This window comes from Rhinolophus ferrumequinum, chromosome 16 (genome assembly GCF_004115265.2).
Source record: "Rhinolophus ferrumequinum isolate MPI-CBG mRhiFer1 chromosome 16, mRhiFer1_v1.p, whole genome shotgun sequence".
Taxonomy (NCBI): Eukaryota; Metazoa; Chordata; class Mammalia; order Chiroptera; family Rhinolophidae; genus Rhinolophus; species Rhinolophus ferrumequinum.
In genome coordinates this window covers 67,396,413-67,468,501 of record NC_046299.1, presented here as the reverse complement: position 1 = coordinate 67,468,501, position 72,089 = coordinate 67,396,413, and the positions used below count along the sequence as shown (strand labels likewise).

At 39.7% G+C, this 72,089-nt stretch overlaps 1 protein-coding gene across 7 annotated transcripts; it reads left to right on the top strand.

Moving 5' to 3' along the window:
• The first annotated feature begins 21,071 nt into the window (after positions 1 to 21,071).
• Positions 21,072 to 51,302, top strand: ZNF248 (zinc finger protein 248). Of its 7 annotated transcripts, none has more exons than XR_004425338.1 (7): positions 21,072 to 21,157; positions 22,705 to 22,806; positions 22,906 to 22,947; positions 45,185 to 45,332; positions 45,628 to 45,723; positions 48,687 to 50,589; positions 50,967 to 51,302. XR_004425338.1 is itself a non-coding variant. In XM_033130957.1 (7 exons), the coding sequence occupies exons 5-7, from the start codon at positions 45,299 to 45,301 to the stop codon at positions 50,171 to 50,173; spliced, it is 1,617 nt and encodes a 538-aa protein (XP_032986848.1). In that variant the 5' UTR covers positions 21,072 to 21,157; positions 22,705 to 22,806; positions 22,906 to 22,947; positions 26,930 to 27,014; positions 45,185 to 45,298; the 3' UTR covers positions 50,174 to 51,302. The 7 variants fall into 7 exon arrangements, 6 of the variants coding, with proteins under 6 accessions (XP_032986848.1, XP_032986847.1, XP_032986844.1 ...); XM_033130957.1 differs by adding an exon at positions 26,930 to 27,014 and having other exon boundaries at positions 48,687 to 51,302; XM_033130956.1 differs by having other exon boundaries at positions 48,690 to 51,302.
• The last annotated feature ends 20,787 nt before the right edge of the window (positions 51,303 to 72,089 follow it).

The window sequence follows — 72,089 nt, the reverse complement described above, 5'->3', positions numbered from 1 at the left end:
GGCAGTGAGTTGCTGTGTGCTGCTGTGGGCTACCATGTGCTGCCATGGTTGGCCGGTAGCCAGCATGAGTGGCTGGCAGCCAGCAATAGCTTCCGTGAGCTGCTCTGAGCGACCAACCAACAACTGGCGACCGACTGCCTCAGCGGGGAGTTGGGGGGCAGTGCAAGGCTCATAATTCATAACACCAGCATGGGCCAGGGAGCTGTGTCCTACACAACTAGACTGAGAAACAATGGCTTGAACCGGAGTGGGAGGGCGATGTGGAAGAAGGGGGAAAAAAAGACATTACTGCCGCCCTTCGCATCCTAGGATATGATTGTTTTAAAACATGTGGCAGATGACAAAAATGAGTCTATATCGAGTGACGTCATAGGAATGGCGGCAGCAGGGCACACTTTCTGAGTTCTCCTCCGGATCTTGTTGCAAACGGGACCTATAACCCATCAAAGAAATTTTCGCTCACCACACAGAATAGTGGGGAGATTCGTGGATTACTTGAAGCTAAGAAATTCTTGAAGGTACGCTAATTGGACAAGCAAGGAAAGGAGGAAGAGGAGCGGCGTGAGAGCGCCCGGCCGGCAGCGGCGGGAGAGCCCAGTCCCCAGCGGAGCCTCAGCTGGCGGGGGCGAAAACCGAAAACCGCTGAGCCGGGCACGCACGGGATCCCAGGCGGAGCGGAGAGCGCGGGGACCAGGAGGTGGGCTCTTTCCCTGCGTCCCACGGCTGATTTCTCCCACCGGGAAACCGGCCAGGGCGCCCTACTGTGAACAAGGAGCACAGACTCCATACCTGGGCCCCCCCCCCCGCCCTGCTATTCCAATCCTACCCCGCCCTTCCAGAGACTGGGACTGGAAACCGCGGTGGAGCCCCGCTGTGCCAGGCACGCACGGGAGCGGAGAGCGCAGAGACCGGGGGTGGGCTCTTTCCCTGCGTCCCACAGCTGATTTCTCCAGCCGGGAAGGCGGCGCGCCCTGCGGCGGACGGGGGGCGCAGTCTCCATACCTAGGCCCCTCCCCCACCCCGCTCTTCCAATCTTACTCCGCCCTTCCAGAGACTTAAACAGGCCCCTGAACCGAGGAGTGGTATCTGAGGCTCAGGCTTTGGGATGCCTGACGGGCAGCCCTGACCCAGGCAGACTGGGTAGTGTGCGTGATTTTGGCTGCGCTAGGAGAGAAGAGACACCTCCACCCCCAGCCACCACCTTTTCTGGCCTGCAGGAAGAGGGCGACGCACGGCTGGGCTGGGAGAGTGAAGACCCCTCCATCCCCAGCCCCCACCCTTCCTGGCTTGCCTAGGGTGGGGTGGGTGCAGCTGCCGAGACACACCCGGAGATCAGCAGTGAGGCAGGCGCAGCTCTGGGCTTTCAGCAGATCAGAAATCTCCCGCCCGCACTCACACACACACACTGAAGAGGTGCCTTAAGACTCAAGAGTTTTGGTCACGTATCTGGTGGTGCCACTCTCAGTGTGCATTTGTGCAGGCAAGGGCAGAAACTGCACTGACATTGTAAAAACTATCATCCAGACCCCTCAGGCCCACGCATTTAAGTCTGCAGTCCCAAAGTCTCTCTGGGCACCAGGTGACCGGCTCTGCCTGCGCAATAAGCAGGGGGCTCCTTGGTACAGCAGAGAACAACCTGGACATTGCTTGGCGGGCTTAGGCCAAGACTGTCGCTGCTTTTTGTATTGCTTTGTTTTGTCTTGTTTTGCTTTGTCTTTATATCTTGGATATCTTTGCCTCTGTCTAGTGGGGGTTATCAGGTGGTTTTGCATGTGAACGTATTTGATATTTTTCTTTGTTGTTGTTGTTGCTGTTGTGCTTGGTGATTTGCTTTGTTCTGAAACTGCCCTGCCGGGGCCCAGCTTGTGAGGCACGGTCAGCAGATCAGAAATCTCCCGCCCGCACCCATACACACACACTGAAGGAGTGCCCTAGGACTCTGGAGCTCTGGACAAAGGACTGGTGGTGCTACTCTCAGTGTGCATACGTGCGGACAAGGGCAGAAGCTGCACTGACTTTGTGGAGACTATCATCCAGACCCCTCAGGCCCACGCTTTTAAGTCTGCAGTCCCAAAGTCTCTCTGAGCACCAGGTGACCGGCTCTGCCTGCGCAATAAGCAGGGGGCTCTTTGGTACAGCAGAGGACAACCTGGTCATTGCTTGGTGGGCTCAGGCCGAGACGGTCGCTGCTTTTTGTTTTGCTTTGTTTTGCTTTGCTTGGTTTTGTTTTGCTTTGTCTTGTATCTTTGATATCTTTGCCTGTGTCGAGCGGGGGTTATCGGCTGTTTTTTTTTTTTTTTCTTTGCTGTTGTCGTTGCTGCTGTGCTTGGTGATTTGCCTTGTTCTGGGACTTCCCTGCCGGGGCCCAGCTTGGGTGGCACGGGACTCGTCATATCCGGGGGCCAACTCCAGACCAAATCGGAGTGCAGCCGGGTTTGACCTGCAGGTCACACACCTAGAGGGGGTTCTCGGCAGGCTCTGGAGCCCATAGAGGCCAAATCACATTGGGGTGGTCAACCTTCACGCAGCAGAGTGCCCTGTGGGAGGCAGAGCCAAGTCTCACGGCAGGTCAGCCCAGGAGTTGACCCCACCTGCTCACTAGCGGGAAGCAATTAAAGATCTTCTTGAACGGGACAGTGTACACAACACAAGACTCACCTTTGGAGCACACACAGAGGAGGACGACGTGGTGCGAGTCAAATATAAAGGACACATACTACATAAGATAACCTAGCAAGAACTAAGAACTCTAGGGGATCTACCTAATATATCAAAATAAGCACAGTCAGCCAGAATGGGGAAACAAAGATACACGTCCCAAATAAAAGAACAGAAGAAGCTTCCACAACTGGAACCAAATGAAGCAGACGTAACCAACCTCTCAGAGACAGAGTTCAGAACACTGGTGATAAGAATGTTTAAGGAGCTTAGAGAAGACATAAAGAAGGATGTAGAAATCATAACAAACGAGCTTAGAGAAAACATAAAGAAGGATGTAGAAATCATAACGAAAAACCAGTTGGAACTAAAGAACACAATTACCGAAATTAAGAACTCACTTGAAGGAATTACCAGCAGGCTAGATGAAGCAGAGGATCGAATCAGCGACTTAGAAGACAAGGTAGCAGAGATCACCCAAACGGAACAACAGAAAGAAAAAAGAATAAAAAACAATGAGGATGGCCTAAGAGACCTCGGGGATAACATCAAGCGCAACAACATGCACATCATAGGAATACCAGAAGGTGAAGAGAGGGAGCAAGGGATTGAGAACATATTTGAAGTAATAATGTCTGAAAACTTCCCCAACCTGATGAAGGAAACCAACATACAAGTCCAGGAAGTGCAGAGAGTTCCAACCAGGATTAACCCAAACAGGTCCACACCAAGACACATTATAGTTAAAATGGCAAAGCTTAAAGACAAAGAGAGAATCCTAAAAGCAGCAAGAGAAAGACGGAGGGTTACATACAAGGGAACTCCCATAAGACTATCAAATGATTTTTCTACAGAAACATTGAAGGCCAGGAGGGAGTGGCAGGAGATACTTAAAGTGATGGAAAACAAAGGCCTACAACCTAGATTGCTTTATCCAGCAAGGCTATCATTTAAAGTTGATGGAGAGATAAAGAGCTTTCCAGAAAAAAATAAGCTAAAGGAATTTATTACCACCAAGCCAGCATTGCAAGAAATACTAAAAGGACTTCTGTAAATAGAAGAAAGATCAAAACAACCTAACTACAAATTTAAAAATGGCAATATCTATGTACCTATCAATAATCACTTTAAATGTAAATGGATTAAATGCTCCAATCAAAAGACATAAGGTGGCTGACTGGATAAGACAGCAAGACCCTTGTATGTGCTCTATACAAGAGACTCACCTCAGAACAAAAGACACACACAGGCTGAAAGTGAAGGGTTGGAGTAAGATATTTCATGCAAATGGAAACGAGAAAAAAGCTGGAGTTGCAATACTTATTTCTGACAAAATAGACTTTAAAATGAAGAACATACTAAAAGATAAAGATGGGCACTATATAATAATAAAGGGATCAATCCAACAAGAGGACATAACCCTAGTAAACATCTGTGCACCCAACATAGGAGCACCTAAATATATAAAACAGGTACTGACTGACATAAAGGCAGAGATCAACAGTAACACTATTATAGTCGGGGACTTCAACACACCTCTGACCACAAGGGACAGGTCATCCAGACAGAAAATCAATATGGAAACAACAGCCTTAAATGATACATTGGACCACTTGGATTTAATCGATATTTTCAGAACATTTCACCCCAATGCTGCAAAATACACCTTTTTCTCAAGCGCACATGGAACATTTTCCAAGATAGATCATTTGTTAGGCCACAAAACAAGTCTTGATAAATTTAAGAAAATTGAAATCATACCAATTGTCTTCTCTGATCACAATGCTATGAAATTAGAAATGAACTACAGGAAAAAAACTGGAAGACACACCAATTCATGGAGGCTGAATAACTTATTACTAAATAATGAATGGGTCAAGCAGGAGATCAAGGAAGAAATCAAAAGATATCTCGAGATAAATGAAAATGAAAACACGACGACCCAAAATCTATGGGATGCCGCGAAAGCAGTCCTAAGAGGGAAATTCATAGCTTTGCAGGCCTACCTAAAGAAACAAGAAACATCACTAATCAACAGTTTATCTTCACACTTAAGGGATCTGGAAAAAGAACAGCAAAATAAGCCCAAAGGGAACACAAGGAAGGAGATAATAAAGATCAGAGCAGAAATAAATGAAATAGAAACCAGAAAAACAATACAAAAGATCAATGAATCCAAGAGTTGGTTCTTAGAGAAGATAAACAAAATCGACAAACCTTTAGCCAGACTCATTAAAAAAGAGAGAGAGAGGACCTAAATTAATAAAATCAGAAATGAAAGAGGAGAAGTGACAACGGACACTGCAGAAATACAAAGAGTTTTAAGAAGTTACTATGAGCAACTATATGCCAACAAATTTGACAATTTGGAAGAAATGGACAATTTTCTAGAGGCGTACAACCTTCCAAGGCTAACTCAAGAAGAAACAGAAAACCTGAATAGACTGATTACCACCACGGAAATTGAATCAGTAATCAACAGTCTCCCAACAAACAAAAGCCCTGGACCAGATGGCTTTACAGGTGAATTTTACAAAGCGTTCAAAAAAGAATTATCACCAATTCTCCTCAAGCTCTTCCAAAAAATCCAGAAGGAGGGAAGACTCCCAAACACTTTTTACGAAGCCACTATCACCCTGATCCCAAAATCAGACAAAGACACCACAAAAAAAGAAAACTACAGGCCGATATCTTTAATGAACATAGATGCAAAAATCCTCAACAAAATATTAGCAAACAGAATTCAGCAATACATTAAAAAGATCATTCACCACGATCAAGTGGGATTCATTCCTGGTATGCAGGGGTGGTTCAACATCCGCAAATCAATTAATGTGATACACCACATAAACAAAATGAAAAATAAAAATCACATGATCATATCAATATATGCAGAAAAAGCATTTGATAAAATCCAACAGCCATTTATGATAAAAACGCTTAAGAAAGTGGGAATAGAGGGATCTTATCTCAACATAATAAAGGCCATATATGACAAACCCACAGCTAACATCATACTCAATGGGGAAAAGCTAAAACCATTCCCCCTAAGATCAGGAACAAGGCAAGGATGCCCACTATCTCCGCTTCTATTCAACATAGTTCTGGAAGTTCTAGCCACAGCAATCAGACAAGAAAAAGAAATAAAAGGCATCCAGATTGGTAAGGAGGAAGTAAAGTTATCATTGTATGCAGATGATATGATACTATATATAGAGAACCCTAAAGACTCCACCAAGAAGCTATTAGAGCTGATAGATGAATTTAGTAAAGTGGCAGGATACAAAATTAATATTCAGAAATCAGTTGCATTTGTATATACCAATAATAAAACATCAGAAGGAGAAATTAAAAAAACAATCCCATTTACAATCGCTCCAAAGACTATAAAATACCTGGGAATAAATTTAACCAAGAAGTAAAAGATCTATACTCAGAAAATTATAAGACACTGAAGAAAGGAATGAAGGAAGATATAAATAGATGGAAACACATAGCATGTTCATGGATAGGAAGAATTAATATAGTTAAAATGTCCATACTGCCTAAGGCAATATACATATTCAATGCAATTCCTATCAAACTGCCAACGTCGTTATTCACAGAAATAGAACATATAATCCTAAAATTTATATGGGACCATAAAAGACCCCGAATAGCAAAGGCAATCTTGAGAAATAAGAACAAAGTGGGAGGTATAACAATACCTGACTTCAAATTATACTACAAGGCTACAGTAATCAAAACAGCATGGTACTGGCATAAAAACAGACACATAGATCAATGGAACAGAATAGAGAGTCCAGAAATAAATCCACGCCTATATGGCCATTTAATCTACGACAATGGAAGCAAGAATGTACGATGGAGTAATGACAGTCTATTCAATAAATGGTGCTGGGAAACCTGGACAGACACATGCAAAAAAATGAAGTTGGACCACCTCCTTACACCATATACAAAAATAAATTCAAAATGGCTTAAAGACTTAAATGTAAGGTCTGAAACCATAAAATACCTAGAAGAAAATATAGGAAGAAACTTCTCAGACATTACCCGGAGTAAGATTTTTACTGATATACACCCTCGCTCGAGGGAACTAAGAGAAAAATAAACATGTGGGATTATATCAAACTAAAAAGTTTTTTCACAGCAAAGGAAACCATCAATAAAACAAGAAGGGATCCTACTGAATGGGAAAAGATATTTGCCAATGATATATCTGATAAGGGATTAATATCACAAATCTATGGAAAACTTACTCAACCCAACTCCAAAAAAACAAACGATCCAATTAAAAAATGGGCAGAGGACTTGAAGAGACATTTTTCTGAAAAGGACATACAGATGGCAAACAGACATATGAAGAAATGCTCAACCGCACTAACCATCAGAGAAATGCAAATAAAAACCACAATGAGATACCACCTCACCCCAGTCAAAATGGCTATCATCAATAAATCAACAAACAACAAGTGCTGGCGCGGATGTGGAGAAAAGGGAACGCTTGTGCACTGTTGGTGGGATTGCAGACTGGTGCAGCCGCTATGGAAAACAGTATGGAGGTATCTCAAAATTCTGAAAATGGAACTACCTTATGATCCAGTAATTCCACTCCTAGGTATCTATCTGGAGAAATCCAGAACTTCAATTCAAAAATCTTTATGCACTCCTATGTTTATTGCAGCACTATACACAATAGCTAAGACATGGAAACAACCAAAATGCCCATCGGTAGATGACTGGATTAAGAAACTGTGGTACATTTATACAATGGAGTATTATGCAGCCATAAAGAAGAAAGAAATCTTACCATTTGCAACAACATGGATGGACCTAGAGAACATTATGTTAAGTGAAATAAGTCAGACAGAGAAAGACAAATACCATATGATCTCACTTATTTGCGGATTCTAAAGAAAAGAATAAGTGAATGAACTAATCAGAAACAGTTTGGGAGACAATGAGGAAAAACTGAGGGTTGCTAGATGGGCGGGAGGGGTGGGGGGGTAGGGGGGAGGGTGAGGGGATTGGAGGGCAGTCGGTGACCACAGGATGGCCACGGGGTTTGAAAATTAATCTGGGGAACGTAATTTGGTGGTTACCAGAGCGTAAGGGGGTTGGGGGGGGGATGAGGGTGAGGGGGATCAAATGTATGGTGATGGAAGGGGAGCTGACTCTGGGTGGTGAACACACAGTGTGACTTATGGATGATGTGATACAGAATTGCACACCTGAAATCTATGTAATTATACTAACAATTGTCACCCCAATAAATTAAAAATAAATAAAAAAAATAAAATAAAATAAATAAAAAAATAAAATAAAACATGTGGCATATAGCTGGTGCCGGGAGCATGGTCTGCCATAGGAGCTATGAAAGCAAGGCTACAGTGGTCTGTCCAGCCAGGGGGTAAAGTAATATAGGCCTTAGGACTGCAGAAGAAAAAAAGACCTTCTTCAGGTATTAAATTAAGATTAAACCCACAGGTATAAAGGGTCTTGGGTCTGGCCGACCAAGAGGCATGTGTCCCAGTTAATTTTTGCCAGATTATATCCCAACCTGCCTTGGCTCTTTCGGAGAGTGTGGGGAGTAAATTGCTGGAAGGGTAGATTTTTAGGGAGAACTGGTGTGTGGAGAGGAGCAGTCCTGAGGTTAGATTGAGCTGAGAGGTATTGCAGAATATATGTGACAATCCTGCTGAACAGGATTGGTTTGAGGTTGTATAAAAGGATGCCCTCCCTCAGGGGGGTAGGGTGTTCTAAGGAACGTGTGCTATCTAGTGTGACCTTTGTAGGTTCTTAGAATGTGGTGTCTTGAGGAAGTCCAATGTTCTTCTCTAGAAGTTGGAATGACCTTAAATGTGAACTTACATTGGGAGGGAGGAAGTTGTCCAAGGAGTAATTCCGGATATGTTGTCTGGGAGATATTTTCAAAGCAAAGTGGTAAGGTGGCAGAGGTGTTAAGGCTTAGCCCATCTAGCCAGGCAACAGCTTGGGTTTCATTGGAACAGGGAGTCTGTTGTTTTTTACTTTCCATGTCTTCTTTCCAGGCGGCTAGGAACAGTTTCCCAACATACTTTTTGGGGAAAGGGGTGAGTGTAAGAAATTGAGGGTGTCACAATGTAATTAGCTTGTAACCAGGTGAGTGTAGAAGCAGGGGTAACAGTCCCTAGAGACTCCTTCCCATAGATCCAGCAGTCAGTTAGGTTACAGGCAGTTGGCATAAGCTGGATCCATTCTAAAATTCCCTGTTTGTAGAGTATATGTGTTGCCTAGGAGAAGAGCTAAGAAAATGAGTTGTGCAGCCATCTTAAATCTCGGGAAATATGTAGGACTAACAGGGTGAGTCCCAGGAACACAGTACAGAATAACCCCAAGCTCAAGCCTGCCCACAAGGGACACTGAAGGCAGAAGAGGGGTGTGGGATCTAGAGCCCAACAAAAGAGAGAGACACCTAGAAAAAGAAGGAAGGTCAGTAATAGAAAAATGTAACCTCCGATTATTGCCTTCTTGGATCAAGTCTCACCATCTGAACACTTATCTGAGCGATGTAGGATCAGCTTTAGATCTCCCTGGGGATGGCTGGAGTATCAGGGCTCCTATCTGGGGGTGTCCAAGGCTTGACTCGGGAGTGGTGGATCCAGGAGTCGAATTCTGGTACTTTAATTGCAGGGGGAGTGGAGAGGATTACCGTGTAGGGGCCTTTCCACATTGGATCTAGAGTTGGAGACAAAGAAGGAAGAGATTTAATAAGAACTTCATCTCCTGGGTTACATAAGGGTTTTTTTTCTGCTCTGGGTTGAGCTTCTGACAATTGTTGGATGGCCTGTTGAAATTGTGCTAGCAAGGTTATATGTTGGGTTAATTCCATAGCCTCTTGATCAACTAGGAGTTCATTGGTTAAGAAAGATCTACCATACAACATTTCAAAAGGGCTCAGGCCACACGTAATTGGAGTATTTCGAATGCGAAGGAGAGCTATGGGAAGTAAAGTTATCCAATTTTGACTGGTTTCTTGTGAGAGCTTTCAAAGATGTCTCTTGATGATGTCATTGGTCTTTTCTACCTCGCCTGAGGATTGTGGCCTCCAAGCACAATGGAGGTGATAGTTTATTCCCAGGGCTTTGGATACATCGTCGGTGACTGAAGACTTGAAAGAAGGCCCATTGTCACTTTGAAGAGACCTGAGGAGGCCAAACCTAGGTATAATTTCCATGATTAGGACTTTAACTACTTCCATTGCCTTTTCTGTCTTACAAGGAAAGGCTTCAACCCAGTGTGTGTGAAGGTGTCTGCCCACACTAGGAGATATTTATATCCCTTGGCCTTGGGCGTATGGGTGAAGTCTAATTGACAATCTTCTCCTGTGCATTTGCCTTGTCTTTGTACCTGTATGTATGTTTAAGGATGTGTTAGAGGGTTATTCTTATGGCAGAATTCACAGGATGTGAGAATATGTTGTATACTCTTTTGAAGATTTTTTCCTGTGAATAATCTTTGGGCCATTTGTAAGGTTTTATCCCTTCGTAGGTGGAAGGTTTGGTGGAGGGTTTTAAGAATTTTCCATTGATTGGCAGCTGGTAGGTGTAAATGACCATCCTCCCCCTGTAAGCAACCTGTGGGTTGGGCAGTGTGGCCCATTGTTTTGGCCCAATCTTGGTCTTTTTTAGTATATTGGGGCTTAATTTGAGTTACAGACTCATCCCAAACTGGAGGAGTTAGTATAGGGTTAAGACCCATTTTGGCAGTGTTTTAAGCTACTTTGTCTGATAATCTATTGCCTTCAGAAATTTCATCACTTCCTTTTTGGTGTCCTTTGCAGTGTATGACTGCTATTTCTTTAGGAGAATGTGCTGCCTGTAACACTCGGTTGATCTCCTGGTGATATTTGATAGGTGACCCATTGGCAGTTAGGAAGTATCTTTCTTTCCAAATGTTTCCATGGGCATGTCATACTAAAAAAGCATATTTGGAATCAGTATATATGTTGGCTCTTTTTCCTTTACTCAGCTCTAGTGCTCAGGTGAGAGCTATTAACTCAGCCAGTTGTGTGCTGGCCCTTGCAGGAAGGCTTGCAATTTCTAAGGTATTATGTAAAGTAACTATGATGTAGGATATTTTCTTTGTTTCGTGACAAAGATCATGTCTCGTGACACCAAAGAATGGAAACACGGACCAAAGAGAGGCGAAGAGTTTTAAAAAGAGGATAGTTTATTAAAAGAGTAAAGAGTCGCAGCTCTGGGAACAAGAGGGGGTCCCGACCAGGTTGCCCAGTGATTGAGGCAAAAGTTCTTACGTTCATACCTTCCCTTGCCTGCTTGGGAAAGGGGGCTGGAGCCTTCTAATGGAATTGGTCTATCAGTTTTGTCCTATTTGCCCACCCTAAAGGGATCAACAATCCATCCTTATCTGTTAGATCCTAAAGGGATTAACGAACCCATTCCGATCTATCAGATCTGCTCCTTTGTCAGCCAAAAGGGATTTATGAGATAATTTATTAACTACAAGGTATGTTCTCATATCTTTGTCCTGGAGTGAAGGAGACATTCCAGAACCTGGAGTTTCAGGATATGGCTGCCTTTTGTTTATTCCACCTTGTGTACCTAACAACATGCTAACTAACCTGTCTCAACTACAGCATATCCAGCCTTTCGTACGCCATTTTCTATAAAACAGTTCCCATCAGTGAAGAGCATCCATTCTGGGTTATCTAGGGGTGTTTCTTATAAATCTGCTCTGGCAGCATAGGTTTGCACTAAAACTTGGTGGCAGTCATGAGTTAATTTTTCTTCTGTCTCTGGGAGGAAGGTGGCAGGATTAAGGGTGGAGCAGGTCCGTATTTGGATTACAGGACCTTCTAACTAGAGGGCCTGATGCCGCAGGAGGAGGTGTTAGTGAGCCAGTGACTATTATCAGCATTTAAAAGCCCTTGAATGTGGTGTGGGGCAAAAACAGTTAAGTCTTGCCCCATTGTGAGCTTGGTGGCTTCGGGAACTAGGAGAGCAGCCGCAACTGTGGCCAGAGGCAAGCTGGCCAGCCGCGTGCTACAGGATCCAGTTCCTTACTTAGATAGCCCACTGGGCGCTGTGAGAGTCCCCTGGGCTCTGTTAGGACTCCTAAAGCCATTTCTTTTTTCTCTGTTACATATAAACGAAAGGATTTTCCTGTGGGAAGGCTTAAAGTTGGGGCACTTAAAAAGTGTTTGCTTCAAAAAGCCGAAAGCCTGTTTTCCCTCTGGACCCCAAAGTAACAGGTGGGTATTTGCAGCCTGAGTGTCTTTGATTAGTTGGTAGTGAGGGTGGGCTACTTCTCCATATCTCGGGATTCACAGGTGGCAGTAGTCAGTGATGCCTACGAAGCCCCTTAGATGTTTAGAGTCTTAGGTAGGGGATATGTGGAGATGGGACAGATTCTGTCCTCTCCTAGGGCCCTAGTTCCTTCAGGGATAATTAGCCCAAGGTATTTGACAGAAGTTTGACACATTAGGGCCTTAGCCTTGGAAATCTTATAGCCCTTAGAGGCTAAAAAATTTAGAAGAGCAGTGGTGCCTTGGCTGATGAGGTCTTCAGACGGAGCACACAATAGGAGGTCATCGACACATTGTAAGAGTGTACAATGGTCATAAGAACATTCTGATAAGTCCCTAGAGAGGACCTGTCCAAATAGGTGGGGACTGTCTCTAAACCCCTGAGGAAGGACCGTCCAGGTGAGCTGTGAAATCTGGCCTTCAGGGTCCTCAAAGGCCAAAAGATATTGTGAGTCAGGGTGTACAGGAAAGCAAAAAAAGGCCTCTTTTAAGTCTAAAACTGGGAACCATCTGGCAGTTTCAGATATTTGGGCTAAGGGCGTGTAAAGATTTGAAACTATAGAGTGTGTAGAGGAATAACTGCCTCGTTGATGGCCCAGAGGTCTTGAACTAACCTTCATTCCCCATTTGGTTTGGGAATTCCTAAGATGGGGGTATTGCAAAGACTACTGCATTCTCTAAGGAGGACTTGTCGTTTGAGATTGTTAATGATTGGTGTTAGTCCTTTCTGTGCCTCAGGCTTCAGAGGGTATTTTCTCCAGCAAGGAAATAGACTGGGGTCCTTAAGATGAATGTGGACCAGGGTGGCTGTTAAGGCACGATCAATTATCCCCTTTGTGGTCCAAACATCAGAGTTGATGACAGCTTATATTACCGGGAGGCAACTAGGAATACCTCCAGGGGCCAAGAAAATAATAGTTCCCATCTCTGTCATAACGTGTCTTCCTAATAGTGGGGTAGGACTTCCTGGCATGAATAGAAATGAATGGGAGAACATTAAGTTGCCCCATATACAGCCTAAGGGCTGGGAAAAATATTTAGTAATCGGCTACGGCTAGACTGTTACTCCGCGGATGGTAACATATTGATTGGAGAGGGTCCCTGGATTGGAGAGGAGAGAATGTGGCTCCTGTGTCTAGAAGGAAATCAATAGATTTCCGTTCCATTTCTAGGGTTACCCGGGGCTTGGGAGTCCCGATGGTTAGATGGGATAGGGGAGACACTGGTAGAAGCCCTGGGGCCCATCAGTCCAGTGTGGGAGTCTGACTGGATGAGACTGGCCTCAGGGGTGGAGGCCTCCGGGGACAGTCTGACTCCCCTTTACAGATGGGACAGGGCTGCGGACGTCTCTGGGTCAGCTCCAGTTGCCGTTGGCATTCCCTTTGCCAGTGACCAGACTGTCCACATCGGTGGCAGTCGGACTTTCCTTGGGCACCCTGTAAGGCAACCATCAGTACTTCTGCCTTCTTTCTTATTGTCCTCTCCTTATCCTGGGCTTCCTCCTGGTCCCAATTGTAAAAGACGGAGTTGGCCCCTTTGAATAACTGGTCCAAGGTGCTTTCAGGACCAATAGCCAGTTTTTGTAATTTCCTGCTGATATCTGGGGCAGCCTAGGTTATGAACTTGTCCTTCAAAGAATTTCCCCCGTAGGGGAGTTTGGCCCTATAGGAGTGTATTTGATTACGGCCTCCTGGAGCTGTTCTAAAAAGGCTGAGGGATTTTCTTCCGAATTTTGGCTAATAGTCGATAGCTTTGAATAATTGACAGGTTTAGCCCTAGTTCTCCTCAAGCCCTCCAAAATGCACGTCAGAAAGTGTTTTCTTTTCCAAATTCCCATGGCTGTATCAGGATCCCATTGTGGATGTGCAACACGTACTGCTTGTTGTCCCATAGGGAAAGTCTCCTGTCATGCAGGGTGACAGGCGGGGTCTCTTCTGCTGGGGTCTCCAGTCCTGCTCCCCGCATAAGAACGCAGAATGTGGCGAGGCCAGGAAGGAACACCCACGGAGCCATAGACAGGGGAGTCATACCACTATAGTCTCACTGGCAGCTGGGTTGGAGACACAGGAGGCAGGAGCCACACGATCCACAACCCACCGTCCACTTGTCTCTGCTGTTGTGCGGGGGGCCCTGCTCACTGTGCCATTTGTCATGTGAGGAGGCCTACGGGGTTTCTAGTCCCGCTCCCCACATAAGAACGCAGGACATGGTGGGGCTAAAAAGGAACACCCATGGAGCCACAGATAGGGGAGTCATACCACTATAGTCTCACTGGAGGCTGTATCCACACGACCTGCAACCTGCTGTCTGCTTCTCTGCCTGCCAACCAACCGACTGACCAACCAACGCAGCCACGGCAGTTACATCAGTGGCTAATTGGCTAACTGGTTACAGTTGATGGCCAACTAGCCACAGCTGACGGCCATTTACTACCTGAGCCAGCACCTTTCCATGTGAGGCCGAGAGCCTGGAAACTGCTCTCTGGGGCTCTGTCCCCACACTCCACCCCTACAGGGTCTCGCCTCACAATCTACGCAACAAGCGTCTTCCACGAGGGTCCCTGTGCGAGGACCCTGGAGGTGAATGCAATATCCTGGACACAGCGAGTCTTTCTGGGCACAGCCAGGGTTTCTCAGGGCACCACCAGTCTCTCTGGGCACAGCCAGACTTCCTGGGCTCAGCCAGGGCCTTGGACCTTTTCCTCATTCACCACCCAGCCACATGACTTCAGGTGGCGAAGAGAGGGAGCTGCTTTGCATGTTGCGCCAGTATTCAGTCTCCTAGCGGAAAGGATAAAAACAGCAAAGGAATAGGAGAAAGCAATAGGGAGGGGGAGAGAGCGTCCAACGCCACCCTTATGGGTCAGAGGAAGATTCAGGGAGCTTTCAGAAAACACTGTCGAGCAGCCACAGTCAGAATTCCTCAGTCACTGCCCGAGATTGTTCACCCCAACCTCGTTCCATCTTCTGGCTCCTTCCCAAGGGAAAGCAGTCAGATTGAAGCCAACATTCTCCCGTCTCAACGCCAGAGTGGATTGACTACAGCCCTTCTGCAAGGCCTTATCTCCAAGGCTTGAGTGCTGGCCGGTGCTATTCGCTTTTAAGTGGCCGAGGGAGCCCCACTATTTGTGTGACAGGAGAAAGAGACAAAAATTATGAAGGCCCATAGGGTGGGCAAGTAGAAAGGCACAGATAATATTTACTTCTCCTTCAATCCTGCAACAAGCCTCATAATGATGTAGGAGATATTTGAGAGAGTGCCAGGATCGTGTCTTATGAGATCAAAGAATGGAAGCACAGACCAAGGAGAGGTGAGGAGTTTTTAAAAAAGGATAGTTTATTGAAAACAAAGGGTCAGAGCTCCTGAGCATGAGGGGGTCCCGAATGGGTTGCCCAGCATGGAGCAAAGGCTCTTATTCTTATATCTTCTCTTGCCTGTTTGAAGAAGGGAACTGGTGCCTTCTAATGAAATTCATCTGCCAGGTTTGTTCTGCTTGCCCATCCTGAGGATATTAACAAAATAACCCTGTGGGGACGGAGTCCCAGAGAGCAGTTTCCAGGCTCTCCGCCTCACATAGAAAGGTGCTGGCTCGGGTAGTGGATGGCCGTCAGCTGTGGCTGGTTGGCCGTCAGCTGTAACCATTGAGCCGTTGGCCACTGATATAACTGCTGCAGCTACGGAGGGAAGCCGGGGAGAGTGGAGGAGAGTGGAGGACAGTCTAGGAGAGTCGGTCGGTTGACAGCAAAGCAGACAGCAGGTCGCACGTCGTGTGAACCCAGCCTCCAGTGAGACCATAGTGGTATGACTCCCCTACCTATGGCTCCATGGGTGTGCCTTTTTGGCCTAGCCATATCCTGCGTTATGTGGGGAGCGGGAGCAGAGACACCACAGACCGCCCCACACGACAAACCCACTCCTATCTATCAGATCTGCTCTGTTTGTCTGGCAAAAAGGAATTTTATGATTAACCTCAAGGCACTGTTATATTTTGTCCTGGAGTGAAGGAGTGATTTCAAAACCTGGAGTTTCAGGATATGGCTGCCTTTTATTTCACCATGGACCTCCCTGTCTATGTAACAACATGTTAACTTACCTGTTTCACTGTGGTGCCGCATTCATCAAAATCCATAAAGCTATAGACCACCAAGAGAGAAACTAACTCTATTCCAAAAAAAGGGAGTGGATGGTATGAGATAAGTCACTCTGTTTTTACTAATAAAAATTAAATTCAGGTTACATGTAACCTAAATGAAAAGTGAGGATGGAAAAGGGGCCACAGGTTACCTGACAAGCTCAGGAGACTGAAAATAACCACATAAGATGGTTATGAACAGGAGCGGCTGGATGGCTCAGTAGGTTAGAGTGTGAGCTCTGAACAACAGGGTTGCCAGTTGATTCCCCCAAGGGCCAGTGAGCTGCACCCTCCACAACTAGATTGAAGAACAACGACTGGGAGCTGTATGGACCCTGAAGAAACACACTGTTCCCCAATAAAAAAATTAAAAACAACAAAAAAGATGGTGTGAACAAAAAAAATATTAATAACTAAGGTGGGCCATGGTGGGAAGTCACATCTTTAGTCTAAAACTTCCTTCATAAAGTCAATCTTCACCTTAAGTGAGCCTGTCTATTGTCTTTTTGTACCTAAAATGACATCCTTGGAATGTCAATACCAGAGCAAGAAAGTACAGAATCCCTCATTATTATTCTTGTTCCCTGATTATCATCTCTATGTGCTCTAAAAAGAGAACTGTTAACTATCCTGCACCCACCTATGTAAAAGAAGCATCTGTCTCTCCAATTTACTTTTATCCAACCCCAGAGATTTCCCCGCTTTCTTTCTTCCATACCCTTAATCTACCACCAATGAATTTCATGTAACCCCCCCTCCTTTGATTTTATGTATAAAATAAGTTGCAACACCACCATTTTGCAGAGCATTTTCTCAATACATTGAGATTTTGCTTCCTGACAATTGTCATTAGTTTTGCTCAAATAAATTCTTATAAGCTTTCTCTTAGGCTGGATGTTTTTTCATTGACAAAAAGGTGGGAGAAAAGGAGCTGACCTAAATAACTTTGTAAAACAACATTTTGACTGGATATTATAAGACTGAAAACAAAGAGAAATGTACATAAACACTGTAGTCTAGTTGGTAAATTCTCACAGGTTTTAGCAATTCTGAAACTACTTTATATGTATAGTAGGGTTAAAAGAATAAGTATATATATAGAAGTTAACGGTATCCAGGTATCTCAGTGTGTAACTGAAGTTAAAAATTAAGCAAGGGGTGACTGGGAAGGCTAGAATGAACCCTGAGTTAGAGTAGGAGATAATCAGTGTGGACTTATATATAGATATAGATATAGATATAGATATATAGATATATAGATATAGATATATAGATACACATATGTATATATAGAGATATTCCAATATAGATTATTAACATGGATTAGTAAACATACATATGTTTCTTAGCTCTGTTTGCTGAGAGTCTAGAAAGTTACACCCAGTATCAATAAGCACACCTAGATCTCAGATCTTGATTTCTACAATAAATGGAGCCAGGGATCCTTGGAAAAATGGCTAATTTGAGGGTGGGGGCAGGGAAGATACAAGATGAACCTGGAGCGTCTTGTGGTGTCAAAAAGTAAGGAAGTGCTTTTCAAAAAATGATAAGGATATGTTAAAAGGATCCAAAAGCTAACCTCTGAGAGCTCTCAATGCCAAAACTGGAACAATTTGAGCAACATAATAACATAATAGTATTGGATGAAAAAGAAGAGTGGAGAAAAAGAAAATAACCTAAAAAAAGGAACAACATAAATAAATCTTAAATTTTGCTAAGTGAAAAAAGCCAGACCCAGAAGATACATGTTATATAATTCCATTGATATTCTGAAAAGGATAAATTATAGAACAGAGAACAGATCAGAGGGTGCCAAGGGTTGGGTGAGAAAGGTGGGGTTGAGTAATAGTGATTGAGAAAAAACAAATATCATGAGTCCATATTGATATAAATAAATGATGGAATTAATAAATGGGGGAAATGAAAAATTTCCCTTACAGAAAAATCCCAATTAATAAACATACAAGAAAGAAATGAAGGTCACTATTTAGAATACCACAATAATAACTGTTGCAGGCAAGATCCACCAATGAAAGCTAAAATTACTGGCCAAAATTTTAAGTAGAAACAGTATAATTGCATAGCCTCAAAGTGTCTCTCTCCAAATTTACTAAGAAATGGTGATTTTAAAGTATGAACACAAATTCAAGATGGGGCTTATTTCCTCTCCCCCTAAGTGTGCACTGCACTTAGTAACTGACTTTTAAGTGTAGAATGGAAAGGGGGACATCTTAACTATAGAGAAAGGGGTCAGACACCACCTCAACCAAGTAATCAAGATTAATGATAATCATGTTGATATCATGTGCTGCCCCCTGATATAGGTAGGGCACATCCTTTCTGTGGTATTTTCCCTGAAAATTTATAAACTCAATCCAATCAAGAGAAAACATCAGACAAATTCAAATTCAGGGCCGTTCTTCAAAATATCTGACCATTATTCTTCAAATACCTGAATGTCATGAAAGACAAGGAAAGACCAGAAAACTGTTGCAGATTGGAGGAGAATAAAGAGACATGGTGACTAAATGTATTGTGGATTGGACCCTGGATCAGTAAAAGGACATTAGTGGAAAAAAATGATGAAATCTGAATAAACTCTGTAGTTTAGTTACAGAATTGTACCTGTGTTATTTTCTTAGTTTTGATAAATGTACTAATGACAACGAAAAAACATCTGGCCTAAAAGAAAGCTTATAACAGTTTATTTGAGCCAAACTGATGACAATTGCTGGGAAGCAAAGTCTCAATGGATTGAGAAAATGCTCTGGAAAATAGCCAACTTATTTTATACATTATTTTATAAATTGCAACTTATTTTATACATTAGAATCAAAGAGGAAGGTTACATGAAATCCATTGGTTGTAGATTAAGGGGGTGGGAAATTTCTGGGATTGGATAAAAAGCAAAATGGAGAGACACACACTTCTTTTACATTGGTGGGTACAGGATAGTTAATAGCATTTTACAGCACAGAGATGGTATTTGGGGAACAAGATAACAATGAGAGATTTTGTAGTTTCCTGCTCTGGTGTGGTGGGTCGTGCCCCCTAGGGGTCCGGAAAAAGGGAGTACTCTGACATTCCAAAGGGTATGTTATCCTAGATGCAAAAAGACAACAGACAGGCTCACTTAAAGATTGACCTTTGTCAAGGAAGCTACAGGCCAAGGATGTGACTTCCCCGCCATGGCCCACCTTAGTTAGGAATTTTTGTGTTCACGCCATCCTATGTGATTATTTCCAGTTTCCTGAGCTTGTCAGGTTTAATATGTGGCCCCTCTTCCATCCACAGTACCAAGGCTATTTAAAATGTTAACATTAGGGGAAGCTGGGCAATTAGTATATGGGAACTTATCTTTGTAATTCTTCTGTAAATCTGAAGTTATTAAAAAAGACTAAAAATAGTTCATATAGTATTATTAAAAGCTCCTCATAAAATAATATGCCCATATGATCATACTCTGCTAAAAATGTCAGGAGGATGTGCACATTTCCAGGTAAAGTAGTTGGTTTTGGGAAATGATAGTATTTCCCTTTTTTAGGTTTGGTATATGAAGTTTCTTACATATGAGCAATTTTTATTATTGTTTAATACTGAATTGCTACCGTGTTTCCCCGAAAATAAGACCTAGACAGACAATCAGCTCTAAGGCATCTTTTGGAGCAAAAATTAATATAAGACCTGGTCTAACATGGTATTATGTTATATTAAAGACCCTGTCTTATAGTAAAATAAGACTGGGTCTTATATTAATTTTTGCTCCAAAAGACGCATTAGAGCTGATTGTCCGGCTACATCTTATTTTTGGGGAAACACGGTAGCTTGCTTTCCCCCCTCATTCCAGAGTATAACTATGTTTGTCACATATATTATCTTAGTTTACATAAATTTCTTTTCTAACTGCTAGAAAATGAATTTATCTAAACTAAAAATAACATCTGTTCATGTTCATACTTCAAGTTCAAGCACACCTTTTTCTCTTGGTCTCTGTCTAAAAAGCACACAGTTTTGATGAACATCTCTGAGGCAAAGACAGAGCTCTAAACAGCAGCAAGGTTTCAGATAGCAATCCCTCAACTCAATAAAGAAGGTAGACCACCACCAGCTGGTTTCTAGAGGAGTAGGCAGGATGTGTACTGGGAAATGGCGTCTTGAGGAATGTACCGTATTTTGCTGCGTATAATGCGCTCCGGCGTAAAATGCGCATCCATGGTTTTGGCCCAAACTTTCAGGGAAAAAATCTTTTAATTTTTTAATTCAATTTTTTATTTGTTTACATTTAGGTATTAGTTTTTTGTATTGTAAAGGAATTTTAGCATTTATTTTTTTAACATTGTCCAAGAAATTTTATGTAACAATTACAAAACACAAGAACAGACACAAGGTACAAGAAATTTTAAGTACCAAATAATGTAACAGATTTACGATATTCACACATCATAGGCCAAGAACTCTTCACCGTTGCAAGATCGTGGTAAGTTGAACAAAACAGACTACTGTATTCCAGGGTATTATTTTTGCATATAGATACCGTTATTGATTTCTAGAGTTACACTTTTAACTGATAAGCATAAATAAAATAATTAAAAACCAGTATATAGATACAGAATTAGTATGTAATACACATCCTTATTTTTCCCTCACAAACTTGGGCAAAAGTGCGCGTTATACACAGCAAAATATGGTACTTAACAATTTATGCTTATACGTTACGTGCTTATACGTTAACGCCTTTAAGCTTCATAAACACTGTATTATCTAGATACCACCATTGGCTCACTGTCACAGTCTAAGAGTGAGGCACCGCTTTGAAGGGCAGAGCCGCTTTTCCAGCCCAAGCTACCAAGAGACAAGGTCCGGCTCTCCCGCCTCCCGGCGCTGCGCCCTCCGTCTGCGCATGTGCACCACCGCCGCCGCCGCCGCCGCCGCCGCCGCCGCCGCCGCCGCCGCCGCCTCCGCCGCCGCCTCCGCCTCCGCCTCGCCTCCTCCTCCGGGCTCGTCCTTCACCGGCCTCCTGCTCCCGGAGGAAACAATCCCTGGCGCAGAAGCTGCGGGTGAGCCCCAGAGGGTGGGAGCGAGAGCCGAGAGCCCCCACGTCCACCTCCCACCCCACCCCCGCGCGCGCCTGGGGTGTGCGGGGGAGGAGGTGGTGCCGGCGGTGCGTAGGAGTTCCACGGACTTCGGCGGTACCCCAGGCGTCTGCGACACCTACGGAGCTGAGGGGACGGCGGGCGGGGGCTTCTCTGTGTACGCGGGCCGAGGTCTGGCGTGGGACGCGGGCTCCCCTGCACTGAACGGGCGGCGCCGCCGTGTAGCCGCGGGTGGGGAGTGAGCGTGCGCGACGTGTGCGCTGGGCCCGCTCGGAGGGCTGCGGGAAAGAACGAGTACGCGTGCGCGACGCGTGGCCTGCGCGCTGGGCGGGGGACAGGGGACCCGGGCGCTCCGCGCTACGGGTGGTAGTAAATGCATTGCTCCGACCAGATAGCCAGCGTGGGACTCAGATCCCTTAACTGTAAAATGCGGTTGTCACGGAGCCCGGAGCATCATGTTCTGAGCACTCACATTGTGTCAACTGCTATTGTATTGCTTTGTTTTGTATGCAATGTATGCGGCTGGAGGAACTTCGACAAGTCGCTAGGGCCTCCATTTCTCAGTTAACCCATTGGTGACCCAGTTAACTCAAAAAATTGAATGTGAAAAGGTGAAAAGGAAGAGGGAAAGGGCTAGTATACCTAGCTACCAAGGCCCATTCCTGGCTCTAACATTCTCCAGATCCCAAGTTTTTATTTTGTCTTCATGTGTTATTTGTTACGTATAATCGTGACAGTATCCTGAAGCCATCGAAGGCTGTGTGACGTGGAAGGTCTGGGACAAATTTGAGAGAGGTGAGCTGGAGCTGAGGGGTGGACACATAGGCTACACAGGAAATGTCATCTCTGTGGAGAGTTTGTGAGGGTATAGTCGGGGATGAAAGACTCACTAGCCACAGCTAAGGCAATTCTGTCATTACTCCTGCCTAAACATCCCCTACTCCCCTCATTCTTGGTTCAGTCTGTTCACTCTTAATGGAGGAGTGCTGCCCTCAAACAGTGTCTCATTGTTGATGGCAGGTAGACAGATGCTGAGGTTCCCACTCTCCTGGCCTTATAGACACACAGGATGGTAGTGCAGGCAGGTCCTTTTTAGGTTATCTGGTTTCACCTTATTTGAAAGATGAAAAAAAAATTGAATCCGAGAAGGTCATGGAACTTGTTAGAGGTAAAACCAAGATTAAAAGTTGAGTCTGCAGAGTCTGAGCCACTGCCTATTTTGTCACTGTTAAATCAAAGTTAGTTTCCTGTTAAAGGACCCTTTTGAAAATTGTTGGCAGGTTAGAACAGACTTTAAAAATTTTATCTTAAACATCCCCATCCCTTTTTTCAGAGGTTTCTTGGATTATCTGACCTCAAGGGATTAATGGTATTAAGGTAAATAGATAAACAATATGGCTTGAGGGTATATTTTCTCTGCAACATCAGTTTTAACAAATCCACAGTGTTTCCTTCTTTAGATTACTGTTCTATGTTAAACTCATCTCATGTTTTTAATTTTTGTGTCACAGAACCTAAATTGGTAATAAATCAAAAAGAAACAAATGTTTACATACACTCTGTGAAAAGTGTCATGTCTAAGCTCAACATATATTGGAGCCACACATGGACATGTAAGTATCTTGTGTATGGAGCTGTGTAGGCAGGTGAATCCAGAAACTGCAAGGCAGGCCAAGTTCTCCTGACTTCCTTCTTCCTTCCTTCTCCCTCAGCACTCCCTCCTCCACTAAGAGCGGAAAATGAACAGATCTCAGGTGAGTTTTTTGTTTATGTATTCCTACTTGTTTTAAAATGGGTTTTTGAAAGTATGTAAGGGTTCATATTTTTAAAATGAAAAAGTAGAAATAGACAAATCTTTACATTAAGGGAAATGTAGCAAGAATAACAAATCCAAAGTAGCACAGTTGGCAAAATTAGATGTAAAATGTTTAATTTTACAGTTATCCAAGTTATTGTAAAATTTTCTCTGATCTTTCTGATAACAACACTGAAATAAATGCATTATATTGCCTGTATTCATTTCATGGTAGAAACAGCATGGTGCCAAAGCAGAACTCAATGCATATATTTTTCAGGGGACCAAACAGTGAGGGTTGAGTAGACAGCTCTCTCATGTGCCTTCTTGATTCAGGAATAAAACCTTGAAGATCTGGCAGAATGGAGGGACTTTATATCCTCAGAATAACTCCCCATAAATGTTTGTGTCAGCTCATTTGTATTTCTAGCTGGAGGAGTAGACAACTCTGACTTTCGTTTCTGCATTTCTCATTTACATTTCAACCTAATAAATGCAGTCTTGCTCCTTCATTGCTAACTAGAAGCAATTCTAGAAAAGGCCACCAAGTTGTAGTCAAATCCAGTTTTTGTCTTTGTCTTATTTGACCTTTCTGCAGCATTTGACACTCTTATCCTTAGTCTCTTTGTTTTGAAAGTCTCCTTTGTTGTTCTGTATGACACTGTCCTCCTAGCCATCCTTTTCTGACAGAATTCCTTTCTACGCCTCCTGAAGTAGCTGTTCCTTTTGCTCCAGACATTGTTTATACCTGGGTTTATTGCATATCCACTGCTTATCAGTCCTTGGCCCATTGCTTTACTCAGTCTACGTATTTTTCCTGACCAGTATTGTCTTTTATTTTAATAAAATATTTTTGAATTGGTAATATATTAACATGGTTTAAAAAGTGATATCAAAGATAGTAAATAAAAACTCACACTCCCATTCTGTCTGTACCTAATGCTCCCTCTAGATACTTTGCCATTTGTTTATCATCTAAACTGAGACACTTAAACTGAGAGTGAAAGATGTTCTGCAAACAATTATGCTGGGACAACTGGCACATATTGGGACAGACCTAGACCAACTGGAGTGTATGGTCCCCTACTATTGGTATCCACTATTTCTAGTTTCTTGTTTGTCTTCCCAGTGTTTATTCAGTTAAAAGAAAATATGTGTGCATATTCTTGTATGCCTCCTCTTTCTTTAAAAAGGAATCCATTATCCTTAATCCTTCTCAAATTTAGATGCACTTGTATATCACTGGCATTTTGTTAAAATGTAGATTTTGATGTCGTAGAACTGGGTGGGGCTCCGGATTCTGCATTTCTAATAAGCTACCAAATAAAGCTGATTCTGCCGTTAAAGGAACCACACTTTGAATACTGAGTCTGCACATGATTTCCCATTATTTTTTTTGCTTTTATTTTTCACTTCTTTTTGTAGGTTATCCCAGAGATCTCTCTGGAACAACATAGATTGCTGCTGCTTTCTGTGTTATAACTGCATAGTAATTTAATTGTGGATGCTCCATAGTTTATTTAACTAGCTAACTATTTCCAGTCTTTTGATGCTACAAGCCATGTTTTAGTGAATAACCTTGTACATGTAGATGTATTCTATCAGATAAATTCCCAGGAGTGGCATTGCCAGATCAAAGGGTAAATACAGTTGATAAACTTGATGAGTCTTGTGGGATTGTAGTATCATTTGTATTCCCTTGACACTACATGAGAGTGCTTTGTTTCTCCACAGCTATTCTCCATAGATTATGTGGTTCAACTTTTGGACTTTCATCAACTGATAGGTAAAAAGTGGTATTTTATGTAGTTTGCACCTGCAATTTTGTTAACTGTGAGTGAGGCTGAATATTTTTTCATGTAGCTAAAAGGTGTCTTGTATTTCTATTTCAGTGAACTATCTTACCTGTTCATTTCTTTCACCCATTGTGCACCTAGGTTTCTGACTTTTTTTTAGTGTCTAGTTAGCTCTTTATATATTAGGGATACTAATGCTTGTCTATTACGAGTTACAGACTTATTTTCTGGTATTGTTGTTTGTCTTGATAATTGCTCATGGTGTTTTTCCCTGTGCAGACGTTGTGTTTCAGGGTGCCACATTTCACTTAGTCGTCATGTCTCCTTAGGCTCCTGCCGGCTGTGACAGTTTCTGAGACTCTCCTTGTTTTGGATGACGTTGATAGTTTTGAGGAGTATAACTCAGGTGTTTTGTAGAATGCCCCTTAATTGGGAATTGTCTGCTGTTCTTCTTGTGATTAGACTGGGGTTATGGGTTTCTTGAAGGAAGACCACCGAGGTAAAGTGTCATTTGGTCACGTTAAATCAAGGGTAAAAGCTCTGACTTGACTTACCAAGTTGATGTATCATTATTGATCACCTGGCTGAGGTCTTTTGGTCAAGTTTCTCCACTGTAAAGTTACTCTTTTTTCCTTCGTTTTCATACTGTACTCTTTGGTAGGAAGTGGGGAGTTTTAAAAATAAAAAGGTCTTTCAAAGTGAGCGACAACCAGCATTTATTGATATCAATAAGCATAGTTATTCAGGAATCATTAATTCAGGCAGAAGCCCAAATAATGTTGTAATTAGGAGACAGAGGTCATGGGTATTTATGAGAAAGGGAAGGGGAACAGTTACATCAATTAGAGGAAGGCATTTTATTGGTGCAGATAACATAACAGTGATGGTAATTCTTAATGGTGTTTTTAGTTGTCAGTCCAGTAATCATAGTAACTACTCTTGTTATCTTTGCAAACAGTTCTTTGGGAAACAAGGTTGCTTAGGCCCAGTCCAGTCCAAAGGTTATTTTGTTTTGTTTTAACATTCCACAAGACCTGGAAGGCAGTTCCTCTGACAAGGCAGCTCCAGCTCCATTTTAAAGTGGCTTCGTTTATATTCTTGTTTATAGGAGTTATGCTACACCTCCTTCATGGTGGAGTATCCACATAAATTATTAGGACTTCTGCACAGACTTGTGTCTTTTCTCCTATTTATTAATTAATTTAATTATTATATCAGTTGAGCTAAGTATTTTATACTTTGGTTATAGTCCAATATTGCCTTGTTCATTTTGCTATTCACATTGTTCCAGCTTTGTTAATTAAGAGCATTTTTAGTTGGTTCCTGTGTCCTTTTGACATGCCCCGTTATTGTGTTTTTGTTTGAATACTTTCTTACTCTCCGGTACTAGGCAGCGTGGTAATAGAAACCAAGATTGGGAGTCTAGGTGTACCTCTTGCTACTGGTATGTCATTGCTTGTAGACCCTCTTAGGTGACTGATCAAGGAATATGTGTGTATACTAACTCATGTATATACACATATCTAAATATTTCGGTGTGTAACCATCTGTATCTATATTAAGTGTTACTTCATACTGATGTCTACTGCTATAATCATTACCATATGAAGCATTCTATTTAGCCGTCTCCCTTATTTGTTCGTAATCTCGCACTCTTAACACGGAGAATCTGGCGACCACCACCCATATTTCATTTACTTAATTGTTCAATTCCAGCATACATGTATAAGTGATTTCAGAGTCATTAACCCATAGGCTTTTGTTTTCTTTCAGTGTTTGGCCATTGTGAATTAAGCTGCTAGAAACATTCACATGTAGGTTTTTGCATGGACATGTTTTCAAACACCTAAGGTGTGAAATTGTTGGATCGTGTTTTAAGACTATGTTTAACTTTCTGAGAAACTGCCAAACTGTTTTACAAACGTGCTGAATCAGAACTGTCGTTTTGCATCTGGAACTGAAATTGATGTTGTGGGGACAGAGTCCCAGAGAGCAGTTTCCAGGCTCTTGGCCTCGCGTGGGGAGGTGCTGGCTGGGGTGGTGAATGACCATCGACTATGATTGGTTGGCCGTCATCTGTACCGGTTAGCCAATTGGCTACTGATGGAACTGCGGGGCTCCGTTGATTGGTTGGTTGGTTGGCAGGCAGAGAAAGTGAATGGCGGACTGTGGATGGTGTGGATCCTGCTACGTGTGTCTTGCCCAGCCGCCAGTGAGAATATACTGAGTGGTATGACTCCCATATCTATGGCTCCGTGGGTGTTCCTTTTTGTCCTAGCCTGATCCTGCGTTCTTATGTGGGGAGCGGGAACTAGAGACCCCGCAGGCCGCCTCACATGACAATATTATCATTGTTTTGAATTTAACCATTCTAATAAATGTGTCAAGGTATCTCATTTTTGTTTTAATTCGCATTTCCCTAGTGATAGATGATGTTGATCATCAGTTCAGATGTTTATTTGCTCCCCATATGTCTTTGCTGACATGTTTGTTCAGATCTTTTGCCCATTTTTCAATTGGGTCATTTGTTTTCCTATTGACACTTAAGAGTTCTTTTGTATATTTTGGGTGCACCTTCTTTATTAGATACATGTATTGCAAATATTTTCTCCTGTTCAGTGGCTTGTTCTGTCATTTTCTTAGCTATGTCTTTTGCAGAGCAGATTTTATTTTTAAAAAACTTAACCCATGTATTTTTTTTTTTTATGTAATGTGCTTTTTCTGTTGTATCTAAAAACTCATCACTAAATCCCAGATTACATAGATTATTTTTCCTATTATGTTCTATGTTCTTTGTTTTCTTTTAGAAGTTTTAGTTTAGCACTTTACATTTAGGTCTGTGATTCACTTTTACTTAATATTTATGTAAGGTATAAAGTCTGAGTCAAGGCTCTTTTTTTTTCCCTCCACAGATGTCCAGTTCAAGCACCATTTGTTGAAAGACTTTTTACCTTCATTTAATTGCCTTTGTGCCTTTGTCACAAATACGTTGACTATATTTTGGTGGATCTGTTCCTGGACCCATTATTCTGTTCCATTGATCTGTGTGCCTCTTTCATTAGAAACACAATCTTGGTTCCTTGTAGCTTTATAGAAAGTCTTGAAATCAGGTCATGTGAATCTAGTTTTTCCACATTATGTTGGCTATTCTAGGTCCTTTACCTTTCTCTATAAACTTCAGAATGATTTTGTCAATATCTACACAATAGCTGGGATTTTTACTTGAATTGCATTGAATTTATAGATCAAGGTGGAAAGAATTAACATCTTAACAGTATTGAATCTTCTGATTGATGAATATGTAATATCTCCATTTATTTAGATCTTTGATTTCTTCCATCAGTTTTGTGTTTTTCTGCAAATCCCTGTATATTTTGTGTTATATTTATACTTGAATACTTTTGTGTGTGTGTGCTATTGTAAATGGTGTTTTTATTTTCATTCAAAATTTTGATATTCCAGTTGTTTATTCTGTATAGGAAAATAGTTGACTTTTTTATGTTGACCTTGTATCCTACAGTGTTTCTATATTTGCTTATACCTTCCTAGAGGTTTTTTGCTTTGTTTTGTTTTGTAGGTTCTTTGGGATTTTTCTTCTAGACAGTTGACTTCAAATAAAAAATAAAGACAGTTTTATTTTTCCTTTCCACACATATACCTTTTTTATCTGTTTTTTGTTTGTTTGTTTTTGTTTTCGTCTTACTGTAGCTAGGACTTCGTAGTACAAAATTAAGTAAGAGTGTCAAGATAGGAGGATATCCTTGCCCTGCTCCTGCACTTAGGGAAAAAGGCTAGATATTAAATGTGATGTTAGCTCTGGGTTTTTAGAGATGGTGTTCATCAAACTGAGAAAGTTCCCCTCTATTTGTAGTTTGCTATCATGAATGGCTGTAGGATTTTGTCAAAAGCTTTTGCTTTTTCTTTTTCAATTGATATGACGATCATGTATTTTTCTTCTTTGTCCTATTGATGTGCTGGATTATATTGATTGAGTTTTCAAAATGTTGACCTAGCCTTCTGTAGCTGGAGTAAATTCCACTTGGTTGTGGTTTATAATTCTCTTTTACATTGTCAGATTTGAGTTGCCAATATCTGAAGATTTTTGCATCTATGTTAATAAGAGATATTGGTCTTTTGTTTTCTCATAATGTCTTTTTTTCTTTTTTCTTTTTTTTAAATTTATTTATTTTTTTAATTTATTGGGGTGACAATTGTTAGTACAATTACATAGATTTCAGGTGTACAATTCTGTATCACATCATCTATAAATTACATTATATGTTCACCACCCAGAGTCAGTTCTCCTTCCATCACCATATATTTGATCCCCCTTACCCTCATCTCTCACCCCCCAACACCCTTACCCTCTGGTAACCACTAAATTACGTTCCCCAGATTAATTTTCAAACCCTGTGGCCATCCTGTGGTTACTGATTGTTTTCTAATCCCCTCACCTTCCCCCTTCCCCCATACCCCCCCGCCCATTTAGCAACCCTCAGTTTTTCTCTTTGTCTCCAAAACTGTTTCTGATTAGTTCATTCACTTATTCTTTTTTTTAGATTCCGCATATAAGTGAGATCATATGGTACTTATCTTTGTCTGACTTATTTCACTTAACATAATGTTCTCTAGGTCCATCCATGGTGTTGCAAATGGTAAAATTTCTTTCTTCTTTATGGCTGCGTAATACTCCATTGTATAAATGTACCACAGTTTCTTAATCCAGTCATCTACCAATGGGCATTTCGGTTGTTTCCATGTCTTGGCTATTGTGTATAGTGCTGCAATAAACATAGGAGTGCATAAAGATTTTTGAATTGGAGTTTTGGATTTCTCCGGATAGATACCTAGGAGTGGAATTACTGGATCATAAGGTAGTTCTATTTTCAGATTTTTGAGATACCTCCATACTGTTTTCCATAGTGGCTGCATCAATCTGCAGTCCCACCAACAGTGCACAAGGGTTCCCTTTTCTCCACATCCGCGCCAGCACTTGTTGTTTGTTGATTTATTGATGATAGCCATTTTGACTGGGGTGAGGTGGTATCTCATTGTGGTTTTTATTTGCATTTCTCTGATGGTTAGTGCGGTTGAGCATTTCTTCATATGTCTGTTTGCCATCTGTATGTCCTTTTTAGAAAAATGTCTCTTCAAGTTCTCTGCCCATTTTTGAATTGGGTCGTTTGTTTTTTTGGAGTTGAGTTGAGTGAGTATTTCATAGATTTGTGACATTAATCCCTTATCAGATATATCATTGGCAAATATCTTTTCCCATTCAGTAGGATCCCTTCTTGTTTTATTGATGGTTTCCTTTGCTGTGAAAAAACTTTTTAGTTTGATATAATCCCACATGTTTATTTTTTCTCTTACTTTCCTCGCGCGAGGGGATATATCAGTAAAAATCTTACTCCAGGTAATGTCTGAGAAGTTTCTTCCTATATTTTCTTCTAGGTATTTTATGGTTTCAGACCTTACATTTAAGTCTTTAAGCCATTTTGAATTTATTTTTGTATATGGTGTAAGGAGGTGGTCCAACTTCATTTTTTTGCATGTGTCTGTCCAGGTTTCCCAGCACCATTTATTGAATAGACTGTCTTTACCCCATCGTACATTCTTGCTTCCATTGTCTTAGATTAAATGGCCATATAGGCATGGATTTATTTCTGGACTCTCTATTCTGTTCCGTTGATCTATGTGTCTGTTTTTATGCCAGTACCATGCTGTTTTGATTACTGTAGCCTTGTAGTATAATTTGAAGTCAGGTATTGTTATACCTCCCACTTTGTTCTTATTTCTCAAGATTGCCTTTGCTATTCGGGGTCTTTTATGGTCCCATATAAATTTTAGGATTATATGTTCTATTTCTGTGAATAACGACGTTGGCAGTTTGATAGGAATTGCATTGAATATGTATATTGCCTTAGGCAGTATGGACATTTTAACTAGATTAATTCTTCCTATCCATGAACACGGTATGTGTTTCCATCTATTTATATCTTCCTTCATTCCTTTCTTCAGTGTCTTATAATTTTCTGAGTACAGGTCTTTTACTTCTTTGGTTAAATTTATTCCCAGGTATTTTATAGTCTTTGGAGCGATTGTAAATGGGATTGTTTTTTTAATTTCTCCTTCTGATGTTTTATTATTGGTATATACAAATGCCCCTGATTTCTGAATATTAATTTTGTATCCTGCTACTTTACTAAATTCATCTATCAGCTCCAACAGCTTCTTGGTGGAGTCTTTAGGGTTCTCTGTATATAATATCATATCATCTGCATATAATGATAATTTTTTTCCTCCTTACCAATTTGGATGCCTTTTATTTCTTTTTCTTGTCTGATTGCTGTGGCTAGAACTTCCAGCACTATGTTGAATAGAAGCGGAGATAGTGGGCAACCTTGCCTTGTTCCTGATCTTAGGGGGAATGGTTTTAGCTTTTCCCCATTGAGTATGATGTTAGCTGTGGGTTTGTCATATATGGCCTTTATTATGTTGAGATATGATCCCTCTATTCCCACTTTCTTAAGGGTTTTTATCATAAATGGCTGCTGGATTTTATCAAATGCTTTTTCTGCATCTATTGATATGATCATGTGATTTTTATTTTTCATTTTGTTAATGTAGTGTATCACATTAATTGATTTGCGGATGTTGAACCACCCTTGCATACCAGGGATGAATCCCACTTGATCATGGTGTATGATCTTTTTAATGTATTGGTGAATTCTGTTCGCTAATATTTTGTTGAGGATTTTTGCATCTATGTTCATTAGAGATATCGGCCTGTAGTTTTCTTTTTTTGTGGTGTCTTTGTCTGATTTTGGGATCAGGTGATAGTGGCTTCATAAAAAAGTGTTTGGGAGTCTTCCCTCCTTCTGGATTTTTTGGAAGAGCTTGAGGAGAATAGGTGATAATTCTTTTTTGAACGTTTTGTAAAATTCACCTGTAAAGCCATCTGGTCCAGGGCTTCTGTTTGTTCGGAGATTTTTGATTACTGATTCAATTTCCCTGGTGGTAATCAGTCTATTCAGGTTTTCTGTTTCTTCTGGAGTTAGCCTTGGAAGGTTGTACGCCTCTAGAAAATTGTCCATTTCTTCCAAATTGTCAAATTTGTTGGCATATAGTTGCTCATAGTAACTTCTTAAAACTCTTTGTATTTCTGCAGTGTCCGTTGTCACTTCTCCTCTTTCATTTCTGTTTTTATTAATTTGGGTCCTCTCTCTCTCTTTTTTAATGAGTCTGGCTAAAGGTTTGTCGATTTTGTTTATCTTCTCTAAAAACCAACTCTTGGATTCATTGATCTTTTGTATTTTTTTTTCTGGTTTCTATTTCATTTATTTCTGCTCTGATCTTTATTATCTCCTTCCTTGTGCTCCCTTTGGGCTTATTTTGCTGTTCTTTTTCCAGATCCCTTAAGTGTGAGGATAAACTGTTGATTAGTGATGTTTCTTGTTTCTTTAGGTAGGCCTGCAAAGCTATGAATTTCCCTCTTAGGACTGCTTTCGCGGCATCCCATAGATTTTGGGTCGTCGTGTTTTCATTTTCGTTTGTCTCAAGATATCTTTTGATTTCTTCCTTGATCTCCTGCTTGACCCATTCATTATTTAGTAATAAGTTATTCAGCCTCCATGAATTGGTGTGTCTTCCAGTTTTTTTCCTGTAGTTCATTTCTAATTTCATAGCATTGTGATCAGAGAAGACAATTGGTATGATTTCAATTTTCTTAAATTTATCAAGACTTGTTTTGTGGCCTAACGTATGGTCTATCTTGGAAAATGTTCCATGTGCGCTTGAGAAAAACGTGTATTTTGCAGCATTGGAGTGAAATGTTCTGAAAATATCCATTAAATCCAAGTGGTCCAATATATCATTTAAGGCTGTTGTTTCCATATTGATTTTCTGTCTGGAAGACCTGTCCCTTGTTGTCAGAGGTGTGTTGAAGTCCCCTACTATGATAGTGTTTCTGTTGATCTCTGTCTTTATGTCAGTCAGTACCTGTTTTATATATTTAGGTGCTCCTATGTTGGGTGCATAGATGTTTGCTAGGGTTATGTCCTCTTGTCGGATCGATCCCTTTATTATTATATAGTGCCCATCTTTATCTTTTAATATGTTCTTCATTTTAAGTCTATTTTATCAGATATAAGTATTGCAACTCCAGCTTTTTTCTCATTTCCATTTGCATGAAATATCTTACTCCAACCCTTCACTTTCAGTCTATGTGTGTCTTTTGATTTGAGGTGAGTCTCTTGTATACAGCATATACAAGGGTCTTGCTTTCTTATCCAGTCAGCCACCTATGTCTCTTGATTGGAGCATTTAATCCATTTACATTTAAAGTGATTATTGATAGGTACATAGTTATTGCCATTTTTAAATTTGTAGTTAGGTTGTTTTGAACTTTCTTCTATTTACAGAAGTCCTTTCAGTATTTCTTGCAATGCTGGCTTGGTGGTAATAAATTCCTTTAGCTTATTCTTTTCTGGGAAGCATTTTGTCTCTCCATCAACTTTAAATGATAGCCTTGCTGGATAAAGCAATCTAGGTTGTAGGCCTTTGTTTTCCATCACTTTGAGTATCTCCTGCCACTCCCTCCTGGCCTTCAATGTTTCTGTAGAAAAATCATTTGATGGTCTTATGGGAGTTCCCTTGTATGTAACCCTCTGTCTTTCTCTTGCTGCTCTTAGGATTCTCTCTTTGTCTTTAAGCTTTGCCATTTTAACTATAATGTGTCTTGGTGTGGACCTGTTTGGGTTTATCCTTGTTGGAACTCTCTGCACTTCCTGGGCTTGTATGTTGGTTCCCTTCATCAGGTTGGGGAAGTTTTCAGACATTATTACTTCAACTATGTTCTCAATCCCTTGTTTCCTCTCTTCACCTTCTGGTATTCCTATGATGCGCATGTTGTTGCGCTTGATGTTATCCCAGAGGTCTCTTAAGCCATCCTCATTGTTTTTTATTCTTTTTTCTTTCTGTTGTTCCGTTTGGGTGATCTCTGCTACCTTGTCTTCTAAGTCGCTGATTTGATCCTCTGCTTCATTTAACCTGCTGGGAATTCCTTCAAGTGAGTTCTTAATTTCGGTAATTGTGTTCTTTAGTACTAACTGGTTGTTCGTTATGATTTCTACATCCTTCTTTTTGTCTTCTCTAAACTCCTTAAACATTCTTATCACCAGTGTTCTGAACTCTGTCTCTGAAAGGTTGGTTACCTCTGCTTCATTTGGTTCCAGTTGTGGAGGTTTCTTCTGTTCTTTTATTTGGGACGTGTATCTTTGTTTCCCCATTCTGGCTGACTCTCTGTGTTTGTTTTGATGTATTAGGTAGATCCCCTAGAGTTCTTAGTTCTTGCTAGGTTATCTTATGTAGTATGTGTCCTTTATATTTGACTTGCACTACTTCGTTCTTCTCCTCTGCGCTCCAAAGGTGACTCATGTGTTGTGTATATTGTCCTGTTCAAGAAGATCTTTAATTGCTTTTTGCTTGTGAGTAGGTGGGGTTAACTCCTAAGCTGACTTGTTGTGAGACTTGGCTCTGTCCACCGCAGGGCATTCTGCTGCGTGAGGGTTGACCACTTAAATGTGGTTTGGCCTCTATGGGCTCTAGTGCCTGCAGAGAATTCCCTCTGGGTGTATGACTTGTAGGTCAAACCCAGTAGTACTCTGGTGTGGTCTGGAGTTGGCCCCTGGATATGTTGAATCTTGTGCCTCTTAAGCTGGGCCCTGGTAGGGTAGTTTCAGAACAAAGCAAATCACCAAGCACAACAGCAACAACAACAACAAAGAAAAAAATCAAATACATTCACATGTAAAAAACACCCAATAACCCCCACTCGACACAGGCAAAGATATCAAAGATATAAAGATAAAGCAAAACAAAACAAAACAAAGCAAAACAAAAAGCAGCACCAGTCTTGGCTTAAGCCCATCAAGTAATGTCCAGGTTGTCCTCTGCTGTACCAAAGAGCCCCCTGTTTATTGCGCAGGCAGAGCCGGTCACCTGGTGCCCAGAGTGACTTTGGGACTGTAGATTTAAATGCGTGGGCCTGAGGGGTCTGGATGATAGTTTTTACAAAGTCAGTGCAGTTTCTGCCCTTGCCTGCACATATGCACACTGATAGTAGCACCACCAGCCCCGTGTCCAGTACTCCTGAGTCTTAGGGCACTTCTTCAGTGTGTGTGTGTATGGGGGGTGTGGGCAGGAGATTTTTGAGCTGCTGAAAGCCCAGAGCTGCGTCTGCCTTACTGCTGATCCCTGGGAGTGTCTCTGCAGTTGCACTTGCCCCGCCCTAGGCAGGCCAGAAAGGGTGGGGACTGGGGATGGAGGGGTCTTCTCTCTCCCATCCCAGCTGCGCGTCACCCTCTTCCCGCAGGCCAGAAAAGGTGGTGGCTGGGGGTGGAGGAGTCTCTTCTCTCCTAGCCCAGCCAAAAATCACACTCTTCCCAGCCTCTTCCCTGGGTCAGCGCTGCCTGTCAGGCTTCCCAGAGCCTGAGCACTAAGGCTCCTCTGTAATCTGACACTACTCCTCAGTTCAGGGGCCAGTTTAAGTCTCTGGAAGGGCGGGGTAGGATTGGAAGAGCGGGGGGGGGGGGGGGCCAGGTATGGAGTCTGTTTTCTTTGTCCGCCCTAGAGCCCACTAGCCGCCCTCCCAGCGGGAGAAATCAGCCGTGGGACGCAGGGAAAGAGCCCACCTCCTGGTCTCTGTGCTCTCCGTTCCGCCCTGGGATCCCGTGCGTGCCTGGAACTGTGGGTGCCACCGCGGTTTTCGTCGCTGCCGCCGCCGCCAGCCGGGACCACGCTGCGGGCCGGGCGTTTTCACTCCGCTCCCTTCCTTCCTTCCTTCCTTCCTCTGCTCACGCAATTAGCGCACCTTCAAGTAATCCTTAGCTTCAAGTAATCGACGAGTCTCTTAGCTGTTCTGTGTGATGAGCAGAGTTCTTTGATGGGTTATAGGTCCCGTTTGTAATAAGATCCGGAGGAGAACTCAGAAAGTGTGCCCGGCTGCCGCCATTCCTATGACGTCATCTCTCCCATTTAACTTTCTCATAATGTCTTAATCTGGTTTTGGTATTAAGATAATGTTGGCCTCATGTAATGAGTTGAAAGTGTTTTTACTGGAGGTAATTGTGGAGGATTGGTAATATTTTTTCCTTAAATGTTTAGTAGAACTCACTAGTGACACCATCTGGGCTTGGTGCTTTCTGTTTTGGAAGTGTTTTAATTATTGATTCAAATATTTTAACAGCTATAGGTCTTTTCAGGTTATTTGTTTCTTGTATGAATTGGTTAGCTGTCTTTTAAAGAATTGGTCCATTTCATCCAAGTTTTCAATTTCTCAGGAATAGAATTATTTGTAATATTCTCTTATTATTGTTTCAATGTCCTTTAGAATCAGTGGTGTCTTTCATTTCTGAGATTCCAGTTTGTTGCTTTCCTCTTTTTTCTTGGTGAGCCTGTCTGGAGGTTTCTTAGTTTTATTGATCTTTTCAAAGAAGCAGATTTTGGTTTAACTGATTTTTTTTCTATTTTTTCATTTCATTGACTTATTCTAATTTTTATTGTTTCCTTTATTGTTGCTTGCTTTAGGCTTTTTTCTCTTGTTTACTAAAATGGAAGCTTAGGTTACGAGTTTGAAATCTTTTTTTTTAATATGTGCATTTGATGTTATAAGTCTCACTTCATGCACTGATTTCACACAAATTTTGACAAGTGGTGTATTCATTTAAAATATGTTAAACTTTTGACATTTCTTCTTTGACCTATTGGTTATTTATAAGCTTCCCCACCGTCCCACCTACCCCCCACTCTGGTTCAAGCCATTCTTTCTCAGTCTAGTTGTGCAGGACACAGCTCCCTGGCAAATGCTGGTATTATGAGCCTTGCGCTCCCCTCCCTGATGGTTGGTCAGCCACTCAAGCAGTTCACGGCAGCTCTGGCCAGCTGCCAGCTGCCAGTGTCTCATGCTTGCCACTGACCGATCATGGCAGGACTCCGCAGCCTGCAGCAGCTCACGGCAGCCCAGAGCAGCTCACGCCAACCTATGGCTGCTTACTGCAGCCCAGCTCCAGATAGAGCTGTTGTTCAGGATCTTAGCTATAGAGGGCACAGTTCACTGGCCCATGTGGGAATCCACCAGTGACCTCCGGGTTAGGAGCATGGCTTTCTAACCACCTGTAACACTGGACCGGCCCTTTTTCTTTTTTATTCTTAAATTACAGTTTATTGGGGTAACAGTTGTTAGTAAAGTTACATAGAATTCAGGTGTACGTTTCTGTATTTCATTATCTATATTTCACATTGTGTGTTCACCACCCAGAGTCAGTTCTCCTTCCATCACCTTATATTTGATCCCCTTTACCCTCTTCTAGAGCCCCCCTGCTCCCTTACCCTCTGGTGACTCCTAAACTACTGTCTATGTCTGTGAGTTTTATTCCTTCAGTTGTTTGTCTTATTTTCTTGTTTTCAGTTTTATATACCACAAATCAGTGAAATCATATGGTTCTCTACTTTTTGTCTGACTTATTTCACTTAACATTATAATCTCAAGATCCATCCATGTTGTCACAAATGGTACTATTTCATCTTTTTTTTACCGCCAAATAGTATTCCATTGTGTATATATACCACAACTTCTTTATCCATTCATCTATCGAAGGACATTTTGGTTGTTTCCATGTCTTGGCCACTGTAAATAAAGCTGCAACGAACGTTGGAGCACATGTATCTTTATGGATAAATGTTCTCAGATTTTCTTAGTAGATACCCAAGAGAGGGATTGCTGGGTCATATGGTAATTCTATTCGTAATTTTTTGAGGAACCTCCACACTGCCTTCCATAACGGCTGCACCAGTCTGCATTCCCACCAACAGTGTATGAGGGTTCCTTTTTCTCCACAGCCTCTCCAACACTTGTTACTATTTGTCTTGTTGATGATAGCCATTCTGACTTGGGTGAGATGATATCTCATTGTGGTTTTTATTTGCATTTCTCTGATGATTAGTGATGTTGAGCATTTTTTCATATGTCTATTTGCCATTTGTCTGTCCTCTTTGGAGAAATGTCTCTTCAGGTCCTCTGCCCATTTTTCAATTGGGTTGTTTGTGTTTTTGTTGTTGAGTTGCATGAGTTCCTTGTATATTTTTGATATTAGCTCTTTATCGGAGGCATTGTTTGCAAAAATCTTCTCCCATTCAGTTGGTTGCCTCTTTGTCAATGGTTTCTTTTGCTGTGTAGAAGCTTTTAAGTTTCATATAATCCCATTCATTTATTTTAGCTTTTACTTCCCTTGCCTTTGGAGTCAAATTCGTAAAATGCTCTTTGAACCCAAGGTCCATAAGTTCAGTACCTATGTTTTCTTCTATGCAGATTATTGTTTCAGATCTTATGCTTGAATCTTTGATCCATTTTGAATTAATTTTGGAACATGGTGACAGATAGCAGTCCAGTTTCATTCTTTTGCACGTGGCTATCCAATTCTCCCAGCACCATTTATTGAAGAGGCTGTCTTTCCTCTATTGTATGTTTTTTGCTTCTTTGTTCAAAAATTATCTGTCCATATTTATGTGGTTTTATTTCTCGGTTCTCACTTCTATTCCATTGGTCTTATGTGTCTGTTTTTCTGCCAATACTATGCTGTTTTGATTATTGTAGCCCTGTAGTACAAGGTAAAGTTAGGGAGTGTGATACCTCCAGTACTGTTCTTTTTTCTTAAGATTGCTTTGGCTATTTGGGGTCTTTTGTGGTTCCAAACAAATCTGATGATTTTTTGTTCTATTTCTTAAAAAATGCCATTGGGATTTTGATGGGGATTGCATTAAATCTGTGTATTGCTTTGGGAAATATGGCCATTTTAACTATGTTGATTCTTCCAATCCATGAGCACGGAATGTCTTTCCATTTCTTTGTGTCTTCTTCTATTTCTTTTAAAAATGTCTTGTAGTTTTCAGCATATAGTACTTTCACATCCTTGAGTTAAGTTTATTCCTAGGTATTTTATTCTTTTTGCTGCAATTGCAAAAGGAATTGTTTTTTTAATTTCTTTTTCTAAGATTTCATTGTTAGTATACAGGAATGCAAAGGACTTTTCTATGTTGATTTTGTAGCCAGCAACTTTACTGTATTCGTTGATTGTTTCTAATAGCTTTTTGGTGGAGTCTTTACGGTTTTCTATATATATAGCATCATGTCATCTGCAAAGAGTGACAGTTTCGGTTCTTCATTCCCAATTTGGATGCTTTTATTACTTTTTCTTGCCTGATTGCTCTGGGGAGGACTTGCAACACTATGTTGAAAAGCAGAGGTGATAGGGGACAGACAGCCCTGTCGTGTTCCTGAACATACGTAGAGCAAAGGGCTTCAGTTTTTCACTGTTAATTAAGAGATTAGCTGAGGGTTTGTCATATATGGCCTTTAATATGTTAACGTATTTTTCTTCTATACCTATTTTATTAAGTGTTTTAAACATAAATGGATGTTGTGTCTTGTCTAATGCTTTTTGTGCATCAATTGATATAATCATATGATTTTTGACCTTTAATTTGTTTATGTGATGTATCACATTGATGGATTTGCGGATGTTGAACCATCCTTATGCTCCTGGGATGAACCCCACTTGGTCGTGATGAATAATCTCTTTAATGTATTGTTGCATTTGATTTGCTAGAATTTTGTTTAGGATTTTTGCATCTGTGCTCATCAGTGATATTGGTCTGTATTTTCTTTTTTTGTGTTGTTCTTACCAGGTTTTGGTATCAGGGTAATGTTGGCTTCATAAAATGAGTTAGGGAGTACTGTCTCTTTTTCAATTTTTTGGAAGAGTTTGAGTAGGATTGGTGTTAGATCCTCTTTGAAGGTTTGGTAGAATTCACTAGTGAAGCCATCTGGTCTCAGACTTTTGCTTTTGGGAAGGTTTTGGATGACTGATTCAATTTCGTTACTGGTGATCGGTCTGTTCAGTTTTTCCAGTTCTTCATGGTTCAGCCTAGGAAGGCTATATGTTTCTAAGAACTTTTCCATTTCTTCTAGGTTATTGAATTTGGTGGCATATAGTCCTTCATAGTATTCTTGGATGATCCTTTGTATTTCTGTGGCATCTGTTATAACTTCCCCTTTTTCACTTCTGATTTTATTAGTGTCTTCTCTCTTTTTATGTTAGTGAGTCTAGCCAAGGGTTTGTCAATTTTTTTATCTTTTCAAAGCACTGTTCTTTGTCACATTAATTTTTTCTATTGTCTTTTTGTTCTCTATTTCATTTAGTTCTGCTCTGAATTTTATTATTTCCTTTTAGGCTGACTTGGGTTTTCTTTGTTCTGTTTTCTAGTTATTTAAGGTGTAACGTGAGGTTACTTATCTGTGATTTTTCTTGTTACTTGAGTTAGGCCTTTCATGATAATAAATTTCCCTCTTAAAACTGCTTTCTCTACATCCTACCAAAAATTTTGGTAGGATGTATTTTCATTCTCATTTGTTTCTATGTATCTTTTATATCTCCTCTTTTTTATTCTCTGACCGGTCGTTCTTTAAAAGTATGTTGTTTAATTTCCACATGTTTGTAGTTTTTCCTGATTTCTTTTTGAGGTTGATGTCCAATTTCAAAGCCTTGTGATCAGAGAATATGCTTGGTAGGATTTCAATCTTCTTAAATTTGCTGAGGATGATTTTATCTCCCAATATATGGTCTATCCTTGAGAATGTTCCGTGTACACTAGAAAAAAATGCATAGTCTGATGTTCTAGGATGAAGTGCTCTATAAATGTCAGTTATGTCCATTTCATCTAATGTGTCATTTAGGGCTGCTATTTCATTATTTTCTGTTTGGATGATCTATCCATAGCTGTCAATGATGTATTTAGGTCCCCTAGTATAATTGTGTTTTGGTCAATTTCTCCCTCTAGTTCTCTTAGTAGTTGCTTGGTATATTTTGGTACTCTCTGAATGTGGCCATAAATATTAATGACTGTTATGTCTTCTTGTTGTCTAGTCCCTTTTATCATCATGAAATGTCCATATTTGCTTCTTTTTTCTTATCCTGAAGTGTGTTTCATCTGATATCAGTACGACTATACTCAGTTTTCTCTGGATACCATTTGCTAGGAGTGTCAATTTCTACCCTTTCACTTTGAGTCTATTTTTGTCCTTGTAGTTGTCTCTTGGAGGCAGCATATGGTTGGGTTTAGTTTTTTGATCCAATCTGCTACTCTGTGCCTTTTTATTGGTGAGCTCAGTCCATTTACACTTAGGGTGATTATTGAAATGTGAGGATTTCCTATCATTCTATCTTTGGTTTTCTGGTAAGACTGTGTGTCTCCATTGTTTCTTTGCCTTTTTGTTGTTGTCTGTTCTGTGTGGTGGTATTCTATGATTTTTCCCTGTGTTTTCTTATGTTATATATTTCAGTTCTGGATTTTTGTCGAATGGTTATCATTAAGTTTATGTAAAAGAAAGTTTCATATTTAGAGTATTCTGTTTTCTTCAGCATGCTTACTTTCCCCATTCTCATATTCCAGTTCAGGCCTTTACTCTCCCCCTGTTTATGTTTTGGTTGTCACAAATTATCCTTAGTTATGCTGGTCGAATAGCCTCCTTCGGTATTTCTTGTAATGCAAGTCGTGTATTAGAAAATTCCCTCAGCTTCTGTATGTCTGGAAAGGTCTTTATTCCTCCTTCATATCTAAAGGATATCTTTGCTGGGTATATTATTCTTGGTTCATAATTTCTCTGTTTCAGTAGTTTGAATATTTAATCCAACTCCCTGTTGGTTTGTAAATTTCCTGTCCTGAAAAATTTGATGATGTTCTAATGGGCTTTCCTTTGTAGGTTACCGTTTTCTTTTCCTGAATGTTTTGAGGATTCTTTCTTTGTCGTTAATTTTCTACAGCTTCAATACAATGTGCCTTGAAGAAGGCCTGTTAAGTTTGGGGTAATTAGGTGTTCTATTTGCTTCTTGGATACGAGGATCCACTTCTTTCCACAAGTTTCGGAAGTTTTCATCAACTATTTGTTTGAATATACTCTGTTCCTTTCTCTTTCTTCTTCTGGTCTGTCCATTATTCTTATATTGCTCTTTCTGATGGAGTCAGATAGTTCTTGTAGAGTTCTTTCATTTCTTTTAAGTCTCAAGTCTCTTTTTTCTTCCATCTGTGTCATTTCCAGGTTTCTATCTTCGATGTCACTGATTCTTTCTTCCATCTGGTCCACTCTACTATCTAAGCTAGCAATTTCATTCTTCATTTCTTTTATTGAGTTCTTAATCTCCAGAAATTCTATTTGGTTCTTTTTAAAAATTTCAATCTCTTTGGTAAAATGTTCATGGTGTTCTTTGATTGTGTTTCTGAGTTCATTAAACTGCCTGTCTGTTTTCTTGCATCTTGTTGAGTTTTTTTATTAACTACGATCTTGAATTCTCTGTCATTTAAGTCACATCGTTCCATATTTTTAAGTTCATTTTCTGGAGACTTTTCATTTTCTTTCTGAGCTGTCTTGTTGCCTTGGTTATTCATGGCTATTAATGATTTATTTCTTCCTTGACATCTACAGGAGTGGGTGTGCAACAGGTTGATAGAAAGAGGTCTTTCTTTTGTTTTCCAGTAGATGTTGGTAGAATGTTTTATTTTCTCTCCGACTGCAGCCTTTTATTCTCTCTCACACTGTAGTGTTATATTTTCTCTGCACTATTCCAGCTTCTCACTCAGTGGGAGGATTCCCTGGAATGTGGGCTTCTCCTCTATGAACAGTTCACCTGGGTCATAGGGTGCTGCCTCCATGGGGGGATGTGGAGACCTTCTGAAATTTCAAATATCTTCCTGCACTGGATTCCGAGTCCGTGTGTTTCAGCAGTTCTGTTTACTCCTGCAGGGATCTGCCCAGATAGGTGGGGATAAGGGTGGGGTGGGTTGTGAGAGATGTCCCAGAGCAATGGCAGAGACCACCACCACAGCTGGTCCTGCTTCCACAGCTCCCTCTCCTTTGCCGGAACTAGTTGGGCTGTGAATCTTTGTTTGTGGACCACAGTTCTCAGACCTGCAAATATTTTGTTCGTTTGATCTGACACTGCAACTGTTCCACTTCTAGCATTGGGCAGGTAGGGGCAGGGCGAGCTCTGGGAGGGTCGGGAGGGGCCGGCTAGTTTCAGTGCTTAAGGCTTCCTTTCTCTGTGGCAGTGAGGGCTTAAACCACCGTTTTCAGCCTGCCGTGAGTGTTGGGTTCAGCTGTGTTATATGCTGTCCCCTGAGCCCTGTGGACCATAAGCAGAGCCCTAGCAATCTGAGTTCTTCCCTCTCTCAGAGCTGCGGTAGTTCTGGGATGCATCGAGCTCGGAGCACTGAGCTAGGTCTGCGTCCTGCGCCTGCGCGGCTCCATCTCTGTACTTCTCCTTTCCCTCCTCTCCCGCTCACTCAATTTGCCCACCTTTAGGTGAATTCAGTAGTTAGACTCTTCTTCTTCCCTGTCTGCTGTGCAGGGAGTCGTTTGTGGAGTTACAGTTGTTCAACTTGTTGTAAATTTCAGGGGCGATTTCTGGAGCCTCACCTCATGCCGCCATTTTTATGATGTCAAATGTGTTGCTTTATTTTCAAGCATTTGGGAGATTTTCCAATTATCTCTTGTTTATTGATTTCTATTTTACTCCATTGTGGTGTTAGAACATATTTTGTATTATTCGTTATTGTTTTAAATTCATTGAGGTATATTTTGTTGCTAGACTATGGTCCATGTTGGTGAATGTTTTATGTGAGCTGGAATGAATGATAGAATGTGTATTTTGTTTTTTAGATGTAGTCATTTAGATGTTAATTGATAGTGCTGTTCAGGTCATCTTTATACTTACTGATTTTCTGTCTGCTTGATCTCTCAATACTGAAAGACAAGTAAAGTCTCCAACTATGATTGTATTAATAGATTCATCTGTTTCTCTTTTTAGTTTTATCAGTTTTTCCTGTACGCATTTAGATACTCTTGTTAGATGCATATGTGTACATATTTCAGATTGTGTCTTCTTTCTCTAGTATGATTTTGAACCTATGGAATGAGTTTTTAATTCAGATTTTGTACTTTTCAGCTCTAGAATGCTCATTTTATATATGTATGTATGTATACATGCATATAGGCACATGTATGTATACACATGTATCAGAAGTCCCCAAGAGTATCCCCAGGTTCAGTAATTCACTGGGATGACTCAGCATGTAGTTGTACTTATGGTTATAACTTATTAAAGTGGAAGGTGCCAAAGAAAAATCAGCAGAGGGAAAAGGCATATGGGACATAGACCAGAGGAAACCAGGCACAAGCTTCTAAGAGTCTTCTCCCAGGACACACTTAAGTCTTCTAGCAATGAGCTGTGACAACAAATGTGAAATGTCTGCCATAGAAGCTCAACAGATACTCTGTGCTCAGGGTTTTTATCAGGGGCTGGTCACATAGGTGCTCTCTGCTTAGCACATAAAATTCCAGACTCCAGAAGGAATGCATATGTGCTGTTTACACAAGCAGTTTAGGCTAAGTGAACCATTCTTATCAGGGAATGGTGAGCGTCCTGAAATCCAAGATCCCAGATGCCAGCCAAGGGACACCCTTGTGGCAGACCTTTCAAAGGCTAGCAGTCTCAGTGTTGCTCTATTATTTCTTTCCTGCACAACACACATACTGTTTGAACTTCTCCCATGTTTTCATTTATTTTGTTCATATTTTAATGTTTCATTGAATATATTCATCATTTTTCATTTTGAAGTTCTTGTTTATCAGTTCCAATATGTGGGTCTGCTTTTGTTGTCTATTTTTTTCTTTTGGTCCTTCACAGAACATGAAGATTTTTATTGGATGCCAAACATTGTATTTAACAACAGAGAAATTGGTAGAGGCTCTGGAAATGATCTCTTTTAGCAGAGAGGATCCATGCTTTTCTCTCGGCAGGTAGAATGCAGGGCTGATCACGTTAATCAGTTAGTTATACGTTGAGCTTGGTCAGGGTCTGCGCCATTTGAATGCCACTATTCATTTTAGCAACTGAAAGCTTTACTTCTTCAGTGAAAGTTAACTTAATAATATAAAAGGTAATATGAAAGAACTAACTTGTCCTTGGTAACCCCATTTCCATGGTAATCCCAGGCTACTTTGTGTATAGTGCTAGCTCCTGCAATCTCTGATTTAATAAATATTAATGTATATGTCTCCTTATCTGGTCATAAGCACTTTAAGAACAGGAACTGGGTTTGTTTTCAACAGTAGTATTTGTAGCAGGACAGTTCCAGGCCCTTAGTGGAAACTCAATTTGTACAGGTATTTTCATCCTACGTAGTATAGCACAAAAGAAGGCATCCTATGTGTCAATTTTTGGTAAACTCTAAAGAGATTAGTTCTTTTAAATCTTTTCCTCATCGTGTTATTCTGACTGCTTCCTATAGAAAAAGAATACACCATTACAGGAACAGGTGTCATTCCAAGATGTATGTGTGGACTTCACCCAGGAAGAGTGGTATCTGCTCGATCCTGCTCAGAAGATACTACACAGAGACGTAATGCTGGAAAATTACAACCACCTTGTCACAATAGGTAAGAATTTCTTTTCCATGTGACCAGCAGTACCATGCATTTCTCAGCTGATGAAACACATGAACTCCCTGTAGAGTTTTTTGATTTGAAGCTTGAGATTCAAGGCCCTGAGATGAATGATCCCTTTTGGCCACCTTTAATAAGAATGCTGTGTTCTTACCTCCTCAGGGATTGGTTCATTTGGGCACATCCTTTGGACAGCTCCTGAAGCTGTATCTTTCTTTCCTATCATTTTTTTCAGAGTCCCTAAAGCCAGGCTATTTATTCATAGTGTTGTACTGTTTTCTCTTAACAGGGCATTGTATTACTAAACCAGATGTGATCATCAAGATAGAACAAGGAGAAGAGCCCTGGATATTAGAACAAGGATTCCCAAGCCAGTGCCGCCTAGGTGAGTTCATGAGTTCACGGACAGATGGAAGCCAGAGGAAATGAGATCTGGTTTAGGGTTTATTACCTTTCAAATACTTTTCAGAAATTTCTTTCTGTAGCCCCAGACTTTTGGAAGTGACTAAGCGACAGGTGCCCCACATCCCTCCATGACCTTAATCACATTCCGCCATATGTCATTTTCCCTCATAAATGCTTTCCTTTGTTTTTTTGACATTTTACGAGTGATTTACCTATACCTGTAATTCAAACTCAGTTGGCTTCATCTTAGATAATTTTTCTTGATTAGTGTATCTTTTATTTATTTATTTTTGTTATGTTATTCGTCTTTTTGTTTTAATTAAAGTGTATTGGGGTGATAATTGTTAGTAAAGTTACATAGATTTCAGGTGTACGATTCTGTATTACATCATTTATATCTCACATTGTGTGTTTACGATTGGTGTATCTTTTAGAATTTTCCACCTCCTCTCTGTTGTCTTTGGACACCTTTGGCTAGCTGGTATGTTTTCATACAGTACTTCTGTAAGTACTCACTATGATCCAGTTAGGTTTTTAGGTAATTAAAAGAATAACGTCCCTGCTATCAGAGTGTGTATTATTGTGAGGGACAAAAAACATGCGTGCATGTGTGTTTGTGTGTGTGTGTGTGCAGTGTTGGGTGATGGTGAGTAAAGAGAGTTAAAGCAGTGGGAAGGGGATGAGGATTGATGGCATGTGCTCTTTGGTAAGCAAGTCAGAGAAAGCCGTTCTGATGAGTTCAGTAGAGGTGAGACTCTAATGATGTGAGAAGTGTGGCTCTGAGGAGTTTGAGTATTCCAGGCAGAAGGAAGATCAGGTGCTGAACTCCTCAGACAGATGCGTTCTTAAAGTGTTTGAAGGATGGCAAGGGGCCAGCATGGCTGGAGACAAGTGGGCATGGAGGAGATTGATAGGAGATGATGTCATAAGTAGCATGGACCATGGTAGATATATTAATTTTATTTGGGGTGATTTGAGAAAGCCTTATTTTTCATGTTTTGGTTTTTTAGTAAGTGTAAATCAGGTTAAGACATCAGATCTGATTTACAATTTAAAAGGGTCTGCCTGACTTCTGTGCAGTGAGTATACTGTGGCAGGTGGTGGTACTTAGGCATGAGTAAAGAGGGAGTACCAGTTAGGAGGCTATGAGGTGCTCCAGACGGGAGAGGATAGTGGCTAAGGCTCTTCTGGAAGTGCTGAGCATTGGCAGATTTGTACCGAAATCTGGAAGGTGAGAGCAAGAGGATTTGCTGTTGGATTGGATGTAGAGTGTGAGAGAAAGAGAGGACTCAAGCACAACTCTAGTGGTTTGTCTCCAGCATAAAAGATGAATTAGAGTGCCATTTACTGAGCTAGAGAAAATTAGGGAGGAGAGATTATAGGGCCGTTATTAGAAATTGACATTTGGACTCAAGAAGCTTGAGATAACTTAAAACCTAGCCTACTGTATTGAATAGGAGGTTGGATATATACAAGTATGGAGTCCAGAACCAGAAATATCCATCTGAAAGGCGTCAGCCTCAGGCGGTGTCAGAGGTGTGGGCTGGAGAACATCTTCTAGATCAGGTGCTGCAAGTGTTTTGTAAAAGGCCAGATAGTAAATATTTTCAGTTTAGTGGCCACATGTGTCTTCAGATGCAGCTGCTGCTCTTTCTTTCGTCTCTTTCTTCCTCTTCACTGTTTCCGACTGCCTCTTCCATCTTTTTCCCTCTAAAGGTGTAAAAAAACATTCTTAGTTCAAGGACCTTTGCCTTGCAAGTATAATTTGCTGACTCCTTTTCTAGAGAGTGGTTGGAAGAGAAGTAGTCCTGGTGTAACACTTTTACAGGGCTGTAAATCCATTAGATCTTATCATTAGAGGAGACTGACAAGAAACAGACCGTGCAACATGAAAACCAGACAGCCTACTTTCCAGGAGTTCAATAGGGATAGTCTATATATCCTGTTAACCACCTTACGTGGTGACCTGGGTCGCTCAACTAAACCTGTTATCCCCTCCTGCCAGTCTCTTTAGATGCCTCTGGTTGTTTCCTTTGGAGATGATCTTCTACATCTCTTCGTTTTCTCACTTTTCACTGATATCACTTATAACCAGAACTATGTTTGTGTATCTTTATTCCTGGCTTGATCTAATTCCTAAATGGTTTTTAGTTTTTTACCTAAAACATCCATTGTGTCTTTTTACTAGCCTGACAAAGTTGCTCCCTATTAATAAATGAAATTAAAGTCTTCTTTTAGTGACTCTTACATTGTGGTCCTATTCTATCTAGCTCTGTTTCTTGCACACCATATCTTGAGTTTATTTCACCTTCTCCAGCTTGCCTCATAAAGCATTTTTAAAAATAATTATTCTTTGTGAATTAAATTAAAGCAAAATCTAGATCCTGGGTTATAGGGCTATTCTTTTGAGCCTGAGGAAGCTGATATTTTCAGAACTTTAGTTTGCTGTTGATGTGTAGAGTCAAGGCATGTACTGTAGTAGGAATCCTACCCCAGTAATCTACATATGAGGGAATAAGGACTAAACTGTGCTCTCTCTGCCAAACATAGTTCATCCTTTGAAAGCCCTTGTCTGCTAATCATTACTGTCACTTTATTCAGCGTTCAATGTCTTTTTTAGGTTCACCCCAGTCTCTGAGTTTCCCTGTCTCAGCCACTCCCCAATTCCCTGTGCTTTGAATTTTCTTTTTTCTGTTTACTTTTGAAGGTTATATTTAAAAAGTATTACATGTCATTGCCAGTTTCCTTTCCTTGGTCCCACTGAAGCATGTATTTTCCACTCCAACTAGAAGGGTAAAGGAAATGTACACCTGGATTTCGTTCATACCAGGAAACTGAGCCTAAAACAAAAGACTTAATAGTGTGATTGGGCGTTTGTGTAAAAGTCAATTCCATTAGAAATGTCCTGGATTCATCAGATGTGGTTCTTTTTCTCATTTCTAGAAGACTGGAAAGTTGATAACCTGATAGAGAGCAGCCAGGAAAATCAAGATGAACATTTTTGGCAACTTGCTTTCACCACCAACAAAACGTTAAGTATAGATGGTGGTGATAGAGTAAGGAAAACTGTCAGTCTGGGTACAGACTGTGTTCCTTCAAGAAATTTTCCATATAAGATATGTGACTCATGTGAAATGAGTTTGAAGAATATTTCAGGCTTAATTATTAATAAAAACTATTCTGGAAAGAAGCCTGATGAATATAATGTATATGAAAAATTGCTCCTTGATGTTAGGCATGAGAAAACTCCTACTAGAGGGAAATCTTATAATCAAAAAAGGAATATCCTCAGCCATAGCCAAGATCTCACTCAGCTAATTTTTGACCAGCCTTTTGAATATAATGAAAATGGACAAGGCTTCCGTGAGGAGGCAGCGTTTTTCACAAACAAGAAAGTTCAGATAGGAGAGACACTGTGTAATTATAATGAATGTCAGAGAACCTTCATCCAAAGTTTAAAGCTCAATTTATCTCAGAAAACTCATTTGGAAATGGAACCATATGAATGCAGTATTTGCGGGAAGTCCTTCTATATGGATTTAAGACTGGGACATCAGAGCGCTCTGACGGGGGAGAATCCTTATGAATATAATGAATATGGGCAAATTTTCTGTGATAGTTCAACTTTGATTATCCATGAGGGAACTTACGCAGGAAAGATTCCCTGTGAATATAAAGTAAGTCACAAAACGTGGATAAAGTCAGCCCTCTTTAAACATCAGATAGTGCACATGGAGGGAAAACCTTATGAGCACAAGGAAAATGGAAATTTCAACAAGAAGTCACATCTCACCCAACCTCGAAGAGCTCACTCAGGAGAAAAAACGTTTGAATGTTCTGAATGTGGGAAAACATTCTGGGAGAAGTCAAACCTCACTCAGCATCAGAGAACACACACAGGAGAGAAACCCTATGAATGTACTGAATGTGGGAAATCCTTTTGTCAGAAACCACACCTTACCAACCATCAGCGAACACATACAGGAGAAAAACCTTATGAATGTAAGCAGTGTGGAAAAACGTTCTGTGTGAAGTCAAACCTCACTGAACATCAGAGAACTCACACAGGAGAGAAACCCTATGAATGTAATGCATGTGGAAAATCTTTTTGCCACAGGTCAGCTCTAACTGTACATCAGAGAACACACACAGGAGAGAAACCCTTTATATGTAATGAATGTGGGAAATCCTTCTGTGTGAAGTCAAACCTCATTGTACATCAAAGAACTCACACAGGAGAGAAACCCTATAAATGTAATGAGTGTGCAAAAACCTTCTGTGAGAAATCAGCTCTCACTAAACATCAGAGAACTCACACAGGGGAGAAACCCTATGAGTGTAATGGATGTGGAAAAACCTTTAGTCAGAGGTCAGTACTCACTAAACATCAGAGAATTCACACAAGGGTGAAAACTCTTTCAATATCCTGAATGTTCAGAAACCCTCTATCCTTTCAAATTCATTAACAAAAAATTTTAAATGAGATTAGTGAACCCAAAGAATGTCACAAATTACTAAAAAGTGACATTGTACTTCAAATTATACTAGAATAAAACCTTATTAATGTTTTAAATGTGTGAAAGCTTTCAAGAAAAATTAAAACTTTTTGTCAGAAAATTTGTACTGAGAGGAAATCCGTTAATATAAGTAACGTGATAAAAATCTTCATCTAGAAATAATGTTGTGTAGTTTCATATTCCAGATGTGATACCAAAATTTTATTGTAAATGTAATGGGTATTATTTATTTATACCAACAGTCACAGTGTAATTTGAAGCTAAAAAATGTTGAATAACAACAGCATTAAACATTTATGTGAAGAGTCCCTAATGTTTGCAGGCCTTATGTGAGTATGCCAATATAACAAATTTGAAGTATGCTTGATTTGTATATTAGAGCCCAACATGCTTGTGAAGAGAAAATATGAACACTTAGTTAAGTATTATGATCTATATTAATATTTCCCACAGTAAATACCACTAGTGTCTTTATAGGCTGACATAATTATATATGTACATGTAAATATATTTATACACATACAGTGGTGTGCTAGAGTAAGCTCCTACTGGCTTGTGAGTACCTCTGATTGTTCAATTTTCAGGATTTTGTCAGTTGTTAGACACAGCATTTAAAAATTGTATTAAAAACAAAGGTAATAAATATTCAACACTCAGTCACTTCCTAATTATTTTATAACATTTTGCTATTTTTTTTGTTCTGTAGGTTACTTATATTATTGAATCTGCATGGAAAAAATACTGTATAATGGTATGCTACCGTACTTCTCTTCGCAGCTTTGTATTCAGTGCCATCATTTTGATAGTTTGGCTTTAGTGGGAGTATTTACACCATGGAAACTGGCAAACTACAATTTAGGGTTTTCATTTTCTCAGTGAACCTATTGTCCAGTATTTACCAGCACACCACTGTGGGTATAAGAAAATATATTTGGAAATTTTAAAGTACAAACCACATACCCTTTCTCCTATTTACTGACATAAATATATGACTATGTCCATTATAGCTGACCTGTCTCTTCAATAAAGAAACCAAAATATGTTTTTGTGAGATTTTTAACTACCTCTGCATCAATTCTATTTTCAGTACTTCTTGTCTCTTCAGTTCTTCAGTCACTTTAGAGTGGGGCCAGTATGTAATACTTCACATCACCTACCTTTCCTCCGACTTTTTTGGCATATATGAATGAATGTGACCATTATTACTGAACTACCACTTCCATTAAAAAGCCAAACAATATTTTCCTGAGGTTTTTCAGCTGCTTCTGGGTCAGTCAATACTGTAAGTGCTGTGAATAACAATGCTACGTAAATTTCATAAAGGTTAGCATCAATTATAAACAGTAACACTGCTGTCTACAAGTAAAAATAGTGCTGTGTAATGAAACGCCTCTTTAATACCCTTGGTGTTTTGTTGCTGTATCTATTTAGGCATGATGTGCGTAACCTGAGTTGTATGCAATCCAAGAACTGTGTTCGTATTTCATATAGAGGGCCATATACTTTCTCTGTCACCTTTTTCCTCCTGTTTCCTGTGCTTCCTTGCAATGTGTTGATAAGCAGTTCCAACAGACTCACTCGCTGAGGTCTGTTTTATCTTTGTCCTTCCCCAGATGATTTGGGGTAAATCCAGATTAGTCTGAGTTAATCATGGAGATTGTATTCTAATGATTTTATTGGAGTGGACAAGTGAGCAGTGAAATGTTTGGAAAATATTCTGCAGTGCTTCAGGGAAAGAGCTCAGCAATAAAATAATTGTCATGACACGAGGAGACATGAGAAGAGATTGTCTTTTTCTGCTGGACTTTTTCATGTCTGTACGTTATGCCAGATTATAGTTTGTGGCCCTAAAGAGCAATAGCCTGAAGATAACAGTACACAAGATGGGAAAAGCCTGGCTCAGAGGTGACATAACTGAGCTGCACAACTCTATCTGGACCTCCTCTCTACTAGAACCTTATATATTACTGCAATAATAATGATTTCTTGTTTATTCTTAGAGCTGTCCATTACTTAGAGCTGAAGGCACTCCCCCCAATACAGACAAATTCTTTTCTAAGTGTTGACATTCTATATAGCAATTTGGGGGAAGAATTACTTCTTTTGACAAGTTAATATAGGGAGGTCTTTGTGTCAGCCATGGTTCTGGTGAAAAACAGAATTCAAGAAGATTTTAATGGCAGACTTACTACAGAGGTGTGGGCCAGGAACAAGGTATATTGAAGCACTGAGAGACTATCATCGCCCGGAAGTTACTACCATTCTAAACTCTACAGGGCTAAAGATGGAATCAAGTGTTACCAGAGCCCAATGAGAGCTGCTGTCTTGGAGGAGAGGCCACCTCATAGGAGATACTGTGAGCACTGGAATTGTGGCATCAAATTGTTGGTGCCTCCCTTTGGAGAACCCAAACAGATGCCATTTTCAGGTGAGCCCAAGTGGGCACAGAGGAGGTCTGGGTGGAGCCAATGGAGAATAAGCAGCACAAGTTTTTTATTCCTGTAAATTCCTCTGTAAAGGCTCAGTATTAGAAATGTATTCTACTAGTTGAAAGTTGTGTTTCTGCTTTGCTGTGCTATTGTACCATAAGTAAATTCCTTTTGGAATTGAGCACGGTGGCAGGTGTGTCTCTTTGACATGTGTGAAGTAGACAGGCAAAATTGCATTATGCATACATCCATCTGTGATGTTTCTTGTTACGTGTGGTATGAGGTAAGCAGCTCACTATTCCAAATGAATAGCCAGTTGCCCCTGCACTGTTTGATTAATTCACCGTTTTTCTTGTTGGCTTGATACGGGATTTTTACCATGTCCTTGCAGGACATTTGGTCCTGTCCAAAACATCCACTGAGACATTTGGTCCAGACCAAAAGGTCTTTGGTATTTTGTCCTATATAAAACATCCATTGAAACATTTGGTCCTTGATTTGTCAAGTAATACTCGTAGAAACAGTTAACTTCATTAAAATTTTATTTACATTATTTTATTGTAATTCATGATGAACTTTGGATTTTACATTTATTCTTGTTCTTCCTTGTCATGAAGTTCGGCACAGTTACTCTTAAGTCAATGAGCAGTTGCTCTAGGGTGTACATCAGCCTGATTATTGGCTTCATATTTGTATCAGTTAACAATTTTTGTTGTACAAATTTGATTTGTCAATATCATCGTGAAGTTGGTGGTTGTATTTGATTATGATCATCAAAAACTTGGGTGATAACTTGTTTATTGCTTTGCTGTTCATCTTTTAACACTTCAATAAATCTCCAAATGGAAGGATGATGCACTACCATCAGCTTTGAAATTTGCTTCGCCAGCCTTCCACTGTGATGTTTGTTTTGTCCTTTAATCACCCTTCAGTACTGATCTGTAAACATTGCACGTTTCTGGTGGGTATCTTGGAGCTTCTGGTCTTCTGCCTCTGCTACGCCTTCCTCACACATACCCTCTCTCAACATAATCCATTAGATCATCTAATTTTTTTTGCAGTCTCCACAGTGTACTTAAGAGTTTTATTTACATCTTCCAAAGGTACAAATGGAAGTCCCAACAACATGGATGCAGTTATGTGTATTACTTTCGGTTGTCAATATATTCGTGTTAGAACCAAAAAAACATATTTTCTACCACAGCAGTTGTGAAATAAGCATCCTTATGCATTTGGTGGTGGTCAGATCACATTCATATTTACAGTCTTGAAATCTGTCATGCATAATGAAGGGGTTAATGAGATTTCTTTCCTGTGCAGATGCAAGTATATATTCATATATGTAAGTATCTTCTTGTCTTTCTGTTAGGGCATAAATCAGTAGCATACTATAACTGAATTCTGCACTGTACACAGTAAATAACTTCGTGAGCAGTGTTGGTGCCATCATTGAATTATGTGGTACTGGCACTTAAATGTTGAATATTGCCCTACGTTGTGCAAGTAAGAATTCTTTCATCATTTTGAGCACCAGAATTGTGCATAAGAAGTGGTTTTCTGCATTTGGTCACTTTATACTCCTGTAATTACAATTCTATGCAATGAAGTTAGGTTTGGAGGTCGATGTCTATTTTGAATTCTTGCTCCTTTAATGAGTTTCTCTCTGGTAGCATTAACAGAACCTCTTCATCATGAATATCATGGAGAGTTCTTTGAGATACCTGTGATGGTGTTACATTTGGTTCTAATGCACGTTGTTTTAACTTGTTTAGGGTTTTTCCTTACCTCCCCTTCAATACCAATGTTTTGTTGATGTTTTCCTTTCCCATCTTAAATGATCGTAATGTTATCCAAATCCTGACTTGTACATCTAGCATTGCAGATTCTCCTATCTTCACAGCACCACTACCTTTTCCTGCTGTCTCGGTTAAAAGAATTGAAATGGCAACAAAAACCATTATAATGTAGCACTGGCTTTTCTTTTCATTTTTTTTTTAAATTTATTGGGATGACAATTGTTAAATTGTTAGTAAAATTACATAGATTTCAGGTGTACAATTCTGTATTACATCATCTATAAATCCCATTGTGTGTTCACCACCCGGAGTCAGTTCTCCTTCCATCACCATATATTTGATCCCCCTTACTCTCATCTCCCACCCCCCACCCCCCTTACCCTCTGGTAACCACTAAACTATTGTCTGTGTCTATGAGTTTTTGTTTCTCATTTGTTTGTCTTTTTCTTTTGTTATTTTTGGTTTATATACCACATATCAGTGAAATCATATGGTTCTCTGCTTTTTCTCTCTGACTTGTTTCGCTTAGCATTATACTCTCAAGATCCATGTTGTCACAAATGTTCCTATATCATCTTTTCTTACCGCCGCATAATATTGCATTGTGTATATATACCACAACTTCTTTATCCATTCATTTATCGAAGGACATTTTGATTGTTTCCATGTCTTGGCCACCGTAAACAAAGCTGCAATGAACATTGGAGTACACGTGTCTTTATGTGTAGATGTTTTCAGAGTTTTTGGGTAGATACCCAGGAGAGGGATTGCTGGGTCATATGGTAATTCTATTCGTAATTTTTTGAGGAACCTCCACACTGCCTTCCATAGCGGCTGCACCAGTCTGCATTCCCACCAACAGTGTATGAGGACTCCTTTTTCTCCACAGCCTCTCCAACACTTGTTACTATTTGTCTTGTTGATGATAGCCATTCTGACTGGGGTGAGGTGATATCTCATTGTGGTTTTTATTTGCATTTCTCTGATGATTAGTGATGTTGAGCATTTTTTCATATGTCCATTTGCCATTTGTATGTCCTCTCTGGAGAAATGTCTCTTCAGGTCGTCTGCCCATTTTTCAATTGGGTTGTTTGTGTTTTTGTTGTTGAGTTGCATGAGTTCCTTGTATATTTTGGATATTAGCCTCTTATCGGAGGCACTGTTTGCAAAAATCTTCTCTTATTCAGTTGGTTGCCTCTTTATTTTGTCGATGGTTTCTTTTGCTGTGTAGAAGCTTTTAAGTTTCATGTAGTCCCATTCGTTTATTTTAGCTTTTACTTCCATTGTCTTTGGAGTCAAATTCATAAAAGACTCTTTGAACCGAAGGTCCATAAGTTTAGTACCTATGGTTTCTTCTATGCAGTTTATTGTGTCAGGTTTTATGTTTAAGTCTTTGATCCGTTTTGAATTAATTTTGGAACATGGTGACAGATAGCAGTCCAGTTTCATTCTTCTGCACGTGGTTTTCCAATTCTGCCAGCACTATTTATTGAAGAGGCTGTCTTTCCTCCATTGTATGTTTCTAGCTTCTTTGTCAAAAATTATCTGTCCATAGTTATGTGGTTTTATTTCTGGGTTCTCAATTCTATTCCATTGGTCTATGTGTCTGTTTTTCTGAGCATTGGCTTTTCTTTATGTGAGTATACTATTTCTGCCATATTTTCCTAAGAATTTTCAAATAAAGATGTCATATTGCCAAGCAACAAAAGGGTTTTTTCTTTTTCCTAGCTTTCTGACCAATGATCGCTGGTTTACTGCTAGGGGAGAGCTTACTAATGTCTTACAGATTCGACACCCGGTTTGCCCGGGTTAGATCAGCCAATAGCTGTGTAGGGACCAGCCAGGAGCATAGCCACCCACGTTGATTGTCAGGTAAGTGTGGAAGTCACACACACCAAAACCTCTCTAAATCGTGGCAGACTCTTCTTGCAGTCTACTGCAATCATACCTCTAGGACATCGATTCAAGGGAAACATCAGACATTAAACCTGGACAATGGGATAGTTGTAGAGGGTTTATTAGATGCTTGGTATTACCCTCATGGAAGCTATTAAACCCATCTTCTGTGTAGTAGGAGAGCCACACCCATTCTCACGCCTGAACAAGCCAGATACTCTAAACTCCTCATTGAACAACACAGCCAAATCCAACCAAATGCCCAGTGATATATTAACATATTAACAGCGCTGTGCATCATGAGATCCCGTCCTCGACTTGTTATTCTCTGAGCATTTCTCTAACTGTTGGACTCTTCCTCACTACACATAATTAAATCCCGCTCTTATGCAAGATTTGAACCGTGACCCATCTACCTAACCCTATGTGCCATTACCATGTACCATACCAAAGCAAGAAGGGTTATTATTGGCAATACAGCCACAACACAAATTATTGGACCAATAAAACATAATAGTGTTTCTTAATGTATTAATACTGTAAACCAAAAGTATAAATAAATATTATGGCCTATTTGAACCCAGGGATATTTTCTAAGTGTGAACTTTTTTTACAGGACCAAATATGTTGATGGGTTATTTTTGATAGGACAAATTTCAAGACATTCTGGTGTGGACCAAATGTTTCAATGGATGTTTTGGACAGGACCAAGTGTCCACTAATCTTATGTACTTAAATTCTATGTAGTGGCAATTGATTTTGTCTGCTCAATGTAACTTTTCTATGTTCTAGTAATATAATCAGCCCTCATGAGCACAGAGTTGGTATTTACCCCAGATGATACCGTCTCTTTCTGGCTCCACATTTGTATTGATCCAAGGATGATCTTTTGTTACAGAATAGACCAATGAGAACCCATCCTAGAATATTTTTATTGAGAAGTCACGATGACTAGGTAGGTTGTGTCCTTGTTGCGACCAGCAGCCATATCAAGAAAATATATCTGCATGAGAGAAGATCATGGTGATAAATACTATAAAAGATAAATTTTTGTTGTTTTTAAATCACAGTAGACTCCTATGTATTGGTCTTAACAATGATTCCCAAGAAATGGATCTTTGACTTGTCCCTTCCAGGAGATTGCAGGAGATCCTGCAGGTAATAGGTGTGTATACTGTATTATCGCCACTTTGGAGATTGAAAGTTTAGGATTTGTTGAAGTTCATTATTTGCTCTATTTTTGTAGATATTTAAAACTCTTTATAAACTTAATCACTCTAAAAAAAGAGAAATAGGAAAAGTCATCAGAAGGATGGTTTGAATTTAAATAGCATGGGCAGGGAAAGACCTCACTGGGTAGACTACAGTGCAAAGAGTGACCATTTAGATACCTGGTGAAAGGTTTGTGTGTGTGTGTGTGTGTGTGTGTGTGTGTGTGTGTAATATATATACTTGTTTAACCAACAACTTTATATATGTGATTTTGTTTCATGAGATAACACCCTAATTACCTGTAATGTGCTTTGCTGTTTTATTTTGTATTGTGTACTCCATTCTATTAAATACTTTTCTCTGTATACTAAACTTATTTCACAACCAACAAATGGCTCATTTCCCAGAGCTTGAAAACCAGTGCTCAAGTGTATAAAATCAGGAGAGGAATTGCTGGCTCATAGATATGGCTTTCTGAAATGACTGCACAATTTACACTCCCAGTGCCTGGAAATTGTTTTCTGATTAACTCCCAAGAATCTGTTTCTGTGGATTTGGGCCCATTTTCTGTCTTAACTTGGCTTTCCCTTTACGCCTCCTCTCAGATGTTAGTTACATCCCCAGACTTCTTTTCCAGGCAATGAGGAAAAGAGGTCTATTCTTAGACACCGCTTAAGAGTAAGGTCCCCTTTAGATACTTGGGACACCACTTAAGAGTAAGATCCCCTTAGATACTTGGGGAAGTGGTTCTTAATATCCTGTCCCATGTCTGGAGTCCATAGCTTGGAACCTTCTTTGGGCTCAGTTTTATCTACAAAATGGGGGTAGTTATCCCCATCTGAGAGAGTGAGCTTTACCATGAGCTTCCTACCAATAACACAGCTGGGGTAGCAATACTTATAACAGACAAAGTAGACTTGAAAACAAAGGCTATAACAAGAGACAAATACCCAGCAATCCCACTGCTGGGTATTTATCAAAAGAAACCCAAAACACTACTTCAAAGGGACATGTGTATCCATATGTGTTCATTACAACATTATTTACAGTAGCAAAGATATGGAGGCAGCTTGGATGTCCTATCAATGGATGAATGGATAAAGAACATGTACCTACATACAATGGAATATTACTCAAACATAAAAAAGAATAAAATCTTGCCATCTGCAACAACCTGGATAAACCTAGAGCATATTATGCTGAGTTGAATAAGACATACAGAGAGACAAATGCCATGTGATTTCACTTATATTTGGAATCGAACAAACAAAACAGAAACAAATAGATAGAACATTTTGATGGTTGCCAATGTGAGAGGCATTGGGTGATTGGTGCCCAGAAAGGGAAAGCTATTATGTACTAATTGGTAGGTACAAAAATAGTCGTGTGGATGTAAAGTATAGCATGAGGAATATAATAATTGTAATAACTATTGTGTCAGATGGGTTCTAGATTTATCAGGGTGATCACTTCGTAAGTTATATAAATGTCTAATCACTATGTTGTCCACCTGAAACTAATACAATATTGTATGTCATTCGTAATTGAAAACTAAAAAATGTTAATAAAAAAGAAATTGAAGAAGATACAATTAAATGGAAGCATTTACCATGGATAGGAAGAATTAACATAGTTAAAATGTCCATAATAACCAAAGCAATCAGATTCAGTGCAATCCCTATCAAAATACCTGTGGAATTTTTTTTTTTTCTCCCACAAACTAGGACCATCCTAAAATTTTTATGGAACCATAAAAAACCCCGAATAGCCATGGCCATTTTGAGAAAGAACAAAGTTGGAAGTATCATGTGACCTGATATTAAACTCTACTACAAGGCTATAGTAATCAAAACTGCATGTTATTGACATCAAAACAGACACATAGATCAATGAAACAGAATAGAGCCCAGAAATAAACCCACATCTATGTGGTCCTTTAATCTATGACAAAGGAGGCAAGAATACACAATGGGGTAAAGACAGTGTATTTAATAAATGATGTAGGGAAAACTGGCAGATACATGCTAAAAAAGAAAAATGAAACTGGACCACTTTATACCATATGCAAAAATAAACCCAAAATGGGTTAAAAACTTAAAGGTCATACCCAAATTCATAAAACTCCTAGAAGAAAACATGAGCAGTAAACTCACTGACATTGTTAGTAAATTTTTTTTCTGATATATCTCTTCAGGCAAAGGAAATGAAAAAATAAACAAATGGCACTATATCAAACTAAAAAATTTTTGCACAGCAAAAGAAACCACCAAAATGAAAAGATAACCTGAATGGGAGAAGATATTCACCAATGATACATCTGATAAGGGGTTTATATTCACAATTTATAAAGAACTCATGCAATGGAATATTACTCTGCCATAAAAAGAATGGAATCTTACTATTTGTGACAACATGATTGGACCTAGAGGGTATTATGCTAAGTGAAATAAGTCAGACTGAGAAAGACATACCATATGATCTTATGTGTGGAATCTAAAGAACAAGATAAAATAGAAACAGACTTGGGGTGGTCAGTTGGCTGAGTTGGTTAGAGCGCCAACTCTGAACAACAGGGTTGTTGGTTCAATTCCCACATGGGCCAGTGAGCTTCGCCCTCCACAACTAGATTGGAGACAGCAAGCTGCCACTGAGATTCTGGAGGGGTGGCCGGATGGCTCAGTTGGTTAGAGTGCGAGCTCTCAACAAGGTTGCCAGTTCAATATCCGCGTGGGATGGTGGGCTGTGCCCCCTGCAACTAAAGATTGAAAACAGCGACTGGACTTGGAGCTGAGCTGCGCCCTCCACAACTAGATTGAACGACAATAACTTGGAGCTGATGGGCCCTAGAGAAACACACTGTTCCCCAATATTCCCCAATAAAATAGAAATTTAAAAATAAATAGCAAAGTTATACTAAAAAAAAAACAACAACCAACCAACCCATAGATACAGAGAACAAACTGATGGTTGCCAGTTAGGAGGGTTGTGTATCAGGCTGGGTGAAAAAAGGTGAACAGATTAAGAAGTACAAATTTGTAGTTTTTAAATAGTCACAGGGATGTAAAATACAGTATAGGGAATATAGTCAATAATATTGCAATAACTGTTTAGTGCTAGATGGAAAAGACTAAATTGGGGATCACTTTGTAAATTATGAAAATGTCTAGCCACTATGCTTAAGCTAATATAAAATAATATTAAATGTCAACTGTAATTGAAAAGTTAAAAAAATGAAATTGGTCTTGGCAATGATTTGGATATGACACCAAAAGCACAAGCCACAAAAGCAAAAATCAACAAGTGGGATGATGTTAAAAAGCTTCTACATGGCAAAAGAATCAAAATGAAAAGGTTAACCTACAGAACTGGAGAATATGTTTTCAAATCATATATCTGTTAAGGGATTAATATCCAAAACATAATCAGAAATGCATACAACTCTATAGGGAAAAAAAACACCATATAATCTGATTAAAACATGGACAGAATAGACATTTCTTTAAAGAAGAAGGCCAAATTTAACGTACATTCTGATAAATTCAGCTGTGTATGATAATAGGGGAATAGTTATTTTAGAGAAAGCAATCACTAAAGAAAATAACAAAAAAATAATGAAGAAATCATTAAAGAATAAACAAACTGGTTACTCCCTATAATGGAATATTATTCATCAATAAAAAGCACGCTATAAAGCCATGAAAGGAAATTGAGGAACCTGAAGTGCATATTGCCAAATGAAGGTAGCCAGTAATTGAAATTAAAAAAAAAAAAAATCATTAGATGCAGAATGGAGAGTGAGTCCATTAACTTGAAGATAGATTAATAGAAGCTACCAAGTATGAGGAAGCGGGAGAATAATGATTGACAAAAAAACAAAACTAAACAAAGGAAAACAAAAAACAACATCAACAAAAACCACCTATGAACAGACAGAGACCTGTAGGAAAATGTCTAACATTTAGTCCTAGAAGGGAGAAGAACAAATTTGGTGTTTTTTTTAAAAAAAAAAAAAAAAAAAAAACTCCATATGATATAAACCTACTGTCTCAAGAAGGTTAGTGAATCCCTAATAGGATAGACCCAAATAAATACGTACCTAGATATATCAATGAAATTGCTGAAAACCACAAAAAGTAAAATATTACTCATGAGGGAAGAATGATTTAAATGACTACAAATTTCTCATAAAAAGAAATGATGGAGCCCAGAAAAAAGTGGCACATTTTGAAAGTGCTGAAAGAACTGTGAACCTGGAATTTTATATGCAGAAAAAATATCCTTCAGAAATGAAGGTGAGATAAAGATATTATCAGCTGAAGTAAAACTAAGAATACATTGCATATTAACCTACACTAAAAATACTCCAAAAAATTGCTAAAGGAAGTTCTTTAGACAGGGTAATGATAGAAAAAACTTTGTACCTCCACAATCAAGAAAGAGCAACAGAAATATCTAGGTAAACATAATGGACTATTCTCTTCCTGAGTTCTTTAAAACATGTTTTATGTTTGAAAGTAAAATTATAATATGGCCTGATTGGTTTTTTATAATTTTTAAACAAATTTTTTATTGGGTAACTGTGTTTTTTCCAGGACCCATCAGCTCCAAGTCAAGTCACTGTCCTTCAATCTAGTTGTGGAGGGCAGAGCTCAGCTCCAAATCCAGTCGCCGTTTTCAATCTTAGTTGTAGGGGGCGCAGCCCACCATCCCATGTGGGAATCGAACCAGCAACCTTGTTGTTAAGAGCACGCACTCTAACCAACTGAACCATCCAGCCGCCCTGAGATTGATTTTTAATATCTGTAGGTGGAACATAGAAAAGTATGGGGGGAGGGGAGAACCTATATAATGAAAAGGTTGCTACATTTCAATTGAGGAAGTAAAAAACTGATTCTGCATAGTTTGTGAAAAGTTAAGTGTGTATTTTGTGTTTCCTAGTGCAACCCTCTAAAAATCATATAGACAAATAATAGTCAAAATTATGACAGTGCAATACTAGAAAATTTTTGAATAACCCAAAAGATGGCAATAAAGGGAGAAACAGATATAAACAATAGAAAGCACAAAGAGAAATTAAATAATATAATATACCTAAAACTTAATAATAACATTAAATGAAATTGGTCTAAACAGATTAATTAAAAGGCAGACTCTCAGAATTAATAAGAAGTTCAACTATATGTACTCTACAGAAAACTCTTGAAAATAAACTGATGTAGGTATGTCAAAAGTGAAAAAAAAATTTAAAAAAGATACACCATGCAAATACTACTATTCAAAATAAAGCTGGAGTGGCTATGCTAATGTCAGATGAAATGGACTTCAGAGGAAAGAAAATTACCAGAAGAGGGACACTGAATAATAATAAAACATCAAGTAAACAAGAAGACATACCAGTCCTACATGTGTATGCACCTAACTACAGAGCTCTAAAACACATGAAGCAAAAATTAAAAGGACTGAGAGGAGAAATAGGCAAATTCTTAGTTATAGTTTGAGATCTCAATATTTGTCTATCAATAAAAGTAATAAACACATCAGCAAGGACAAAGAAGAACAATTATACAATCAGCAAAGTAGATCTGATTTAAAGAATACTATATCCAACAACAGTTGAATGAATATTCTTTTCCAGTCTACAAAGATAAATATGACATATAAAATAAAACACACAAATTATGTTCTCAGACAATAATGGAATTAAACTAGAAATCAATTACAAAAATATAACAGGTAAATCTCCATATACTTGGAAATTTCAACAAACACTTCTTAATCCATGGGTCAAAGAAATCTCAAGAAAAATTAGAAAATATTTTGAACAGAAAAACATGAAAATGTAACATCCCAACATTTGTGCTATATAGCTAACACTGAAGGACATTTATAGCGTTAAATATTCATATTAGAAAAGAAAGGTCTCAAATCAATAATCAAAGTTTCCACCTTATGAAACTAGAAAAACAAAATAAAACTTTGGCATATACAAGGATAAGGAAAATAAGAGCAGAAATCAATTAAAATCAGAGTACGAGTAGAGAAAATTTCGGCGGGTAGGGAACGGCTGGTTCTTTGAAAAACTCAATAAAATTGATAAACTTCTAGCAACACTGACAAAAAATATATGACAGGGATTAGAAATTTTAGGAATAAAGGGAATAACACCAAAGACCTTGCAGATGTTAAGTGAATAAAAAGGAATATTCCAAAAAGTGAGAATATTACAAACAACTTAAGCATATACATTTAAAAGCTTTGATGGAAGGCAACAATGCCTCAAAAATCACAAGCAATAGAAACTTATCCAAGATAAAGTTAATACTTGTAATGAAAACTTATATTCACACAGAAACCTGGACATGAATGTTTATAGCAACTCTATTAATAATAACCAAAGTGAACCTTAACCGAAACGAAACGTCTTAAATCTTTTATTTTGAAATAATTACAGATTCACAGCAAGTTGCAATGATAACAGAGAGGTTCTGGAACCATCTACCCAGTTTTCATTAATACTTACACCTTTGTAACAACATCAAACCCAGAAATTTAGCATCACTACAAGGTATGTTGATAATTTGATGCCATTTTATCAGGTGTAGATTTACATAATCTCCACCTAAATCAAGCTAAAGAGATATTCAATTGCCATAAAGAGCTCCCTCATGCTACACTTTTATAATCACATTTAACTCATAATTAAAAGCATTCACCCAAGAGTGATGTCATAGAAATGGCAAAAGTGTGGTGGGCTTCTCGAGCTCTCCTCTGGAACTTAACACAAATTGAACATCTATAACCCATCAAAGGATTTTCTGGGGCCCTCGGGTGGCTCAGGTGGTTGGAGCGCCATGCTTCTAATGACAAGGTCGCAGGCTCAATTCCCACATGGGCCAGTGAGCTGCTCTCTCTACATCTAAGATTGTGAACAACGGCTCTCCCTGGAGCTGGGCTGCTGTGTGCTGCCAGGAGCGGCCAGTGGCCAGCGTGAGTGGCCAGCAGCCACCATGAGTGGCCAGCAGCCATCATGAGCGGCAGGCAGCCAGCGAGAGCTACCATGAACTGCTGTGACTGGTGACCGATTGCCTCAGCGTGGGGGAAGCTCAAGGCTCATAATACCAACATGGGCCAGGGAGCTGTGTCCTACACAACTAACTAGATTGAGAAACAATGCCTTGAACTGGAGGGGGGACAGAAGAAGAGGAGAAGAAAAAAGGATTCTCTGCTCCTCACACAGAACAGCTAAGAGACTTGCACGTGGATTACTTAAAGGTAGGCAAACCAGGCGAGCAGGAGAAGAGGGAAGAGAGCAGTGTGGAGTCGCGGCCACATCCGTGACTGCAGTGACGCAGGGCCTCAGGACAAAGACTGTAGATTTTACCAGCCAGACTCTGGGCTCTTCCCTGCGCCCCACATCTCTCCTGCCAATAGTTCAGCGTACCCAGCATTTGAGGCAGTAACCGCAGCTGAGATCTCCAGCTGGGTTCTTGGTCAGACAAAAAGCAAACTCCATACCTGGGCCCCTCCCCCACTTTCCCACAGCAATCCTACCCCCACCCTTCCAGAGTCTCAAGCTGGTCCCCCAAACTGCGAGTAGTGTCAGATTACAGAGGAGCTGTAGCGCTCAGGATCTGGAAAAAGCCAGTTTGCAGCTGTAATCTAGGGAAGAGTCTGGGCTGGGAGACAGGAGACACTTCCCCTCCCAGTCCCCATCTTCTGGGCTGCTCGGGCAGGGCAATTACAGCTGCGGAGATACACACGGGTCAGCAGCAGGTAGCAGAGGCAGCTCTGGGCTTTCAGCAGCTCAGAAATCTCATGCTTTCCACCCCGCCAATGGAAGAAGTGCTCTAAGACTCAGGAGAGCCGCTCACAGGAAAGAAGCCCACCTCCCAGTGGCTGGCTGTGGTGCTCTCAGCGCATGTTTGTGCAGGCGAGAGGAGAAACTGCACTGACTAAAAACTACCAACCACACCCGATAGCCCCACCCATCCAGAACTGCATTGCCAGGGTCACCCTGGACACCAGATGGCCCACTCTGCTTCCACAAGACGCAGATGAGTTTTTGTACAGAAGAGGAGAACCTGGAGATAGCCAGGTGGGCTTAAGCCAAGACTTAAAAATCTTTTATTTTATTGTAGTAGTATCATTTTTAGCGCGCGTGCACACACACACACACACACGCACACACATTTTTCCCCTTTCTCTCTCTCTTCTCTTTTTCTTGCCCTACTTTTCCTCTCTCCATCTTCCTGTATTGATTTTTTTTTTTTTGGTGTTGCTATTTTTTGTTTTGTTTCTGTAGATTTGTTTATTTTTGAATTTTTGATATTTTTGTCTATGTCGAGTGTTGGGGTCGGTTGTTTTACATGTGAGTATATTTGTTTTTTTCTTTGTTCTTGTTGTGCTTGTTCATTTGTTTTGTTTTGAAATCGCCCTACACTAGTGCCCAGCCAAAGAGGGACAAGAATCAACACACCCAGAGGCCAACTCCAGACCAAACCAGAGTATTACTGGGTTTGACCTACAGGTGATACACCCAAAGGATATTCTCTACAGGACAAGAGCCCATAGGGGCCAAGCCACATCTGAGGGGGTCAACCTTCACACAGCAGCACATCCACTGTGGGCATAGCCAATTTTCACAACTAGTCAGCCCAGGAGTCAATCCCACCTACTGACAAGCCAAAAGCAATCAAAGCTCAACTTTAACGGGAGAATACACAACACAAGGGTCACCTCTGGAGCACACGCACAGGAGAATAGGGAAGTGGTGCAATTCAAATATAAAGGACACATACTACATAAGACCACTCATCAAGACTGAGAACACTAGGGGATCTGCCTAATACATCAAAGCAAACACAGAGAGTCAGCCAGAATGAAGAAACAAACATGTCCCCCCAAAAAAGAACAGAAAATACCTCCAGAATTGGAACTAAATGAAATACAGGTAATCAATCTATCAGAGACAGAGTTCAGAATACTGATGGTAAGAATGTTTAAGGAGCTTAGTGATGACATAAAGAAGAATAGAGAAATCATAAAGAACAACCAGTTAGAATTAAAGAATATAATAACTGAAATAAAAAACACATTGAAGGAATTACCGGCAGGTTAGATGAGATAGAGGATCGAATCAGTGATTTAGAAGAAAATTTAGCAGAGATCACCCAAGCAGAACAACAAAAAGAAAAAAGAATAAAAGACAATGAAAATGGTTTAATACATACAAATAGAAAATAGGAAAAACATCAAGTGCAACAACATGCACATCATAGAAATACCAGAAAGAGAAGAGAGGGAAGAAGGGGTTGAGAACATATTTGAAGTAATAATAACTGAAAACTTCCCTAACCTGGTGAAGGAAATCGACATACAAGCCCAGGAAGCGCAGAGAGTTCCAACCAAGATGAACCCACCAGGCCCACACCAAGACACATTATAATTAAAATGGAAAAGGTTAAAGACAGAATCCTGAAAGCAGCAAGAGAAAGACAGTGGGCTACAAACAAGGGAACCCCTATAAGACTACCAGTTGACTTTTCTACAGAAACTTTGCAGGCCAGAAGGGAGTGGCAGGAGGTATTCAAAGTGAAGAAAAACAAAGGCTTACAACGTAGATTGCTTGATCCAGCAAGGCTATCATTTAAAATTGAAGGAGAGATAAAGAGCTTCCCAGAAAAGAATAAGCTAAAGGAATTCATTACCACCAAGCCAGCATTGCAGGAAATGTTAAAAGGGCTTCTGTAAGCAGAAGAAGATAAAAAAAAATCTAATGAAGACCAGAAATACAAATAACAAAATGGCAATAACTATGTACCTATCAATAATCACTTTAAATTTAAGTGGATTAAATGCTCCAATCAAAAGACATGGGGTGGCTGAGTGGATAAGAAAACAAGATCCTTGCATATGTTGGATACAAGACTCACCTCAGATCAAAAGACACACACAGGCTGAAAGTGAAGGATTGGAATAAGATATTTCATGCAAATGGAAATGAGAAAAAAAGCTGTAGTAGCAAAAATTATTTCTGACAAAATACCCATTAAAATGAAGAATATATTAAAAGACAAAGATGGGCACTACATAATAATAAAGGGATTGATCCGACAAGAGGACATAACCCTAGTAAACATCTATGCACCCAACATAGGAGCACCTAAATATATAAAACAGATATTGACTGACATAAAGACAGATCAACAGTAACACTATCATAATAGGGGACTTCAACACACCTCTGACAAGGTTGCCCACTTTCTCCACTTCTATTCAACATAGTTCTGGAAGTTCTAGCCACAGCAATCAGACAAGAAAAAGAAATAAAATGTATCCAAATTGGTGAGGAGGAAGTAAAATTGTCATTATATGCAGATGACAATATTCTATATATAGAGAACCCGAAAGACGCCACCAAAAAACTATTAGAACTGATAAATGCATTTGTAAAGTAGCAGGATACAAAATTGATATTCAGAAATCAGTTGCATTTGTATATACCAATAATAAACTATCAGAAGTAGGAATTAAGAAAACAGTCCCATTTACAATTGCTTCAAAAACTATAAAATACTTAGTAATAAATTTAACCAAAGAAGTAAAAGACCTGTACTCAGAAAATTATAAGACTCTGAAGAGAAATTAAAGAATACAAATAGATGGAAACACATACCATGCTCATGGATAGGAAGAATTAATATAGTTAAAATGTTCATACTGCCTAAGGCAATATACAGATTCAGTGCAATTCCTATCAAACTACCAAGGACATTTTTCACAGAAAGAGAACACATAATCCTAAAATTTATATGAAATCATAGAAGACCCCAGATAGCCATGGCAATCTTGAGAAATAAGAACAAAGTGGGAGGTGTCACGATACCTGATACCCAATTATACTACAAGACTATAGCGTGTTTCCTCAAAAATAAGACCTAGCCGGACAATCAGCTCTAATGCGTCTTTTGGTGCAAAAATTAATATAAGTCCTGGTCTTATTTTACTATAAGACCAGGTCTTTATAATATAAGCTAATATCATGTAATGTAGTATGATAAAATATGTAAGACCAGGTCTTATATTAATTTTTGTTCCTAAAGACACATTAGGATTGTCCGGCCAGGTCTTATTTTGGGGGAAGCATGGTAGTAATCAAACAGTGTGGTACTGGCATAAAAACAGACACATTGATCAATGGAACAGAATAGAGAGCCTAGAAATAAATCCATGCCTATATGGTCATTTCATCTAGGACAATGGAAGCAAAAATTTACATTGGGGTAAACACAGTCTATTCCATAAATGGTGCTGGGCAACTTGGACAGAATAAATGAAGGTGGACCACCTACTTACACCATATACAAGAATAAATTCAAAATGGATTGAAATGTAAGATCTGAAACCCTAAAACTCCTAGAAGAAAACATAGGAAGAAAGTTTGCAGACAATACTCTTAGTAATATTTTTACTTGTATATCCCCTCAGGCAAGGGAAGTAAGAGAAAAAATAAACATATGGGATTACACCAAACTTAAAAGTTTTTTCACAGCAAAGGAAACCATCAATAAAACAAAAATGCATCCTACTGAATGGGAGAAGACATTTGTCTTCTAATATCTAATCGATATATCTAATAAGGGGTTAATATCCAAAATTTATTTTTAAAAAAACACTAATTGAACTTAACACCAAAAAAACAAACAACCCAATTAAAAAATGGGCAGAGGACATGAAGAGACATTTTTCTAAAGAGGACATACATATGGCATATAAAAAATGCTCAATCTCACTAACCATCAGAGAAATGCAAATAAAAACCACAATGAGATACCACCTTATCCCAGTCAAAATGGCTATCATCAATACATAAACAAACAAGTGCTGGTGAAGATGTGGAGAAAAGGGATCCCTCATGCACTGCTGGTGGGATTGCAGATTGGTACAAACAGTATGGAAATCAATATGGAGGTATCTCAAAAAATTGGAAAAGGAACTACCTTATGACCCAGCAATTCCACTCGTAGGTATCTATCCAGAGAAATCCAAAACACTAATTTGAAAAAATTTATGCACCCCCATGTTTATTGCAGCGATATTCACAATAGCCAAGACATGAAAACAACTGAAATGCCCATCGGTAGACGACTGGATTAAGAAACTGTGGTACATTTATGCGATGGAGTATTACACAGCCATAAAGAAGAATGAAATCTTACCATTTGCAACGATATGGATGGACCTAGAGAACATCATGCTATAAGTGAAATAAGTCAAACGGAGAAAGACAAATGATCGCACTTTTATGTGGAATCTAAAGAATAGAATAAATGAACAAACTAATCAGAAACAGTTTCAGAGATATAGAGGAAAAACTGAGGGTTGCTAGATGGTAGGTGGGGTGAGGATGAGGGAGAAGGTGAGGGGATTAGAAAGCACAATGTGTAACCACAAGATTGCCACAGGTATACGAAAGACAGTTTGGAGAATATAATCCACAATTTTGTAAAGATTTTGTAGGATATCTGATGGACACTTGTCTTGTTAGGGAGACCACTTCATGGATGGTGTAGGTGCCTGACCACTGCACTGTACACCTGAGGCTGAAGCTGAATAATAATGAATGTCAACTATAATTATACATACATACATACATATATATATATATATATATACACACACACACACACACACACACATATATACACACACACATATATATACATATACATATGTATGTATAGTCACAGGAAGTGGAATACAGCATAAGGAATAGAGACAGTGGAAATGTAATGACTGTGTGCGATGTCAGAAGGATAGTAGATTGGAGGAGGGGGGTTATCACTTTGTGAGGGGTATAAAGGTCTAACTATTACATTGTATTGTATACCTGAAACTAATAAAAAAAAAAATCATGTTGTACAACCTAAAAAACAAACAAACAAAAAAAGCATTCTGACTAAGAAATCTGTGAAATTACATGGTTTCTTTGGTGAATTCTACCAAATTTATAAAGAAAGAACACCAACTCTACACAATTTCTTCCGGAAAATGCAAGAGGAGGCAACACTTTCCACATAATTTTATGAGGCCTACATTACCTTGATACCAAAATCAGACAAAGACACAACAGCAAAATAAAACTACTCATACCCCCACATGAACATAAACACAAAAGCTTCAACAAAATATTAGTAAATAAACTCCAGCCAGGTAAGTTTTACTCGGGAACACAAAGACGGTTTGATATTTGAATAGGAATAAATGTGATCTATTATTTAAACACCCTGAAAAGAACATGATTAGGACAATTGATGCAGAAAAATTAGGTGACAAAATTCAGTATCTATTCATGATAAAAATTCTCAGTAAATTAAGAGTCAAAATGAATTTTCTTAACTAGACAGACTGTCTTAGTCTGATTGGGTTGCCATAACAAAATGCCATAGACCGGGTGGCTGAAACAACAGAAATGTCATTTTTACCATTCTGGAGGCTGGGAAGTCCAAGGTGAAGGTGTTGATTTGGTTCGTGGTGAGACCTCTCTTCCTGGCTTGCAGGTGGCTGGCTGTCTTCTTGCTGTATGCTCACATGGACTCTCCTCAGTGCAAGCACATGGAAAGAGAAAGAGAAGTATCTCTCTTTCTCTTCTTACAGGGCCCAAAATCCTATCATATTAGGAGCCTACCCTAATGACCTCATTTAACCTTAATTATCCCCTAAAAGCTGTATCTCCCAATACAGTCACACTGAGAGTTAGGGCTTCAACATATAAGTTTTTTTTTTTTTTTTTTTTTTTTTTTTTAATTTATTGGGGTGACAATTGTTAGTAGAATTACATAGATTTCAGTTGTGCAATTCTGTATCACATCATCCATAAATCACACTGTGTGTTCACCACCCAGAGTCAGCTCCCCTTCCATCACCGTACATTTGATCCCCCTCACCCTCATCCCCCACCCCCCAACCCCCTTACGCTCTGGTAACCACCAAATTACGTTCCCCAGATTAATTTTCAAACCCCGTGGCCATCCTGTGGTCACCGACTGCCCTCCAATCCCCTCACCCTCCCCCCCCACCCCCCACTCCCCCCGCCCATCTAGCAACCCTCAGTTTTTCCTCATTGTCTCCCAAACAGTTTCTGATTAGTTCATTCACTTATTCTTTTCTTTAGAATCCGCAAATAAGTGAGATCATATGGAACTTATCTTTCTCTGTCTGACTTATTTCACTTAACATAATGTTCTCTAGATCCATCCATGTTGTTGCAAATGGTAAGATTTCTTTCTTCCTTATGGCTGCATAATACTCCATTGTATAAATGTACCACCGTTTCTTAATCCAGTCATCTACCGATGTCAACATATAAGTTTTAAGGGAAACAATTCAATCCATAGCAAAGCATCTTCAAAAAAACCTAAGGTTTACATCATACTTAATGATGAAGACTAAGCACTTTCCCTCTAAGACTGGCAACAAGAAAAAATGTTTGCTTTT

Excerpts from the sequence above, each read along its gene's own strand:
- ZNF248 (XM_033130953.1), top strand. Across the intron at positions 45,333-45,627 it reads CAACCACCTTGTCACAATAG|GGCATTGTATTACTAAACCA; the intron begins GTAAGAATTTCT and ends TTCTCTTAACAG. Across the intron at positions 45,724-48,686 it reads CCCAAGCCAGTGCCGCCTAG|AAGACTGGAAAGTTGATAAC; the intron begins GTGAGTTCATGA and ends TCTCATTTCTAG.